Source organism: Culex quinquefasciatus, chromosome 2, assembly GCF_015732765.1.
Source record: "Culex quinquefasciatus strain JHB chromosome 2, VPISU_Cqui_1.0_pri_paternal, whole genome shotgun sequence".
Lineage (NCBI taxonomy): Eukaryota > Metazoa > Arthropoda > Insecta > Diptera > Culicidae > Culex > Culex quinquefasciatus.
The window spans coordinates 114,470,690-114,526,547 of record NC_051862.1 but is presented as its reverse complement, the minus strand read 5'-3'; the positions used below and the strand labels follow the sequence as shown (position 1 = coordinate 114,526,547).

The 55,858-nt window shown below is 40.5% G+C and overlaps 2 protein-coding genes and 2 long non-coding RNA genes across 5 annotated transcripts; 2 read left to right on the top strand and 2 right to left on the bottom strand.

Moving 5' to 3' along the window:
- The first annotated feature begins 8,066 nt into the window (after positions 1 to 8,066).
- Positions 8,067 to 34,842, top strand: LOC6042610 (transcription factor HNF-4 homolog). 2 transcript variants are annotated; one of them, XM_001852894.2, is made up of 7 exons: positions 8,067 to 8,262; positions 12,899 to 13,142; positions 13,213 to 13,307; positions 13,523 to 14,062; positions 14,118 to 14,217; positions 34,164 to 34,300; positions 34,367 to 34,842. In XM_001852894.2, exons 1-7 carry the CDS (start codon positions 8,163 to 8,165, stop codon positions 34,840 to 34,842), a joined length of 1,692 nt encoding a protein of 563 aa, XP_001852944.2. In that variant the 5' UTR covers positions 8,067 to 8,162. The 2 variants fall into 2 exon arrangements, with proteins under 2 accessions (XP_001852944.2, XP_038113005.1); XM_038257077.1 differs by lacking the exons at positions 8,067 to 8,262; positions 13,213 to 13,307; positions 13,523 to 14,062; ... (1 more) ...; positions 34,164 to 34,300; positions 34,367 to 34,842 and adding an exon at positions 10,758 to 10,980 and having other exon boundaries at positions 12,899 to 13,026.
- A 15,256-nt stretch (positions 34,843 to 50,098) lies between these two features.
- LOC119767731 lies at positions 50,099 to 50,517 on the top strand. Its single transcript, XR_005277683.1, has 2 exons — positions 50,099 to 50,136; positions 50,232 to 50,517. It is a non-coding gene; the product is annotated as an uncharacterized LOC119767731 (long non-coding RNA).
- A 1,520-nt stretch (positions 50,518 to 52,037) lies between these two features.
- LOC6042611 (protein transport protein Sec31B) lies at positions 52,038 to 53,330 on the bottom strand. Its single transcript, XM_038250713.1, has 3 exons — positions 53,156 to 53,330; positions 52,650 to 52,814; positions 52,038 to 52,592 (listed from the first exon to the last, which is right to left on the bottom strand). Exons 1-3 carry the CDS (start codon positions 53,328 to 53,330, stop codon positions 52,444 to 52,446), a joined length of 489 nt encoding a protein of 162 aa, XP_038106641.1. The 3' UTR covers positions 52,038 to 52,443.
- Positions 53,331 to 55,208: 1,878 nt separating this feature from the next.
- On the bottom strand, positions 55,209 to 55,634 carry LOC119767355. The gene is made up of 2 exons (XR_005277464.1): positions 55,515 to 55,634; positions 55,209 to 55,420 (listed from the first exon to the last, which is right to left on the bottom strand). It is a non-coding gene; the product is annotated as an uncharacterized LOC119767355 (long non-coding RNA).
- Between the last annotated feature and the right edge of the window lie 224 nt (positions 55,635 to 55,858).

Here is a 55,858-nt window from a genome sequence, read left to right as displayed (position 1 = left end):
CAACCTCCACAACCACCGGATAGTGATCAGAACTCAACTCTTCAAACACCTCAGGATGAGCCACGTTCTCAGCCATATTGGTAATGAAGAAGTCGATGATTGAGTGATTCCCAGACCGAGCCACCCTCGTTGGACGATCCGGACTCACAACGTTGTAGTATCCGTTTTGCAGATCGTTGTGCAGAATCACTCCGTTCCGATTCCTCCTGCTGTTGCCCCAAACTTCATGCTTCGCGTTGAGGTCACCAGCGATGATGTACTTTGCGCTCCGCCGTGTCAGCTTCTGGATATCGCTCTTCAGTTTTGCTGCTGAACCATCTCTGGCATTCACCTGACGTGGACAGTATGCAGCAATGAAGAGTACTGGGCCAACCGAAGTGGGAATTTCCACTCCAACGGCCTCGATGATGTCCAGCTTAAAGTGTGGCAGCCGGCGTGGCTTGAGATCACGATGAACAGCGACAAGCACACCTCCTCCTCCAGAGGTGGTCCTATCGAGCTGCGTCGCGATCTTGTAGTTTTGCAGATAAACTTTTTCACCGGGCTTCAGATGAGTTTCCGTGATGGCAGCTACGTCGATCTCCTTCTCGCGAAGAAAATCCACCAGCTCTAAATTCTTCCTCCTAATGGAGCAAGCGTTCCAATTCAGCAGCTTGAGGGACCTACGATCCATACTGGATGACGAACGAGGTCAGCACTTCAATCTGCTGGGTCTTGGTTTTGCATCCACGCAGTGCAGCGGACATCTGTTTGAAAATATTGAGGAGTTCGGTTGAGGTGTAAAGATCATTACCATTTTCCTCAACTGCTGGTTCTTGGGTTGGTCTTGGCTCCTGGCTGAAGCCCGGTGGTGGCGGTCTCGGCTCCTGGCTGGAACCCGGCCGTGGATGATTCACCTCAGCTCTCTTCCTGGGATCCAACGGCAACGGTGCCAAGTTTGGGACCTGGCGTCGCGGTTGAAGAGGTGGAAAATTTTCCTCCACCAGGGCTGGAGGAGTTCTACGACGCTGAGGCTGATTCTTCGTCGATGCTTGCTGCCGAATTTTCACGAACTCAGCTCTCTTGGGGCACTTTCGGTCGGTTGACGAGTGCTCACCGTTGCAGTTGAGGCACTTCACCAGCGAATCTTGGATGCACTGGGATGTGATGTGCGCATCGGTACCACATTTGGCGCAACGACGCTTCAGGTGGCAGTTCTTACCTCCGTGCCCGAAACCCAGGCAGTTGAAGCATTGTGTGACGTCACGATGCACTGGTCGGTATCGCTCCCACGACACGATAATGTTGAAAACCGCTCGAATTGCCTTCAGCTCAGGAAGCGTCGTCGATCCCTTAGCCAAATGCAGCAGGTAGAGCTGGTCACGGTACTTGATGTCTTTGTTGCGTCGGCTCATTTTGTGCACGGCCAACACATCCAGTTTCAAAACTTTTAGCTCGGCAGCTAATTCCTCCACTGGCATGTCGTACAGACCTCTGACGACGATTTTGTACGGCTTATCCATGGCGACATCATGGGTAAAGTACTCCGCCTCGTTTTCGGTCAAGTAATCCTTGACCAGTTGATAGTGCTGCCTGGATTGCACCAGCACCTTAAATCCGTCCTGACACAGACGAATGTTGCCTAGGACTTTCCCAGACTTGATGAGTTCAACCAGCCCCGCTCGAAAGTCGATCGTTGCTGCTGATTGCCGCACATAAAAAGGAGGCAGTTTCTCCTTTCGCTGTTTCACTTCATTCTCCTTTGCTTCCGCTACCTGGTCCTCGTCAGGCAGTCCAGCGAACTTGTTGTTCTTCAATAGCTGCTCCTCGTGGGACGAAGAGTTCTCCTCCTCCTCATCCATCGGTACAGTACCGTCGCTCTTTTTCGTCTTTTTGCTGTTCGATGTCACTTCCAAAAGCACCTTCCTTTTGGAAATCCCGGTTTTTGGCCATCAGTTGAGGCCTCAACCTTCCTTTTGGAAATTCCCACTTTTTTGCCTGCTTGAGCCGCAGGTAGGGCAATATTGCCGGCGTTTTGCGCCGGGACGCGACGAGTCATGTTGATTCAGACAACCTTCACCAACGAATGCTCGGATAACAATGAACATTAGGTCTTATTTTGTCCTTGCTTTTAATTTGTTAAATGTTAATTGTCTCTCAGGTACGACATCGGCCACCGGGCGTACGTGGTGAATCAAAAATAACATTGAAGTTTGGAGCACCCTAGAGCTCAGTACAGACCTTCAAAGTTTGGCATTTTTTCTAAAAATCGGCCCTGGCAAAATCAAATGGCGTCTCGGGCGTCGCATATCTTTTTTGCCGGGGCCGATTTTTCGAAAAAATGCCAAACTTTGAAGGTCTGTACCGAGCTTTAGGGTGCTCCAAACTTCAATGTTAAATATACCAAAAGATGCGCAAGGATCTGAAAAAATCTTTTTTACGGGTTAAATCCCATTTAAATTGAAGGGCGGAGCGCCAGATCCTGTTACGTCCAATCAAGCTCATATTTGGGATTTGGGCTCAGATTTGTAGGTGATTGTTGATGAATTCCGTCGGCATAATTATTTGAAAATGCGTATGAGCATTTCAACAGCTACCCGGTCGGAAATGGCGGACGCATTTCTGGCGTTCGTCTGAGGGCTCGCGCCAGCCATCTGGCAGAATTTCCCCCAGATTTGCCCCAGCTTTCTTCAACAAAATCAACCGGTTCAATCGGTTGAACCGTGCACGACCGGTTTGTGTCATATTCGCTAGAAATTGGGAAAATCTCAAAATTTGAGTGTCTGGTGCAGGCGGACGTTTCTGCTCCAACCTTCCATCGGATGAGGAAGTAAAATGTCGGTCCCGGCCTTGGTTGTTGTTAGGCCATTAAGTCATTCCAGGTGTAGGAGTCGTCTCCATATGTCATAAGTACAAACAACACACCAATAAACCAAGCCTACTCCGCCCAGTCGGAAATGGCGGACGCATTTCTGGCGTTCGTCTGGGGCTTGCGCCAGCCATCTGGCAGAATTTCCCCAATATTATTTCAAGATTTCTGGCGAATATGACACAAACCGGTCGTGCACGGTTTAACCGATTGAACCGGTTTATTTTGTTGCCAGACAGCTGGCTGAAATTTTGCCCGATTTTCGCCAGAGTCGTCTGGCGTTACGCAAAACTTGACTAGAATAAGTGTGCCAAGTGTGTCTGAACTGCACGACAAACGTCCGCCTGCGCCAGACACTCAAATTTACCAGATTATTTTCCGAGTGGGCGGTGGAAGGTTCCTTGGAGTAGAAAGAGGTTTGGGTGCTCTCCCCATTCAAGCCTTCGGACTCCTAGGTTCGAGCTGAAACTTGCAATAGAGACCACAAAAGACCCGGGGGTCGTTAATGTGGATGGCTTGATTTGATGATGGCAGAAATTTGGGGCATATCTGGGAGAAAATCTGCCAGATGGCTGGCGCAAACCCCCAGACGAACGCCAGAATTGTGCCCGCCATTTTCGACGAAAATCTGGTCTGCACGGTTCAACCGATTGAACCGGTTGATTTTGTTGCCAGACAGCTGGTTGAAATTTTGACTGATTTGTCTGGCGTTACACAAAACTTGGCTTGAATAAGTGTGCCAAGTGTGTCTGTGAACTGCACGACAGACGTCTCCCTGCAATAGACACTCAAATTTTGAGATTTGCCAAATTTCCGGCGAATATGACACAAACCGGTCGTGCACGTTCAACCGATTGAACCGGTTGATTTTGTTGCCAGACAGCTGGCAAAAATTTCGCCCGATTTTCGCCAGATTTGTCTGGCGTTACGCAAATCGGTTCTCCAAGCTGTGGACATGATTTTCTTTATGTATGTAGGTATATTCGAATGAAACAAATATATTTATAAAAAACTTATTTTTTCAAAAAAAGTTATCCATTAGAGCTTCTCAAGTATGTTGGTGTGTGTGAGGAGGAATGAATGATGAGTGAGAGCCACTTGCGGGTGAAGACTGTTTAAAGATGTGAGTTCCATCCACTGAGTGGTGAACGAGGTGGTGAATTTTGACGATATGCACGCTTGTCCTGAATTATAAATTTGCTAATATTACTGAAAATTTAACCTAATTTTGGGTACGCGGTTGTTTTGGAGTTTTGATTTGTTGAAGTTTGGGCTCATTTCAATTTTGATCTGTGCATGTTGACATGTTTGCAAGAATAATTTCAGAATTAATGATTAAAGATTTAAGCTGCATTAGGGGTTCTTGCATAAACCACGCGGCCTTCAAATTTGAAATTTTCAACATCCCCCACGCCAATGTGGCTTTTTCTTCAAACAAAATTTCAACTTTTTGTATGGAGCGTGCTTTTTCGTCAGACCTCTCACCTACTTTCCCCATGTGGTGTATGCACCAGCCCTAGTGGTACAGTCTAAAATGTCTATGGTTTATGTGTGTATGAGAGTGTGGCTGAGCTTATTTGTACTTTATTTTCATATTTAAGCCGCGTAAAATCTAAAAATCGGTCGACAAATCATACCAAATAGACACATAATCGTCGGTTATATGGTGCATTGTTCAATAATTACTTAGGCATAATGCTTTGTTCTGATTTAGCGGATTCAGTTCGATTTGCAACATTCTTGATTATTTCTCTGTCGTTCGTTTGTTTGTCAACTGTGCCGGTAGATTGATTCATCGGATTTTTTCGTTAAAATTTGTTGATCGTAATAGTTTATTCCAACTAGCAGTTTTAGTATTAACTCATCAAACTATCCATTTATTCAAGAGTAAAGCGTCTTTTATTACTATTTTTGATATTTACTCGCGTTATCATATAAACATTAAAATATACTGATAATTCCAGCCCATAGCACTTCTGCTCGGTTGGCACGCGTTCGATTAAAAAAACTTTTTAAATAATCAATTAATTATCTTTCCGCAGCCGGCTGCCTAAGATTTAAAATTTTCAACCGATAAACAAAATGCTCATGGTCACATCACTGCCACTCGTGAATCCTGACCTCATACCCATCTACTAACCCCCTCAAAACTCATGTGATACTTTGTCGGAGAAGCAGTCGATTGGGCGGTCTCAAGTATCGGACTAACATTCCCATCCACTTCCCCGTGACTCTACCACTGGTCGTGGCCGGCGCCTGTATTGATCAGCATGATAGGGGCCTTTGAGAAGTTGCGAAGCGAGGGAAGATAGCACCCACTCATCTTCCACGGCTCGTGGATGTAACTTCTGGGGGTCCTGGTCAATAACGGAGTAGCAACTGCGGGTGGGCACCTATGCTTATGCTTATGCTTATGCTTATTTTTTCATGAAATGTTATTAACAAATATCGTTTTTGAGCGAGCAAAATAAAAATATCCAAAATATGGGCCTTCCCGTTCTTAATCATAGTAGCCAATGTTTTATGCTAAAAACGCTTATATACCGTAAACCGGGGTGACTTTGATAGGATTTCAATTTGTTTTTGGAATATTTTCCAACAGGTAAGCTTTTCCTCAAGATTAATATTTTTAAAACATGTACTGGGGTAGACCACACAAAGTCCATGCACTATTTCGAAAAAAAAGTTTTTTCAATAATGTTTAGTAAAATGGCTACGTTAAAAAATCTTAGTATTGATTCCGGGGTGACTTTGATAGTCATAGTTTTTCTTGTTAAAATCATATTTAAGATGTTCAAACTTTATTTGTACGCTAAATGTACCATCACTAATGTAGATGATATAGTTTTTTAAGAAAAAAATCAATGTTTATATTTAGTTAACTAAGTTTTTAAGCTTTTTAGCGAAACACATTTAAATTTTAAGGTAAAATTATTAAAAACTCGGAATTTTGCCTAAAAATATTAAAACTAGTTTTGTTTGTAAAATTATCGATTTATATTGCATTTTATACTGAATTCGAAGCACGAATCAAAAGTTTTCATATTTTACATGAAATTTGTTCAACTGAAATTGCCTTTAAATTTTGAGTTTTTTTAATTGTGTTTCAAAAACACATATTATTTATTATTTACAAACTTTGTTAACCTTCTCCTAGTGGAAAATTGTCCAAAGAATCCGAAAATGCATTCCGTTTTCCGATTAAAAATCATGTTCATTGAGAAAATCATGACACTTTGAGAAGTTTAAAATAATGACTTTCATCGACATTTTCTTAACTATAGTTAACTATCTTTTTAAACTTGTCAAAATTTTATGAAAAGTTCTTCTTGAGGTACTTTGAACACTTCTCTACCATGGTCAGTATGGTTCTTACGTATTTTAATTGTACTCTTCATTTTGCGGAAAAATCGCAAACCTATCAAAGTCACCCCGTTTTACGGAACCAAGAATTTTGAAAATTCGTCACTTTTTGTTCACTTATCTCGGCTTTGCGTGGACATAAATTGAATGTTAAAAAAAGCAAAATTATCTCCGTAAAATTTCCTATAAGCATTAGTTTTGGCTGCAAAATTTTTTGGCTCGTTTTGGGGAGTGATTTTTGATTTTTTTTGGCTAAAAAATACAAATTTTTCTCCCTGCCATGCTCAAACACAAGCTGTTATGGACCATGTATGTACAGGAATTTGTTCAGAGGACATTAAACTATAACTTGAAGCCCAAGGCGATCAAATTTGAATGACTTTAGTATGATTGTTACTCGCGTTTCTGAAAAAATACTCGAAAAATGCACTATTTTCATTCAAGCTCCGCGCGCGAGTTGTAAACCATTTTTGGGAATTTTTTGTTGTATGAAAACATTGTTCCTGACATCCTAATCTATCATTCTAGGGGTGAGCACCGAAGATTTGACAACTTTTCATTTTTTTTAGACGGCCTAATGACTACCCTACCCTAACTCATTTTGCCGATTTAGGCGAAAGTGGGGCAAGTGTAACAAGCTCCTTAGCTCGTTAAAGCTCATTAAAAACGTAAATAAATCAGTCGGATTTTTTGATAATCATCTAATTTCAGGTCTTGACTAAGACAATAATAGAACAAGTTTCTAAAAAATCCAGTTATTCACGATTAAAAATAGATTTTAAAATTAATGATTTTTAGCACGTTCTACTCAACTAGTGGGGCAATGCAATGCATAGTGGGAACAATGCATAAAATAGCATGTTAATTTGCTAACAATTTAACTGTTATCAATTTGACACGTCAGATTAGAATGTATTTGAAACGTTTCTTTCATTTTCAGATGAAATGATGAAATTCTACTAATACTTTGATCGTTTTTCGAAGAAAAAATTTTTTGAAGATAGATGGTAATTTTTTATAATATCGCTATATTTTGCATGAAACTTTTTTAAACAATTTTTTATCAATTTTTAAGTATTTTTATGCATTAATCTTCAAATAACATTTGTTTTTGCAGCAATTCGTAATATTTTCCATACTTAAAATCAATGTGGTACATTAGCGCCACTTTAACAATGTTTTTTTAAAAGCTTTCAACAAAAACAACGAAATGATGAAACATACTTTATAATAGGTGCAAATCATTGGTAGGGACACTACTGATCTATGAAAAATAAAATGAGATGATAAAACGAACCCTAAGCCTTATTTTGTACTGTCCAAATATTATAAGAAAATAAAGGTTTTGAAAAAAACTTCATTCAATCTTATGTCCCATGGCGTTTACGTCGATTTTGCGGTTATGTGGTAGCAGAATCAACTAATTGCATTGCTATCAACAATTCCTCATACTAGAAATATCAAAATTGTAAAAAAATACGGCCGTGTGAGTGATTGTTCCTCTTGCCCCATATGGTCGTCTTGCCCCACCTTCCCCCATTAGTATTTTTTTTTTTATATTTAGTTTGTTAAACAAAAACTGCCTTATGTTCAACGTAAGCGTAACTTGTCATGTATATGCATCAATGCGATAAAGACTGATAAAGTTGTTGCTATATTTGTGTTTTATGAGATTATTGTTGTGTCGTTACTCTTCTCATTTCAACCGTTAGTCAATAGCCAAGCCATAGAAATGAAATATCTTATCACCGCGTCTTGAAAATTGCTGCTCAGCATGTATAGATTGCACCGATTTATTCGAATCACGCTTCTGATAAAAGCATTCATTTAACATTTCCGATACGCGTTAATCCTACCCACTCCGTGAAATACCAGTGGCAAACGTTGTTGGTGCTTTCTGTGGCAGTGTGTTTCGGTCCAGACTCAATATACTACGGCGTTTCGGTCTAGTATGAAAGGATTTTCATCATTTTTCGATGGATTAAACAACCATGATTATACATTTGGGTCTTCATTCACTCTTGAAGAAACTTTGTTTCAGCAGGTGATGGGTATGTATTTTTTTATTTATAAATTTTATGAATCGAGAAAAAAATGTATCAAATGTTACAAGAACATCTAATTAATGTAGATTGCTGACCTGGCAATCAAGGTATTATCTTGGGTTTTACACAATAGGGTGATACCAAGCTTATTATTACATGATTTGGCTCCTTGGTTTGTAGTTCAAGCGAAAATTATTGTTTGAGAATTTTATCAACTATCCATTATTTTTCATATCAGGGCATTGTAACAGTACAAGTTCATACAATTACCGTAAACTGGAATGACATTGACAGCCGAGTGACATTTTTTGGTAGATGATTTGTTACTAAACAATTATAGTGAAAACATTGATAAATATGATTTTTCTTACACTCTCAAAGCACAGGCACAGAAACAGCAAAGTGTTACGTTTTTATAAATGAAAATGAATTTGATCTAGAAAATGGACTGCATTATTGGATTTTGTTAAATGTTTAAATTTCTTCAGATTAATAGGCATTTTCAGAAGAACAAGTTTATTAGTAAATTTGGACAATTTATAAATCGAGTTGGAAAAGAGTCGCGCGATTGAAAAGTTGTTTTTTTGTCGGCTTTGTGTCGGGCGCGTTATTGCACACTTTGCACCAAATTCGGCTTCGTTTCGGGTGCGTTGTGCTTATTTTTTGCAACGTGTTTTTCGGAGCCTTTTATTTTATATTTTATTTTTCATAAGTCCTTCTTTTATCATCGTTGATTGGAAGGCACGCCGCCGGTTGAGTTCGTTTAAGTTATTGTTTTAATTTCATTACAATCGGTTACGTGGTCTCCTGTTTTCTTTTTCTAGATAATCATTGATCTTAATAATTTATTCCAACTGGCAGTTTTAGTATCAACTCATCAAACTATCGATTTTATGAAGAGTAAAGCGTCCTTTATTTATTATTTTTTTAATTTGTTCGCGTTATCTAATTTGTACAAACAGTAAAATATACTGCTAAGGCACGCGTTCATTTAAAAAACTTTCCAAATAATCAATTATTTATCTTTCCGCAGCCGGCTGCCTAAGATTAGAAATTTTCAACCGATAAACAAAATGCTCATGGTCACATCCACTTCCCGTGACCCTACCACTAATCGTGGCCGGCGCCGGTATTGATCAGCCTGATAGGGGCCTTTGAGAAGTTGCGAAGCGAGGAAAGATAGCACCCACTCATCTTCCACGGCTCGTGGATGTAACTTCTGGAGATCCTGGTTTTTAACGGAGTAGCAACTGCGGGTGGGCACCTATGCTTATGCTTATGCTTATGCTTGAATTTGGACAATTTATAAATCATGCTACAAAATTGGTTTTAGTAAAGTATTGTTTTCCTCATGACCTATGAAGAGCATGGGGGCCGCTTTTACTTCTAATGTTAACATGTTCAGGTTTATGCTATAATTTCATAGGTCACCCTTGATAAAAAAAAGATATTCAACGAACAATTTTTTAAATACCATAACGAAAAAAACGTCTTTGACAACAAAAACGTACATGGCACATTCTCCAGCGAAAAAAACGAAACATTTTGGCAAAATTTCGCTGTTTCTCACTCCGTTGCAAAGTCACGGAGAAATCGAAATGGCAAATGAAAACTTCGACTTATAATAAGTTTTCTACAGTCACTGATTGAAAAAAATGCAATTTCTAACCGAATCTAACCGAAATGATAGGGTATTTGTCCCTATTTTGGGCTTACTAAGCAGAGTGCACTTTTGATTTGATGTATTCTCAAAGGCTGCTATTGGCAGCCTAGTTTGTTTGACATGAATAAGTTGGTTATTTAATACTTAAGCTCGTTCATTATAAACATTTTGATAAAAAAAACCTTATATCGCTGTAAAAGCACGATAAACTAAAACACTTGTTGTCCCTATTTTGGGGATATTGTTCCTAGCATACACGCAGAAAAATAAGGCATATTTGAATCAACAAAACGTTTTGTTGATTTGAAAATCATAATTTTTGTTGAATCAACGCTAAACGTCAAAGCAGCTTTTTCAAAACAACAAAAGACTTTTGTTGAATCGAGAAAATCAAGGTTTGTTTCAACGCAAAATCGGCGTTGATTATATTCAACAAAAATTTTGTTGATTCAAACCTCGTACAGGCTGATTCTACAAAACTTTTTTCTGTGTGTACGACCTTCTTTGTGCATATTTTCGGCCTACCTTCTGATTTGTTGAAATCTCGAAGCACGTGGCGAACTTTTTTGACGTACGGTTCAGTCCCAGCTCGTACAGTACAGCCGCACAAATTCGGTAGACAAATATGCTAAATCATTGTGATGTTTTAAGCCACAAATAAACATTAGAATGATTGATTTCACTTGCATTACGTGCATAATTAGCTTGGACATGATTTATATCATTCTTTACGAGTTTTAAACATAATTAAACATTTGTTGCGTAGCCAAACAACAAAGCCCGTAATATGCAAGAAAAACTGTAACATTCGAGAAGTGCACCACACTGGCACATTTTTTAGAATTGTCAAATGTACCCAAAATATAACCATTTCTCTCCGATACGGACGAAGCAACTTTAATCAGTTATTTTATTGATTTGGTGGCAGTTTAGTCATTGTTTTTGCAATGGGATTGTGCAACCCACCAATAAAAACACATTGCCGGTGGTTGGAGATTCGAGGGACGGCTCTAATTCGTGTGCTGAGCGATGAAAACCGTGACGCTGAGTGTCAACAAGCGGTAAGCAAAAGTGGTGAACATGTTGGACCTAATAAGCAAGTAGCATTTTGCCAAGAAAAAGTGAAGAGTGATATATTTATTCCATTATTTCTAATTTAAGAGAAAAAAGTGAATTATTCTTGCCCGCCAAAATGAAGATAATGACAGCACGAATCATTCTCAAGTGGCAGATCCCTGCCAGATTTGGTGAAATGCTCAATTTCGTTGAATTAAGTTTGGTAGACCTAAAATAGGTACTAGGCCCAAAATAGGGACAAATACCCTATCATGAGATACAAATTTCGAAAAAGGTGAAAAATTTCGTGACGTTGCAACGTCGGAATGTGTTACATGGAAATTGTGTGTCCTACTCCAGTACATGTTTGTACTGCCGTTCTATGCATCATTATCTCATGGTCAAAAAAGAGCATCTGCCCAGTCGGAAATGGCGGGCGCAATTCTCGCGTTCGTCTGGGGGCTTGCGTCAGCCATCTGGCAGAATTTCCCCCAGATTTGACCTAGATTTCTGCCATAATTTCTGGCGAATATGACACAAACCGGTCGTGCACGGTTAAACCGATTGAACCGGTTGATTTTTATGCCAGACAGCTGTGAGAAATTTTGCCCGATTTGCGCCAGATACGTCTGGCGATACGCAAAACCAGGTTAAAATAAGTGTTACAAGTGTGCAGAGCCGTAGCTTGGGTCCACGTCGCCCTTGGCAAAGCATCAATTTGGCGCCCCTCCCAAATTTACAAGCATTTTGATAAATTGATATTAATTTTCAATGATTGCTTCAATATGAGTTTTGATTTTATAATTGCAATTGGAAACCTTAATGTTTAGGTTGAATTGAAAATGTATAGTAAGAGTTAAGTTGACTGAATATTTTCTTATATTTCATAAAATCGATAATGATAGAAGGTTTTATTTTTTTGAAATTTATTTTTCAGAAAAATGCTTAGAATTGAATGCACAATCATGATAAATTTTGATAGCTTACAAGTTATCTTTATATTTTTAAGCTTGCATAATTTGATCTGATCTAGTATTAATTTGATTGTATAAGCAAATAACCTTCCTAGATTCGTAAAATAATTAGCTGATTTGGCTTTGGATTTCATTTTGTTAATTATAACGAAAAAAGAAAAAAAAATCCTTCTTCAAAATTGAAAAAATAAGAATTCGATGCCCGTGTGCTCTCTTGTTCTATCTATATAGGAATCCCAGCAAGCTTAGTTCAAAAGAGCACACCGGCATCGAAGTATAATTTTTCAACATGCCTGTGAGGGTTTTCCGTAATCCGAATTACGCATGATTCCCGGCAAAAATACGAGTCCGGATCTCTTTGCTGGTGTCGCTGTCGCCGGTTACCAGCGATCCCAAGTACACGAACTCGCTCACCTCCTCCAACTCATCACCATCCACAGTTAGAGTGGTGAGACTTGGGGGGCCGACATTCTTCGAACCCCTTTTTATCATGTACTTCGTCTTCGTCGTATTCATGCCAAGTCCTACACGCCTTGCTTGTACCTTCAGTTTGGTATAGACATCCTTCACTGTTTAGAAACGACAAAAAAAGAGTCATGACCTAACTTAGGGTCAACAATAAAAAAGACATCCTTCACCGTCTCCAGGTTTCTTGTCACAATGTCGATGTCATCGGCAAAAGCAAGCAAGCAACGATTTCAGTTGAAAACGCCTTTAATGAGCTGTAATCGAATGTCAAAGGGAAGTGATATGGCAACATTAGAGCACGCTAGAATTAGATGCTGTTCTCCTAGATCCGTACAGGTCAAGAACAAGACCCTAAATCCGAGAGATGAAACTTCGAACATTTTTACTATCATGAGCTTTGTTGGGTTTTTGGTTTCGGCAATTGAAATGTTTCAATGCAGTATTATTTGTACCCCAATCATTCCGTTACCATTTTTTTTAGATACAGATCATGACGCAAATGAATCCCTTTCACCAACAACGAGCGAGTCCCGATTTACACCAGATCACAGCCTGGATAGCAACGCAAACGCCATCCAAATTGACAATACTCTGAACTCATCGATAAACGTATGTACAATATGCTGTGATCGTGCTACAGGCAAGCACTATGGAGCCGCATCGTGCGATGGATGCAAAGGATTTTTCCGCCGTAGTGTCCGAAAAAGCCACACCTATACATGCCGGTACGTTGTTGATTTTGAACAGCAATTTAGTTTTGATAAAAAAAAAAAAAAACAAATTTATTCATGATAGGTTTTCGCGCAACTGCGTCGTGGATAAAGACAAACGAAATCAGTGCCGATATTGTAGACTAAGAAAATGTTTCAAAGCTGGTATGAAAAAAGAAGGTAATTAACAATGATGTCATGACAATTTGTCGATGAACATTTTAGAGCAAAAACAGAGTGCAATATAGTTGTTTTTGGTTGGAGTACCGTCATCAGGGGTGACATTGGGTCTGGGGGGTGAGACTGGGTCATACAAAAATGCCAAATTTGTATGATCCAATTTACCCCTGATAAAGTTAGGTGATATTATTTAAGAATTTTGTTTTCTATTTTAGCTGTACAAAATGAACGTGATAGAATAAGCTGTAGACGTTCCAGTTTAGAGGAAGTTGAGTCATCAAATGGGCTCTCGGTAAAGTTTCTGCTGAGAGCCGAAAATTTCAGCCGCCATTTTGGAGCTGCACTAGACGACGCAAATGATGGCGATTGCGATTTATCTAACAAAAGATATGCGAGCATAAACGATGTCTGCGATTCCATGAAGCAGCAACTCCTGATACTTGTTGAGTGGGCCAAATCGATTCCAGCGTTCGCTGAACTGCAGCTCGATGATCAAGTCGCTTTGTTAAGGGCTCATGCAGGAGAACATTTACTTTTGGGATTATCAAGAAGGTCGATGCACTTGGATGAAATGCTGCTCCTTGGAAATAATTGCATAATCACAAAGCAGTGTCCTGATTCTAAAGTGGCACCAAATCTGGATATCTCAAAAATTGGAGCCAGAATTATAGATGAGCTTGTTAGTGCCATAAAAGACTTGAAGTTGGATGACTCAGAGCTGGCGTGTATCAAAGCATTGGTATTTTTCGATCCGAGTACGATTAGGATTTTATTGTTTTAAAGCATAAACTAATGTTGTTTTCTTTTTAGGTGTAAAAGGTCTTAACCAACCTCAGCAAATAAAGGCATTGAGGCATCAAGTTCTGAATAATCTGGAGGATTATGTTTCAGATAAACAATATGATTTAAGGTAACAAAGCACCAACAATGTGTTCCATATTTCCGTAGTAACACTTCATAGGGCAAATCTGCGTTTGTAAACAAGCAGTCTATCCCCCTCTTACTTGACGTGAACTGTCTCTTGAGCAAAAGGTATAGACTGCAATGGAGCACCCGCAGTCGAGCAGTTTTTGACAGTTCGCTCCATAAGAAATACATTGTAGAAAAAAGCAAAAACTGCTCGAATGGAAGTGCTCCATTACTAGAGTTTTGTGTCAATCTTGCTTGGTCTCGATGTTTCTATCACACTGCTTTGCAGGGAGAACTGTCAATTTTGCGCACTTTGCACCTCGCTAGAATGCTGTGGGATAATTTCATATTTCATATTTCATTCATAAACTTCTGACCTCAACCTAGTCACCAAGTTGTGGTTGCCGAGGCACCCCTATTTTTTTTCTTAAAGATCTTATAACTTTTGGTAGAATTGACCAAATTGGATGCTTCCGGTTGCAAAAGATCCAGATTTGTCTATATTTTGAACTGTCAGATGGGGCACAAATATGATCCACTTTTACTGGAGATATTCCGGATTCCGTTGGAGTACCTCGGCCCTCCTATTTGGGGTTTTGGTCAATGATGCAAAACTTCAAGGCATCTTACAGAAAGTGCAATGAGAAAAGGATAGATAAAGAGAAAGCTTAACAATAGAACACAAAAAAATTTAATCAATTATAGATGTATTTGATCATCAGCTCCCCAAGGGCCAGAAATTCCGGCATTATTCCGGCAGCTCCGAAACCGCGTCAACATCTCCCCCGCGAGAGCAAAGAACTCCGGCAGGGTGAAGAGATCTTCCCCGGTGACTCCTTGCTGGGCCGAGTGCCGCTACCGGCGGCGACTACGCTGGCGAATGAACAACCCCAACCAGGAGGGAACGCTGAATTATCCGCTAGAACCGTACGCTGTCCAGCTGCAGGAACGGCTGCGCTCGTACTTCGCTCAGGAGTGTGGGACGCTGCTGCTTTCTTCTTCCTCTTTTCCTGCTCCTCGAGGAAAGACTTGCGCGCGAAGCATCCGCGGTAGTTACCGGTATGGTTGCCATCACAGTTCGCGCACTTTACGCGTGGCTTGGTTTGTTCTTCGTTTCCCCCCAAGTCCGCCTTTCGTGGTAGTGCGCAAGCCTCCGAGAGGTGTGACTCACCGCACTTCACGCAGCGGGGCCGGAGGTTGCAGTTCCGCGAGCCGTGCCCGAATTACTTGCAACGGTGGCATTTCGCTACGTCCGTCGGGTTCTTGGTGTAAAACAGCCAGTTTACCCAAAAACCGTCCAACGTCTTAGTCCGCCGCAGGTCTTGGATCTTTACGGTGCCGCGAACGAAGTACAACAGGTACAGTGTGTGTGTACCTGTTGCCGTTGTCTTGCGCGAGAGCACTTTTATCTCCCGTGGTTTTATTCCGGCGTCCGAAAGGCGCTTCTTCAGGTCGGAGACCGGACGGTCTTGGTAATCCTGCAAGACGACCTTAACAGGGGGCTTCTCGGGGTTGAATGTGTAGAAGCTGAAGTTGCTACGCTTCAATTCTTAAAACACCAGGTCGAAATTCTTTTTTTTTTCAGTGTGATCACTTGCACTGTCGACTTACCGATTTTCAGACAATATCCGTGTCCTTCCAGCAACTCGTCAACGTGTCCAAAACAAAAATTGGAGGTGGTCTTCGTTCCGCTGGAGAATTGTTTTTTTTTTGCGTCGACTTTTTTTGCGTGCACTTCCATCGTCGTCGTCGTCGCCGTCGGTAGTGCTGCTACCGTCGCACAGTGGATCCTCTCCGAACAAAGGTGTGACAAAATTAAAAAATGTCAGATATTCTACCAAATATGTCATATTAGGGTAATTTTGGGCAGCTGAATTCAAAAAATACATTTATTTTTTCATGAAATAAAATTTATGTACATTAGGGTGGTTCATAAATTATTATTTTTCAAATATTTTTTTTAATTGCTGAAATTGTATTTTTTATATCAATAGTAGCTTGGAATTTTGATTTTGTGTGTGTATAAATCTTAATACCATATCACAATGATCCATAACCGAAATTTTGTTAAACAAAATTCGTAGATACCTCACTTTTAAATAACAGCTTTGTTATCTTCCGAAAAGTTGATCAGGGACAGTACAGTAGTAACGTTAGGGTGATCCAGTTAATAGGGTGTTTCAAAATTTTTGTAATTGAGGAAAGATGTTATTTGGCTTCTATGAGATTATCATAACATTTTAACTGTGCACATTTTAGAAGTATCTGTAGTTTAGGTAGAAAAAGATCGGAAGAAATTTCTAGAGTTTTATAAAGGTGAAACAATATAAATTAAAGGTTGAGGCCAACGAAAATTCGAATTCAAGTTTTTATCTCCTTCCCCTTTCGAATATTCTCCAAATACTAGGGTGCAAAACAAAGATCGTCACCTACAAAATAAATAAATCATTAACTTTTTTGCAGTAGAGTTATTAATTAGAGTAACTTATGATACATTTTAATTTATAAAGTTGAGAATAAAGTTTTCGGTTTTATTTTTTTTTTCCCCATCTTTCCTCCTCTCTTCATCCACGACTAGAGCCAAGGTCTGCTCTGCTTTTTATGTACTAAGCTACACATAAAAATAGGTAAGGTAAAAACTGCTTTTAGGAAGACTATCTTTTAGAAATCTATCGTACTAAAAAAAGTATGTACCTTCATTAGGTCTGGGGGTGAGATTTAGTCATACAAATTTTAGCAATTTTGTATGAATGTATCTCACCCACCAGACCCAATGTCACCCCTGATGACGGTATTCATTAAAATGTTTGCAATTGCTCATTAGGTAATATGTTTATCACTGCTCGCATCACTTTGTTCCAATAATTCTCCACGCAGATACACAATGCAGCTTGTGTGCTATCTTGTGACACGTCCTATCTTTTTCAGCAGACGGGCACACAAGCACATGTGAAATTTTCCGATAGAAAGTATTTTCGCCGTTGAAGTTTTCAGTCATTCAAACAGGAATATTTAACCAAGTCATAAAAAAGACGATGGAGAGGGGGGAGGGGAAAGGGATCTTGGTACACTAAGAAATCCTAAATCCAGTATTATTTTAGTACATTTGTTGAATTCTTGAATATGAAGAAAAATCAAAAGGCGATTGCCATATCTGACTTTTTGATCCGATTCGTGAATAGAGTAGAGTAGATCCACTTTGACTTTTTTTAGAAACATGCAAATTTTGATCTTTCGAGCAAGTATGAGCAAAATTTGCTATACACAGTCTGAAAGTACATTAAATTTCATGACAGAAACTGCATACGAGACTTTGGTCACACCCGTTCAAAATTGTTCCTGAAGAGTTGAAATTCGAAAAAATCTTGAAAATAGGTAATGCTTTCTTTCGTTTGAATAGCTTAAAAGGAGGGATGGTTCAATCAAAATTCCAAGAACAGTAAAATTAACAACTTTTAAATATCTTTCAAATGCAGTCAAAAGAATCAAATTTGGTTTAAAATTGGCTGAGTTATGCAAGTTTTAAGAAAAAATATTTTTTGCGAATTTTGAAGTATCAGCTACTAGAAATAACAAAAATGTCTGCACTCTCAAAGCCGCCAAAAATTCAAATTCCATCCAATCTTGCTCAAAATTTGGGAAAGTGTTTTTGAAGGTATGAGAAAAAAATAGAAAAATACTAACACTAGTGTAATTTAACTTTCATTTTTTGATTTTTGTCACACCTGGATCCACTGTGCGTCGGTGTTGTTGTTGTTTTCTTCGTCGTCGCTCAGCATCTGGAACTCATTCTGATGGGAATGTTGGCGGATGTTGATGTGCCTCTGGTCGTGGCACCAGAGGTACCCGAATGAGTTCGCACTGGTCACATCTTGGAACATAACCAGGATGTACAGTGAGTCAAATATTTGTTCGTACCCCCCCGTACGGAAAATGTTTGTGATATAAAAGTACATAAAATTCAACTAAAGTACCATGTTTTATACATCAATCGACGCGGCAGAATGTCCACTTTAAGACACTGTCTTTAAAAATACAAAAAAAGTTTACTGAAAAAAGTAAAAAAAAAGGTCAAATAACTGTCCGTATCCCTATTAAAAGTACAAAATCTGATCGATTTAAGTAAATTCATTGATGAAATGTTGTTTCTGTGTCAAATACTAGTACCTCTAGTCTCATCGCTCGCTGATCCGCAAAATGAGGTGGTAATCTTGGGGGATTTCAATCTTCCCGACCTGAAATGGCGCCATCTTAGGGATGGCTTTATGGTGCCCGATCGCGAGCTTTCTTCGTTCTCGCTCACTGCTACGGGTTTACTGGACACTTACAGTACTGCACTGATGCGGCAAATAAACGGCTCCCCGAACGCTAGCGGAAACGTACTCGATCTCTGCTTCATTGCCGGACACGACACCACCCCACGTTTCTCGGTTGCACCGGCCCCCCTGGTTAAGCATGATCTACACCATCACCCTCTGCTTCTCGTGCTCACAGAAAAACAGGAAACCGTTTTTATTCCCACCCCCTCTCTGTTCGCTACGATTTTCGTAAAGCCGACATCGACAGTGCGGTTGAACAGCTGTTGAGCATAGATTGGAACAGCATACTGGACAGCAGGGACGTCGACGCCGCAGTCCAGACCTTTTCCAACGTTTTCGGATACATCATCGATCGTCATGTCCCAAAAAAGAACATTCCTACGGACATACGCATTCCGTGGATGACGGAATTACGACGGCTGAAGACAGCAAAAAAATCGGTCCTCAAGCAATTCTCTAGGAATTATTCTCTTCCACTCCGCGATTACTACCGTCGCCTGAATCGAACGTACAAATCCCTGAGCCGCCATTGCCTGTCCAATCATCTACACCAGACCGAACGTAAGCTGAAAAAGAATCCCAAAGGTTTTTGGAAACCCATCAATGAGCAGCGGAAAGAGCAAGGACTTCCGTCCTCGATGTCATTTGAAGGAGAGCTCGCCTCGTCGTAGGAAGACATATGCCATCTGTTTGCGCTTAAGTTCTCTAGGACGTTTGTTAATGAGGCCACTTCTCCTTCCCAGGTTTCTGCGGCAGCTAACAACGTTCCGCTGAACGGACAGTCTCTTAACATCATATCCGTTGATGACTCTTGTCTCACCAGAGCCACTTCGAAGCTAAAATCATCCTGTTCAGCCGGTCCTGATGGCATTCCATCAATCATGCTAAAAAAATGCATCGTGGGTCTGATTTATCCTCTTCGACACCTGTTCAACCTGTCCTTGTCAAGCGGAATCTTCCCTGCGCTTTGGAAAATCGCTTACATGTTTCCGGTGCATAAGAGGAACGTTGACAATTACCGTGGCATCTCGGCACTTTGTGAACGTCGAAGTTGTTCGAGCTGGTAGTTAGTGTGGTTCAGGGCCCCTTGGAAATGCAAAAATGTTAGCTAGAACGTTGTATTGTTGATTAAATGATTGTTCTATATCTACAGAAGCTCCCCTGAAATTTTCAGCAAATTTGGTTCAGGTTTTGTCACAGCTCTTTAGCATTTAAGTTTGCATGGTATTTGCATGGGAAATCTTCAAGTTCTTAACTTTCTTGCTGCAAAAAATCCTCTACCGAACAAAAAATTCTGAAACCTCAGATATATATCAAAAATAATATAGGGAACAATTTTGTAGAACACTTTAACTTAATCTAAGCAGAATCAGCTCCCTCCGTGTACGCACGAGAGCATGCAGCTAGTGCTCAGTGCTCCATCGTTTTTTCGATTTTTTTCGCCGTAATTGATTGTGGTTACCCGCGAGTTTGCTTCTCCAGCATGCCAAAGGCCGGCCGTGGCCGTGGCAGTTCGAGTGCGGCCTCGAAAAACCCGCGAAGTTCGTCTACCGGCCGTGTGCAAAAAGGTAAACAAACCAACGCCGTGTCGGCCGCCATCGCGCAGGGGAGCGTCAGCACTGAAGGCATCGACAAAAAGTTACTACATCCTGGATATGTCCCAAGATCACCAGTGCGAACCCGTTCCGGTACTTCCGGTGCCACGACCAGTGGCACATCAACATCCGCCAACATCCCCATCAGGAACGAGTTCCAGATGCTGAGCGACGACGAAGAAAATAACAACTCTGACGGTAGCAGCACTACCGACGACGACGACGACGATGATGGTCGTGCACGGAAAAAGTGCCGACGTCAAAAAGAACAACTCTCCAGCGGAACGTAGACCACCTCAATTTTTGTTTTGGACACGTTAGCGGACGATGTTGACGAGTTGCTGGAAGGCCTCGGATATTGTCTGAAAATCGGTAAGTCGGCAGTGCAAGTGATCACACTGACCAAAAGAATTTTGACCTGGTGTTTGAAGAATTGAAGCGTAGCAACTTCAACTTCTACACATTCAACCCCGAAGCCCCCTGTTAAGGTTGTCTTGCAGGGTTATCAAGACCGTCCGATCTCCGACCTGAAGGGTCACCTTTCGGACGCCGGAATAAAACCGCGGGAGATTAAAGTGCTCTCGCGCAAGACAACGGTAACAGGTACACACACACTGTACCTGTTGTACTTCGACCGCGGCACCGTCAAGATCCAAGACCTGCGGCGGACTAAAACGTTGGACGGTTTTGGGTAAACTGGCGGTTTTACACCAAGAACCCGACGGACGTAGCGCAATGCCACCGTTGCCAGAAATTCGGCCACGGCTCGCGGAACTGCAACCTCCGGCCCCGCTGCGTGAAGTGCGGTGAGTCACACCTCTCGGAGGCGTGCGCACTGCCACGAAAGGCGGACTTGGGGGACAAGGCAGAACAAACCAAGCCGCGCGTAAAGTGCGCGAACTGTGACGGCAACCATACCAGCAATTACCGCGGATGCGTCGCGCGCAAGGCCTACCTCGAGGAGCAGGAAAAGAGGAAGAAGAAAGCGTCCCACCCTCCTCAGCGAAGTACGAGCGCAGCCGTTCCTGCAGCTGGACAGCGTACGGTTCCATCGGACAGCTCAGCGTTCCCTCCTGGATGGGGGCGATCGTTCGCCAGCGTAGTCGCTGCCGGTAGCGGCAGTACGGCCCAGCAAGAAGTCACCGGGGAAGATCTCTTCACCCTGCCGGAGTTCTTTGCTCTCGCGGGGGAGATGATGACGCGGTTTCGGAGCTGCCGGAACAAGGCGGAACAATTCCTGGCCCTTGGGGAACTGATGATCAAACACATCTACAAAGGATAAATTTTCTGTGATCTAGTATTAAGCTTTCTCTTTCTCTATCCCCTTTCCTTTGCAATTTATGTAAGTTTTTTTTTATAGTTTTTTCTTACTCTTGCTAGTGCCTTAGTTAAAGAAATAATTGTTCCTAAATGGATTATGATGCAACACACAGCTGTAAGGAACTCCAAAACTCTGTTATGCACTTCAAAATAACTCATTGTATCTTGATTATTCACCAATAAAACCGAATTGAATTGAAATTAATCTAAGCAGAACTGACTTAGTTATAAGTGGATTAAGTAAAGGTGTCGAAGTTGTGTTTTGCAAAGGGCCTCTTTCGCCAAATTTTCACCTGATGGCTCACTTTGATCGATGGCAAATCGTTTGACAACTTGTTTGTTGTTGATGTCAGAAGAAAAAAAAATGGAATGGCGGTTTCAACTTCGGTGGAACAAATTATCAGTTTTCTTCCGTCTTTTCAGGTTTAATTTGAAGATAAGCTTTTGGCCAGCGATGTGCATGACTTGGACCTGATCTCTAGAACACGATGGATTCAAGGATTTTTTTCAGCAACTTATTCAGGGCTTCTATTTAGTGTGGGAGATGATGTGTTCCGTGGTGGTTTATTGAGGTGCTGACCGACGTTCGCGCTCCGGCGATGTAGTGTGGCCAGCTCTACTCTTACTGGGAGGGGGAAAACTGGGGGAGGTCTATTGGTTGATTGGTGGCTTGTAGTTGCGCCTGCAATCTTCGTCACCGGTGAGCGTTTCTTCCACATGTTGAATGCATTCTTTAGTGCCGAATATTCTTAGGGACAGCCGACAGACGTTACATCTTTTTTCTAAATCGGGCATACCTAGTGGGCCCAGATGACTACCCTGCGGGACACCAGACGGGATCATGAACAACCCAGACTTCGAGCCACCGAGTTTAACGTAGGCTGAACGAGAAGTTAGGTACGAGTGCAGCCAAGTCGTGATCCATTCAGGGAGTCCAAGCCTTCGCAGTTTTTCAACGGCAAGCTGGTGCGGCACTCTATCGAACGCCTTCGCAAAATCCACTTAGACAGCATCCACCTGGCAGAGACTCTCCATACTCCTTAAGACGTCGGTGACAAAGGTCGACTCGATGCCACTGATGTATTCTCGGAAGGCATTTCTAAGCTCATCTCGTAGTGCAACTCTCGATCCGCCAACCATCTGCCCAGCATTCCCGTCGGATGTTTAAGGAAACGTTTCCTTGCTTTTCGCAGCCTGTTGCGAAGATTGCGGGTCTCTCGATTCCACCAAGGCTGGTGGCTGTTTGGGTGCGGACGTCGATGCTTCAGAGGTACAACCTCCCGGATAATTTCATTTAGCTTGTCGTAGAATCGCTCAACGATATCATCAACAGATCCAACGAGTAGCAGATTAGCCCAGTCCAAGCTTGCAATAGAGTTGTTTAACGCCGTGGTGTCGCAGTTAGCAAAGTCGTAGTACGTTCCGGATTGTTCGGCAGCGGTCCCCGTTGATTGCGTATCGAGAACTAGGATAAACGACCTGTGATGTGCGTCAACCTTGAGAATGGCCCGAGGTGGTTCAATGAGTTGGAATCGAGACGAGTCGCTTACGAGGGCCAAATCGAGTAATCGTCCATTTGCGTTCGGAAGATCAAACATTTGCTGGAGGCCAGTACCAAGAACATCCTCAATCAGAGCAACTTCCTGTTCAGTAGATTGGCCGCTAGGCAGGTACCCGTTGATGTCTTCGGTGAAATGCCAAGTGAGATTTGGAACGTTGTAGTCGCCAACGACGATGACTTCATGAGGACCTTGCGCCAGATCGCACAGTTGTTGAACACACGATGAGTGCTGAGTGTAGATAGTTGCATCTGAGTTGGGAGGAATGTAAACACAGCAAACGAATAACGTCTTTCCAGGCAAGGGGATGCGCACTGCGATCGGCTCAAGCTTCTCGCCGCCCCGCAAATGAATGGGTTTCGGGTGAAAACGTTTTTTGACACCTATCAAGACGTCGCCACCTCTCTACAAGACGCTTGTTTCACGACTAGGATCGGCACGATAAAAGGTATAATCCGAAAAAAGCTCTGAGTCCACAATCTTCGCATTGAGCCACGTTTCAGAAAAAGCGATCACGTCGTAATCACACGAGCTCAGCGACAGGTGCAGTTGATTGGTTTTCGTTCTTAGTCCTCTAACGTTCTGGTAGTAGATGGTTAGCAGTGAGGAGTCACAACGGTCCACGGAGCCAGGGCGTTGGGGTTGAACACCATTAGTGAGTTGACTAGGGACGGTGGCTGACAGCGTCGAGGCGTTTGCGATTTGAGTCGCAGATGCGATGGCACACGAGCTAGAAGTTGGACAGGCATCAGGCAGGAAAGGTTGCGATCGAGAAGGGTACTTGCCGAAGGGCGCCGGTTGAGAGACCTCTCCCCCGATACCGACACCAGCACCAGGACGGCTCTGATGGCTGCGACTTGCAGGGGTTCTCAAGCGTTAGCGTGGCGAAGACGTGGTGGCGTCGGGCAGGCGAGGGGCTCCCATAGGGCTTTCTACGGCGCGTCCTGGCGAAGACTGGATGGCTCGAACTGACGGCGGTGAGACGTTTGCAATCTGAGTCGCCGACGGACTGGCACACGAGCTAGAAGTTGGACGGACATCACGCAGGAAATGTTGCGATCGAGAAGGGTACTTGCCGAAGGGCGCCGGTTGAGAGACCCCTCCCCCGACACCGACACCAGCACTTTGCCTGTTGATCCAAGTCCCCTGAAATTTGAAATTTTCGAATTCCCCAAGCAAAACATTCTAACCCAGGACGGTACAGAAATTCTCAGCACAAAAAGTGAAAATTTCAAATTTCAGACTAGGGACTCGTGATTGGGCTGTAGTGGACGAAATTGGGTGCTTCAAATTGCAAGAGGTGGGTTTTTTTGTCCTCTATCTGACAACCACATTATTTCCCCCCGAGGGGTTAAACCGGTTCCGGGACAATCCGGATTGTTTAACGGTATTGTTCCGAAACAGTATTTTGGTCGAAAAATGTCAATAAAAAAGATGGATGACGGACAAATATTTGACTCACTGTAGTAACTTTTTGTCGATTTCTTCTGCGCTCACGCTCAATGGCGGTCGACACGGCGTTGGTTTGTTTACCTTTTTGCCGGTAGACGAACTTCGCGGGTTTTTCGAGGTCGCACTCGAACTGCCACGGCCTCAGTCGGCTTTTGGAATGCTGCTGGAGCAAACTCACGGGTAATCACTATTAATTACGGTGGAAAAATTCGAAAAAACGATAGAGCATTGAGCACTTGACTGCTGCTTGCTCTCGTGCGTACACGGAGGTGAACTTATATAGTTCGCATGAAATGTGGCTACAATGGTGCAACATTCTCGCGTGACTGTTCCAAGAAAGCAGGAGCGAGGCCATGTTGCCGCATTTCATGCGAACTATATAAGCTAACAGATAGCCTCTGAACAATTTTAGTGTTTACCGATCATCCGTCAGAGACGGATCCACGGTGGAAATTTTATTGATCATACACACACATGCACACATTTAAAGACACATGTTGTGCACCAACTTGGGAGGAATTCTGTTCTTATGAAGATTGTTAGGACGGTCACCCGAAAACCAGAATGATTTGGGGCAATGGGGTTGGGACCAAACTGGTAAGATATTGGCCACACCCGGAGTGGCCATGGTACTGGGGGAGGTTCTACCGGGGACATTTATTGAACCATGCGACTTGGGGCAATATGGGTATCAAAATTCATGGTTTTTAATACTGGTAATGAAAATGGCCATTTTGACCGGATTGGCCACACCCGGAGTGGCCAGTGCCCTGGGGAAGGTTCTCCCGGGAGGACATTTACGGAACCATACAAATTGAGGCAATACAGGTATCAAAACTCATGGTTTTTGATGCTGGTTATGAAAATGGTCTCCCGGGATATACCCATATTGCCCCAAGTCGTATGGATCGATAAATGTCCCCCCGGTAGAACCTTCCCTCAGGGCAATGACCACTCCGGGTGAAGCCCCAAGTCGTACACTGAAATAAAAAAAAGTACCAAATTCCTAAATTATAGGAATTTTGTCTCCTTTCCTTATTAAGGGGTTACATACATGTAGGAAATCACAAAATTTTATATTACAGAGTATTTGTTAAATCCACTCAAAAGATGATTATTAATCACTCCTGAAAGATTCATCAAGATTTTTCATGATTGAACTGAGTAAGGGACGATTTGAGCTTAAAATTTTGCCATGCGCAAAGCGGGCTGTCAAACTTTGTTGGCGTTTTTCTCTAAACCCCGAGTTGATTTACGGGTGCCACGATATCTCGAGATGGGATGGACCAAATTGGCTGAAATTTGAGGTGAAGACTCTCAAGATGTATCCCGTGTGCATGACGAAGCCCAATTTCTAAAATTTGCTTGTTAAAAAAATACAAAAATCAAAAACTTACGATTTTTTTATTTGAAAAACACTAACATATTTTTATCTTTTTAAAAAAAACTTCTTGAAAATCTGGCTTTGTCATGCACACGGAATCGGTTTAACGAGTCGTCACAAAATTTTTGAGCCGATTTGGTCAAGACAGTGTTGAGATATCATGGCACCCGTTTTTTGAAACTATTAACTTGAAATTGCTATATCTCGGTAATGATGCAACCAAATATCTTCAAATTTGTTTTGTTAGTAGGTGAAAATGTGTATTTTAATGACCTGGAAAAAATAATTTTAAAAAGTTGAAGTTTGCGCTCGTACTAACCTCTGATTTTTTTCCGATATACATATACAGCAATTCCATTTGAAAAGAGCCTAAACCGAAAAAAAATTTCTCCAATCGGGCTCAAAATTTTTCTGGGGGTTCCTCGGCCAAAATAATTAGACCAGTATTTTTTTGTTTGTCTATTAGGGTGACCTACATCTTGCTAGGGTGGTTCGAAAAATGGCAATTTTCGTCATTTTTCACAAAAATCACTTTTTTCGAAAAATCATATCTCCGCGCCATTTCGTCCGATTTTAGCTGTCTTAGACGCAAAAGAAAGGTGATGAGTTTGGCTATTTGAGAAAAATAGTAAGAAGTTCCAAAAATCTAGCTTAACTATTGAAAAAGTCGTATGAAAACTTAAAATGGCGTTTTGACCTTGTCTGGACCAAAGAGCCTATGTCTGAAAATATTTTTATCGGATTCCTCGGAAAATTTCACGTAACATATCAAAAAATTGGCGTTGTCGAGCCGTACGTTTTCAAGATATGATTTTTTGAAAATAAAAACTGAGTTTTTCGACGCGCCACGCGCAAAAACGGGAAAATGACGAAATCGGCAAAAAATCAACTTTTTTCACTAAAACTTCGATAACTTTAAAATTTCAGCATTTGAAAAAAGAAATAGATCTTATTTACCCTATGATCAAATGCTGTATCAAGTAGGCGAAAACTGGTTTTACCCCTAATCCGACAACATTCTAAATAATATTTTAATTAATTCTAAATGGCATTTTTTCCAATCAAATTCAAATTTCCAACAACTCAATCTAATGTAAAATTTTCTGAGGATTCCGAATATGAAAAAATTGAGACCAAAAAGTGCCGTCTTCTTGGCCTACAGGGCAAAAACTAACGTCGTAAAATGTTTGTTTTAGAAAAATCGTAAAACTATGAGAAAAACTGCGATTGGCCAAAAAGTTAATACCGTAGGCTTATAGTCCATGAAATTCCCTATCTTTTGACCTATGGGAGAATGGGTGTTGGAGGCTGTTGCCAAAAGTTATTAAGGTTTAAAAAAAATCCATTTTTAACAGTAATTTGCAAAAACTATGAGAAAAAGTCAAACGAATCCTGGATGTCTATAGCACATTTAGAAGGGCTTCAAAAGACCTTTCGAGTGCATCGAAGAGAGTTGGAATTTATGAAGTTTTACGGAAATGCGAGCAATTTTAAGATTTTTCATGTGTTTTGGACCTCAAACTTCAATACCCGTTTTACCCCACTTCCCTTTGTCGTAGAGGGCTCATATTTGGCATGAGTTCATCTCATGTATAGACAAACAAACCCTGAAAGTTTCATCCAAATCGGAGCACCTCGATACGACCTGTTTCACATCGGTGAAAAACTCGCTCTTAAAAATTTCAGCAATGTATCAAAATTTTCGTAATTGAAAGACGCAACTTTTAGTACCATAACATCTATAGGTCATCGCTGAAATTTTAAAGTTATCGCAGTTTTAGTGAAAAAAGTTGATTTTTTGCCGATTTCGTCATTTTCCTGTTTTTGCGCGTGGAGCGTCGAAAACTCAGTTTTTATTTTCAAAAAATCATATCTTGGAAACGTACGGTTCGACATCACCAATTTTTGACATGTTACGTGAAATTTTCCGAGGAATCCGATAAAAATATTTTCAGACGTAGGCTCTTTGGTCCATACACGGTCAAAACGCCATTTAAGTTTTCATACGACTTTTTCAATAGTTAAGCTAGATTTTTGGAACTTCTTACTATTTTTCCCAAATAGCCAAACTCATTAACTTTCTTTTGCGTCTATGACAGCTAAAATCAGATGAAATGGCGCGGAGATATGATTTTTCGAAAAAAGTGTTTTTTGCGAAAAATGACGAAAATTGCCATTTTTCGAACCACCCTAGCACGATGTAGGTCACCCTAATGGCCAAACAAAAAAAATACGGGTCTAATTATTTTGGCCAAGGAACCCCCAAAAAAAATTAAGCCCGATCGGAGAACTTTTTTTTTGGGTTAGGCTCTTTTCAAATGGAATTGCTGTATATGTAACCCCTTAAGTAATCAAAAAAAACCGATTACTAAATAAGGAAAAGTGGCAAAATTCCTAGAATTTAGGAATTTGGTACTTTTTTTTTTATTTCAGTGTATGGTTCGATAAATGTCCCCGGTAGAACGTTCCCTCAGGGCAATGGTCACTCCGGATTTGGCCAACACCCTACCAATTTGTTCCCGACCCCATTGGCCCGAATCATTTCGGTATTCCGGTGACCGTCCTGGCAATCGTCAATAACTTCTTGGATAAAAGTCTGATGAACACTAAATCCTTCAGAGGCTATCTGTTGGCTTATATAGTTGGCACGGCATGTTGCAGCTTCTACGCAACAGAAACAGAATGTCACGTCGAGGGCATGCGACGGTAACTCTACATTTTCAAAAAATATACACAATATATATCCGGATGGAACCTGTTTCGGTTTCCTGTAGGTCTTGACCATGTCATGTATCTATGCAGGATGATGTATTAGAATGATGCCTTGAAGTTTTGCATCACTTCCTGCATTGTTCTGTGAAATAGTTTTTGTTCTATTGACTAAAACTCCAAATAGGAAGGACGAGGTACCCCTGAGCGAGTTGTGGCGCTATAACCACGGCAAATAAAGTCCAGGGCATTCGTGGAAATACAATTTCTCATCCCAGAGGGTCCCGGAGTACCAAACCTTCTTATCATGGTGCTCCCAACAAATACAACCAAATCTCGGAGCGTATCGTTCCAGTGTCTTGCGAACCTTCGTGGTGAACGGACACTAGAGCTGCGGTATTTTTTACTACCTAAGCTCAGAGTTATTTCCAAACAAAATTCACAGTCTTTTAAAGACTACCTGAGTTATTTTCCAAAATTCTAAACAGTCTTTTCAAGACTAACCCCACCTGAAATTTTGTTGTATTTTACAAACGAAGCCATCTTTTTAAGAGAACTTTGCTTGCAAAATGCGTCAAAACAAAGGTAAACGCAAATCTTCTGAAGATTTGGTCGTTACGTCGGTGAAGCGTTTGAACGCTAAACCGGCTAACGGAAACAGAAAAAGAAAACAGCTTCTTCTGAGGTCTGATTCTGATTCTGAATGTGAGGTCAATCCTCCAATTCCATTGGCAAACAGTTTCGGTGTTTCATCCGAAACTGATGACAAGGAACCTTCTCCTCGTACTGAGCCTTCTGCCGTCGAGAAACGAGTAAAGGCTCCGCCAATTGTAGTGACTTCCGTCTCCGATTTGGCCAGCTTTCGAACGCAACTGAAGAATTGCAAGGAAACTTGCAATTTGAAAGTTTCGTTCCAGCTTGGTCGAAGAGGAGAATGTCGCTTGTTGACGGAATCTTTACAAGATCACCAAACTTTTGTTGGTTATTTGAAAACCACAAACACAATTTCTACACGTATGAGACCAAGAATGCTCGTCCATTCAAGGCGGTCTTGAAAGGTCTCTCCAACGACTTGTCGGTGGATGAGATCAAAAACGAACTTAAGGTGTTGCTTGGCTTTGCCCCATCCCAAGTAATACCAATGAAGAAAAAATCAAACGGGAATATTTCTCGCTTTGGTTTGACTTCACAATTTTATCTGATTCATTTCAACAGAAATGAAATCAACAATTTGAAACTTTTGGACAAAGTTCAGTTTTTGTTCCATGTACGGGTAAAGTGGGAGCATTTTAAGAAACATGGCGGTAATGGCCAGAATCTGACCCAGTGCCGGCGTTGCCAGGCATTCGGTCACGGTACTGATCATTGCGCCATGGTTCCAAAATGCATGGTTTGCGGGGATTCTTCTCACGACAAGGACAATTGTCCCGTGAAAGAAGTCACCCAATTTAAATGTGCAAATTGTGGTGGAAATCACAAATCAAATTTTGGGATTGCCCCATCAGAAAAAGGTTTTGGATTCTCGTGCTAAGCATCAGCCGAAATCCAAACCGAAATTTTCTCAAAGTCAGGTTGTACCTGCATCTTTAAATCAAACGTTCGTGCTGTCTCACTCGAACAATTCTAGAAATACCCCTACCGTGGAAAAGTTAGGTAACAACAATGGCATTTCTTATGCTAACGTCGTTTCGGGTTCATCCACGAATTTTAAATCCTCTACCAATCTTTCTGAAATTGGGCAGGTACCTCAAATCTCATTTGAAAATTTTTCTGCTGGCAACGCTTTGGGATCTTCTGATCTCGGCGATGTTACGTTTGAAAAAATGACTTTTTTGCAAAACTCACTGTTTGGTTTGATTCAAACAATGAGTAATGCTACATCCATGATGTGCATGTTGCTGTTATAACCGAAACATTTTTAAAAACTGGCACTTATTTGAAAAGTGATCCAGATTATAAAGTTATAACTAATAACCGAATGAATCGAAATGGCGGTGGAGTTGCAATAGTTATCCTCCGTAGTATGACTTATAGCACGTTACGTGACTTTAAGTTAAAAGTTATTGAAAGTTTGGGCATTGAACTTGAAACTTCTTTTGGGAAAATTATGATTGCAGCTGCATATTTGCCATTCCAATGCACTGGGGAAAATAAAAATTATTTCAAAGGGGATTTGAATAAACTTACTCGGCATAGATCTCGATTTTTGATCATCGGTGATTTTAATGCCAAACACCAATCTTGGAATAATTCAAAAGTAAATTCCAATGGTAAAATTCTATTCAGAGATTGCACTTCTGGTCTTTATTCGGTTTTATACCCGAATGGGCCAACTTGCTTTTCTTCTGTTAGAAATCCATCAACAATTGATTTGGTTTTGACAAATCAAAGTCAGTATTGTGGTCCTTTAGTGACTCATGCTGATTTTGATTCTGATCATCTTCCAGTAACTTTTTCACTTTCTCATGAAGCAGTTACCAGACCCAATAGTTCTGTGTTTAATTACCACAAAGCTAATTGGGACAGGTATCAGCATCATATTGAGAATAATTTAAATCATGATTTTGTTTTAGAAACCAAAGCTGATATTGATTCAGCCTTGGAATCTTTAACTAATGGAATTTTGGATGCTAGGAATATTGCTATTCCAAAAGTCCAAGTCAAATTTGATTCTCCCATTATTGATGACGATCTTCAGCTTCTGATTCGTCTGAAAAATGTTCGCCGAAGACAGTATCAACGTTCTCGTGATCCTGCACTGAAGCGAATTCAAAAGATTTGCAAAAGGTTATTGACCACAGATTCACTCTCCTGCGAAATGAAAAGTTCGCAAGAGATGTCGAACAAATTAAACCTTATTCCAAACCTTTTTGGAAACTTTCAAAGGTTCTTAAGAAACCTCAAAACCCATCCCTTCTTTAAAAGATGGTGATAATATTCTATTAACTAATGGGGAAAAAGCTCAAAAACTTGCTCAGCAGTTTGAGAGTGCTCATAATTTCAACTTGAATGTTTTGAGTCCTATTGAAAATCAAATTTCAATAGAATTTCAGAATATTGTTGAACAAGAATTTTCATCAGATGAAGTTTTTAATACGGATCTGAATGAAATAAAATCTATTATCAAAAAATTTAAAAATATGAAAGCCCCTGGTGAGGATGGCATTTTTTACATTTTAATTAAAAAATTGCCAGAAGTAACTTTAAGTTGCTTGGTCAAAATTTTCAACAAATGTTTTGATTTGGCATATTTTCCCAGTAGTTGGAAAAATGCCAAAGTAATTCCGATTTTGAAACCGGATAAAAATCCTGCTGAAGCCTCAAGCTATCGGCCCATTAGTTTGCTTTCATCTATTAGTAAATTATTCGAAAGAATAATTCTTAATAGAATGATGACGCACATTAATGAAAATTCAATTTTCGCTGATGAGCAGTTTGGATTTCGCCTTGGGCATTCAACTACTCATCAGTTGTTGAGAGTTTCAAATTTAATTCGAAGCAACAAATCTGAGGGCTATTCTACTGGCGCTGCTCTTCTAGACATAGAAAAAGCATTTGACAGTGTTTGGCATAAAGGTTTGATTGCGAAATTAAAAAGGTTTAATTTTCCGATTTATAATATAGTTTAGATTTATAATATAGTTTTAAAAAATGAAAAACTGCGACTATTTTCAAAAAAGTGTGTGTGTGTGTGTGTGAGTGTGTGTGCGTGTGTGTGTGTGTGTGTGTGTGTGTGTGTGTGTGTGTGTGTGTGTGTGTGTGTGTGTGTGTGTGTGTGTGTGTGTGTGTGTGTGTGTGTGTGTGTGTGTGTGTGTGTGTGTGTGTGTGTGTGTGTGTGTGTGTGTGTGTGTGTGTGTGTGTGTGTGTGTGTGGTCCAATCCAATACCCGCTAACCGGTAGCGAAATTATGGGAAAGTATAATTTGTATCAGACTTTGTATATGCCGAATGCTGATACAACTTATCCCAGTCCCGGGTATTAGGTGGTGATAGCCCTCGCGCTGCTTCCAACGACCCATTTCAGAATGGCAGAGATCCGAGGTCGTTGGGCATTGTCCGGCCCCGCCTTAACAAGCAAGCACCAGACGGATCCTTGATCTATCTTAAGACTCCCAATCCCTTCAGGCAAATCAGGGATCATAGCGTATTTAATATGAGAAGAATTCAACATGTTTAATAACCTTCAGATGGCCGACTGGTTAGAGTTCCAAACCACCAATCCAGAGGTGTGAGTTCGAATCCCACCTGATTCAGTTTCGTTTTTGTTCCAATTCCTGATTCCAAATTTCAATGGTACCGACCGGGATTTGATCCCTGAACCTTCTGCTTGTGAGGCAGAAGCCGTAACCATTAAGCCACGGAGCCGGTCCATGCGACTATTTTCAAAAAAGTCACCTAAAAATGGATTTAAGTTGAAAACGGTGCCTTTTATCAAAATTTCAGTTAAGTACTTTTCGATTGCAAATTTGATTTTACATCGAAAAATGAAGTTCAAAAATTTTTGCGACCAATATTTCGATTTTTTGAAAAAATCAGTATTGATTAAAAAATCATAACTTGGTCAAAGATTTTTTGCACAACCTAGAAATTTCTATAAAGTTGGCATTTGATGCCCTCTAAAACATAACAAAAAATGAAAAAAAATAAAAATAGTGTTTTTTGCAAATCAAGTTTTGGTGGCAAAAAAATTAATAAAAAAATCACCAAAAAAATTTTTACCGTGTAACATATTTTTTCAGTGTAGTCCGTATCTATACCTACAACTTTGCCGAAGACACCAAGTCTATCAAAAAATTCCTTCAAAAGATACAGACTTTTGAATTTTCACATATCATTTTTGTATGGACAGCTGCCAAATTTGTATGGAAAATTATATGGACAAACTAATGATGCAAAATGGCTTCTTTAGGCATACCGAAGGCACCAACAAAGTTTCAGTCGGATTAAAAAATACAAAAATTAAAATTAAAAAAAACCGATTTCGTAGAGAATTGCTCTACTATTAATCTCCGATGGGGAATCTCGGTTTATTATATTTTGCTCCAGCTACGCCGTGTTAAGATAACTGAATTACTTCCTTAATTGATAATCTTTGGCGATATCCGAAGCTACTTCAGGACCAAACGGCCGGTTATCTTCTATATATTTAACAAATTTCGACGGTTTTGGTTCGAACGCGAATCAGTTCAATACGGAGCGTCGGATCGAGGTGCCCTTTGTTGCGTAGGGTTCGTATAAGTCCAACGAAGGTTCTTTCACCAAAAAGTGACAACTTTGACCACTCTGGAAATGATTCCGGAAAATCTGCAAATTGTATGGGAAAAGTTACGTAAAATCAAATTTTATCACAGGAGGCTGAATATGCAAACTAGCTAAAAACGTCAAGAAACAAAAAAATACTAGACGAAGTTTGTCGAGTTTAACTTGTATTGTACATAAAACAAACTAACAAGTAGCGACACATACCAACAGAATGCAAGAGGAGGGTCGCTACACTGGTTTGTGGAATAATTTAATTTAAACTGATATCTCATGGTACAAGCCCTTGATTTTAAAGTTGTTTAGTTGATGATTTTGTTGTTTTATGTTTGTTAATTATTTTTAATACAGGGGCCGTTTTGGAGAAATTCTACTATTGTTGCCAGTACTTCAATCAATTACTTGGCAAATGATACAACAAATCGAACTAGCAAAAATGTTTGGAGTGGCGCACATTGACAGTCTGCTCCAAGAAATGCTGCTAGGAGGTTTGTCTATCTGTTTATATTTTTTTTTGGTTACAAGCTCTATGATCTCGTCCTTGTATATTCCAGGTGAATCAGTGGACAATACAACTTCCTCAACTCCTCCGTTGAGTACATTTCCGAATAGCAGTAACAGTCCAACCCACATGATACCCTGCAGCGGTGCTCAAAATACAAATTCTATGGACCAGTCCAACGATGCGCCGATACCAACGTCGACGTGCAATTCTATTGAGCCAGAGTCGATGGATGATAGTTGTAAAATTATACAACCAACTATAATAGAAGATATCAGCTACAGCAATATACCTTTGACTCCCAATAATTATCAACGAGGCGAAAATATATCCAACTTTATGCACCAGTCGAGCGGAGAAGTTTACAGCAACCCGTATATGACATCTACTTCTTCTGATGTAAATGCTCTACATGCTTCAATGGAGCGTCATATGCATACAAATGTTTTATTACCTTGCAATAATCTTAGTCGAGAAGAATACTTTAAATTAGAGTTGAAACGAGAACCAGATACAAATGGCTATTAATTGTTTACTATTGTTATTGTTGCGTTATACTTTTTTTTATCCAAAATGAACAAAATAATGCCCAATTGTTGTACTGTTATTATTACGAAATTTATTTGTTTATATCTCTTGTCATAGGTGACTTGCGCAATAAAATATTATTTCTTTTATTTTATATACATTATGACATGACATGTCTTGGTAGTGATTTTTTTAGGATATAATAAAATGGGTCAAGCGGAAATCAATGTTTTGCAGTTATCTTATTCCGATAATACCTGACACCATGGTCCATTTAATTTAGTTTATTTCGTTGTTCTAAATTTACTTGTGTATATTTACGAAGTGGGGAAAATCGGGACATAAATTATGAATGTTTAAAAACGTCATAAATCTTTAAAATGCTGTAACTAAAGCAAAATTCGATTTAAATTCAAAATGCATCTGAAAGGGGGGGGGGGAAGGTGTCCACGTGCTTCCATCCCGCCAGTCCATATGTATAGCCTTAGTGTTGTGTTTGCTGTATTTGATATTTTGTGAACCACACCGTATGCTGTACTCGACAGATATGGACTGGTTCCCGGCCGGGCTGATGGGTCTCGCAGCTGGCTAGTTGAACGTACAGTCATCCCAGATATTCGGAACGGTTTACAGATCGGCCGATGGTTGAAAAATCATAGAAAATCGATAGTCGAGCATAATGTTTTGCTTTTTCCTTCATGTGGAAGCTTTTCTTGAGATCTTTCGATTGATGTATAGACCGGCTGTAGTTTTTTACGTTTTATAGCATATGTTAAAGAAAAACATTGACCCATGAAAACCACAAATTCGGAACACTTTTTTCTTACGGATGTAAACAAACCTTGGTTCTCTCCAGCAATACAGATTTTTAACAAAATAATAACTTCACACACTGAAATCAATGGAACTCATGCTTAGTGATGTTTTATACGTGGTCTGATGACTTTATTGTGGAAATATCAGTTAAATTCAGGTGTTTCACAATTGTGGGAGGCACAATAACATCCCACAATTATGAAACAGGCAATTTGGAGGCAGTGTTTTGCTGCTCTGGATAAAATTGTCTTGAAATGAAGTTTTTGTCTAAAAAGTACTACTTTTACTAATGAAATAGCAAGAGAATGTCCAAATAAAGGTCCTAAAAATGGTAGGGTTGACGGAAAAGCTGCATTTGGCATGCTATTGACAAATTATCTCGAAAGTGTTCCGAATTTGTGGGTGTTCCGAATATGTGGGATGACTGTACCTGTTAGAACATCAAATCATGATGTTTTATCCTTTTGTATCCTTAGTAACAGTAGCATAATTAGTTCAGCAAGGGAAGCAACAGTTTGATCCGTTCAGCTGTTGAAGCAATTGCTTTCGATTCAAACTTGTGCTGAACATTGTTGGACTACCTAGACTACCGTTCAAAGGAAACAAACACGAGGGTACAAAGGGATAAGCTCCCCCCGGATGGGGCTAAATTGTGGAACGCTCCTAGTGAGTTTTACTGAGCTGCTTTGGACATTTTAGGTAATAGTTGTACAAAAAATAGTTAAAGCTCGGTATTAATTCAGGTCGTGTAAAAATGTCCGTGCTTGCGAAGTTCTGTTTCTGTGTCACTGTTGTGTTAGCTTGTAACATGTTTGACATGAAACTTCTAAGGGCCCTTACAGAGTGGACGCTGCAAGCGACGCTACAAGCGACGCGACTAATTTGACAGGCGAAGCGACTATACGCGACAACGCTCGACTGGATTTTTGCCCCAGAGTGGACGCGACTAGAAGCGACTCCAAGCAACGCGACTGAAAGAAGAAATTTCGATGCAAACATGATGTTAAATGCAGTATTTGTTGTGCTCTAGTTCCAGAAATGGTTCTCCGAAATAATTTGGTGGCCACTGGCCACTCCAGAACCGATACTGAATGTCCCCGGGGGAACCACCGAAGAGGCCAATATCTGATCAGAGCAAAACCTGTCATTATTGGAATCTTTTTTTTTTTCATTTTGGAAGGACATCTCAGACATGGACAACCTAAATAATTGAATAGCCACTGGCCACTTTGGAACCGGTTCTGAATGTCCCCCAGGGAACCACTGATATGACCAGTATCTGATTAGAGCAAAACCTGTCAAAATTGGTATTGAAATTCTTTATTTTAGAAGAACATCTCAAAAAAAAAAAAAATATTTTGGAAGAACATTCTGAAAATTTAGATTGACCTGGCCACTCCGGAACCGGTTCTGAAACACATAAATTTAGAAATTCAAAAATACAAATACAGAGCAAATGTTCGCTAACTGAAACGACATTCTCGGACGATACGTTGAGCCGAACAGTCGAAAGTGGCAAACGCTCCCGAAAAAAAAAGCAAATTTCTCGCGCGCGGCGCGGCCGTGGTAGTAGTGTGTGGTGGATTAGCGGAATCTATTGTTAAATAGATAAAGAAATGGAAACCGGAGTTCGAAAGAACACGCTGAAGCTCTGCTTCCAGCAAGGCTCGAAGATACCCTCGAATCTCGAGGTTCTGAAGTTTGTTACCGGAACACTGGAACTGGGAGCGGCCGATCTCCATTCCGTCTACAAAGACGAGAATGATGGTTCGTTCTACATCAAACTCATGGATGAACCAACCTTTACCGAGTACTGTGGTAGGCTCGAGGAGCTGTACATGTTCAGGTACGACGACGATTCAAGGTCACCTGTTACCCTCGTGGTGGCCAGTCGAATCTTCCGCTACGTACGCATTTTCAATTTGCCGCCGGAAATAGACGACAAGACCATCGCGCAAGTTCTCGGGCAGTTTGGCACCATCCGTCAACACGTGCGAGAGCGTTACTCGCCCGAATGTAACCTCAACATCTTCAATGGCGTCCGTGGCGTGCATATGGAGATTGCGAAGGAGATCCCGGCCGGCCTGTTCATCGGACACTTCCGGGCCAGGATATACTACGACGGACTCAAGAATCGATGCTTCTTTTGCAAGCAGGAGGGACATGTGAAATCGAATTGTCCCAAACTGGCCAACAGTTCGTCAGGCAGCGGCGGATCACGGTCCTATAGCACCGTGACCGCCCAGGGGAGGCCTGTTAACGCACCGTACCTTAGCGTGCCGCCGATGACACCCGTCATGGAACGACTCGTGAAAGCAGTTCAGGAACCAGTCCCAAGCGCTGAAAGAGACAAATCGGCGACCAGCCCACCGGCAGGAGGACAAGGTTTGTCCGGCCCGGCGACTCTGCCGACGGAAGCAACAGGTACACCAGCAGTCATCGAAGAGCCACAAGTAAGTGCGGAAACTAACCAGCAGCAGGAGTTGGAGAACATGGACACTGGGGATGAGGGGGGCCATCAGGGTGTGGGTTCGGGTACCGGGGATGAGGGGGGTATTGGGGACCACAACCGGGGTGCGGGTACTGGGAAAGGGGGGGGTCTACTGGGTGTTAAACGCCCGGCGGAGCCGTCATCGGATCCAGAGGCCAACAGCAGCGAGGGACCAGAGGACAGCACCGGACAGCTTCCGTTCAAGGAAGTCAGCGGAGAAAAGAAAACAAAAATCCAAAAAGGTAAAAAGATCAGTCAAAACCTCTCTCAACGATCTCCACGCGGTCGTTGTTTAAACCAGCGAAGTAAGCGTCCATAACCTCAACCAAGCACGCGTTGTCTCGCGGAGTAGGTAGTAGTGTAGGAGAATGTTTCTTCGTAGTATATGTACCATCAATATTAACGCAATCAATTCTTTGCTAAAAAAGTCTCTCTTGAAAGATTTTATTTGGAATTCAGATATTGATATTGTTTTCTTACAAGAAGTTGCCTTTGAAGATTTCGGATTTCTTCCTTCTCACACTGCGATCGTAAACATTAGCACTGATAACAAAAGCACAGCCATCCTCGTTAGGAAAAATATAAATTTTGACAATGTTCTCATCAATCCGAATGGTCGATTATCTTCTATTTTAATCGATGATATTAATTTTATTAATGTCTACGCACCTTCTGGGTCCAATTATCGTAATGAACGGAACTCTTTTTTACTTTTGATATAATCCCTCATCTATCGTTTACAAAAAGAACATCATTGTGGGTGATTTTAATTGCATCCTGTTACCATCTGACTCGAACAGTTCAAACAAAAACATCTGCTCTGGATTGCAAAAATTAGTAACATCTTTGAATTTACATGACATAGAACATAAAATTAATCAAAAAACTAATTTCACTTTTATAAGGGGTGATTCTAAATCGAGACTTGATCGGTTTTATGCACCTTTAGAATTAATAAATAATGTAAGATCGATCAATACTTCTGCTGTGGCGTTTTCTGATCACCACGCAGTAATTTTGAAATATAAAGTTCCAAATAATATTCCTTTACAAACACGAGGTAGAGGTTATTGGAAAATAAATCCTAGTTTAATTATGAATGAAGAGATTACGGCTGATTTCAAAACTTTGTTTGAGAATTGGAAAAAGCAAAACATGTACATAAATAATTTTAATTTTTGGTGGAACGATTCAACGAAATCTAGAATAATGAAATACTTCAAAAGTCAAAGTTTTCTTTTTAATCAGCAAATACATAGAGAAAAAAACTTTTTTTACACTTGTTTAAATGAAATAATTGAAAAACAATCCGTCGGAGAAAATGTATATAATGAATTATGCTTAGTTAGATCAAAATTATTAGAAATTGAACAAAATAGATTAAATAATTTAAGTTTAAAAACAAGTTTTGGATCTATTTTAACTGATGAACGACTTAGTTTATTTCAAATTTCATCTAAAATTAAGAATCAAACTGAAAATTATAGTTTTAAGCTTAGAATTAACGGTGAGATTACGAATGAACATTGCAGATTAAAACAATTTATTACTTCACATTTCAATTCAATTTTTGCAGCTGATAACAGTGATCAAAATAATGATAATGTTCTCAGTCATGTTCACAAAAAACTTTCAGTCCAAGATCAAATGAGTCTTTCTAAACCGATTGATAAAGATGAATTAATTTTTGTTCTCAAAGAAGTCGCTAAAAAGAAAACGCCAGGGCCAGATGGTCTTACATATGAATTTTACTCTCACTTTTCAGATATTTTATTAGATGATTTAGTTATTTTATTTAATAGTTATCTTGTAGATGGCGTCAATCCATCTAGAGATTTCAAAAAAGGTATAATATCTTTGATTCCAAAAAAAGGTTGTGACCAATACGAAATTTCTAATAAGCGTCCAATCAGCTTGTTAAATAGTGATTATAAGCTTTTACAAAAATTTTAGCAAATCGTTTAAAACCATTGATGAAAAAGATAATTGGGCCCGGTCAAACTGCATGTAACATAGATAAATCATGTGTTGATAATCTTAAAACTCTTCGTAACATCATAATTCGTGCAGGACAAACCAAAAGGTTTAAAGGACTTTTGCTGAGTTTGGATTTAGAAAAAGCTTTCGATAAAGTAAACCATTCTTTCTTGTGGGACGTGCTAAAGAAATTTGATTTTCCGGAACCATTCATCAACTGTTTAAAAAATTTATACAAAGAAGCGACATCGAAAATACTCTTTAATGGTTTTTTAACCGACTCCATCGAAATTAAATCATCCGTACGTCAAGGTTGTCCATTAAGTATGGCCCTTTTCGTATTGTACATCGAGCCATTGATACGTTTGATTCGTGATAATGTTAGAGGTTGTTTCATTGCTGATACCTTTATTAAGGTAATAGCATATGCAGATGATCTCAACATTTTCATTCTCAATGATCATGAGTTCGATACGGTACTGGAGATGATCAATTATTTTAGTATATACTCTAAAATAAAACTGAACGTTAACAAATCGCACTTTATGCGGTTAAATAACTGTGTCTCCGGTCCGCATTTAATCCCGGAAAAGGACGCATTAAAAATACTAGGAGTTTATTTTGAAAATTCTTTTTCTCGAACTGTTAAATTAAATTATGATTCTGTTATACAAAAATTAAAACATTGTTTAAAATTGCATTCTTCGCGTCATTTGAATTTGAAACAAAAAATTTGGATATTAAATACATTTATACTTTCAAAAATTTGGTATTTGGCTCAAGTTTTTCCGCCAAATAAAGTGCATATTGCTCAAATATATTCAAGTTGTTCGATGTTTTTATGGAATAACCACTTTTTTACTGTAACGCGTAATCAGATGTTCTTAGATGTAAGTGATGGAGGTTTAGGATTAGTAGATGTAGATTTGAAATCGAAAGCTTTATTTATAAAAAATATTTTATTCTCTTATCCTGATGCTGATGACCCTATGGACCGTTTCATGATGGCACAATGTCAAAATACTTCTCTAACAAAAGCAACACAAGAATGGCTGAGCGAAGTTTCGCGTATTGCTCTATATCAAGATTTAATAACAACTAAGTCAATTTATAGATTTCTACAATCAGAAAAAATATTTGTACCAAAAGTGGTTCAAGAAAACCCTGATCTTGATTGGAAGCTTATTTGGGAAAACATTAGTAGTAATTTTTTGACATCAAATTCAAGAGAGGCTCTTTTCTTAGTAATGAATGACGTCATTTGTACAAAATCTAAGCAGTTTAGAAATAACGTTAGAGGTGTAGAAAACAATATTTGTGATTTTTGTAATTCTATCGATACTACGGAGCATAGGATAAAATATTGTACAGGATCAGTAATTATTTGGATTTGGCTAAAGAATGTACTCAATGTAAAATTAAAAATTATGATCGATGATCCTGAAGAAATATTAGCAACGGATATTGATACATAGTAAGGATAGTAGATTGAAGGTAGCACTTTTTCTAATAGGCGAGGTAATTAGTTTTAACTTAAAGCATTATGGTACACCAAGTTTAGGTAAATTTGAGCAATCTTTGCGAGATACACGATGGAACAACAAAAAACTTGTTAAAACACAATTTTGTAATTTTCTAAACATACTTTGAGGTTATGGACAGAGTGTATATTTTGGATTTTCAATAAAGAACAGTTAATTTGAAAAAAAAAATCGAATTAAAAAGCACTTCAACGTAATAACCAGTTGTCAAACTGGCTTCGACATTTCAACCCCATTGTTCGACGATATCCGAGCACGTTGTTTTGCTTTTTAATTATCCGCACAATCCGTACTATCCGGATATTTGTAACAAAACATAATAGTTTTGGAGATTTTGCCTAATATTTTTTACTTTAATCATTATCTGGGGTGGATATGGTAGAGCACCCAGAAATCGCCATGCTCCAGTATTCACCCACTTACAGAGTTTAAACTGTGTTTAACTAACTTATACAATTTTTGGATAGAATGCAGGTACTTATTTATTGATTTCCAACACTTATCAAACCTGAACTAATTTGTTTATTTATTAAACTGGTAGAGGGGTAATTTATGAAACTTGTTTTATGCAAAAATTTATATTTTATATCGAATTAACACAGCGTTGCTCAGTGGGTCAAAGTATCTCGAAAAGATTTTACAGACTTTTAAAATTTTATTTACTCCACTTAAAGTTTTTGCTTTGAAGGCACAGTCTACCTTGTTTTTAAATATATTTTTTTTTAATTTTTAAATTTATAAATTAAAAGAATTAAAAAATATTAAAAGAGGAGCAAAATAATCAAAAGTTCCAAATTTTCAAAAAGTTTATAGGTTTATCACATAAAAAATTAAAATTTTTATCAATGCTATACACCATATTCTTTTCTTAAGTCACCTTTTTTGCCTTTCTAACTAAAGAAAGGTATAGGTTTTACTTTAAGGCTGGACGTCATTTGCAGCTTCGTAAATATGTCGATTCAGCATGAATTTTAATCCGAAAAATTGCTAAAAAATCCCACTGCATCGATTTTCGACGCTCTATCGATTCACCTTGACAGAACTCGTCTATCTCGAACCCTCGAATTTTGAGAAAATAAATTCCGTGGAGGTCGAGTGATGTTCGTATGTGGTAAAATTTTGTGTCGCGCCGTTCTCAGCTCCCATAAATCCGATTTTGATTCTTCTAAATGCAAATGAAAGCTAGTGTGGTGAACCTGGGCGAGTTGCCGCGCAAATTTCGAATTATCCATCTGTTTTCGGATGCGGCCAGACTTTTCAACAAAATACACAGTTTTCAAATGAATATATGGTCCATTATTTTCATTTTCATATCTTTTATTCATCTCAAATATTGCATTTTTTGAGCTCTACAACCTCCCAAATTTTCATCCAGATTCATAATATTGTTCTGGAGTTAGAGCCGTTTGATTAACCTATCATAAGAAAAAAAACCCTTAAAAAAGGTAAAATCCCACCTGGTGACATTCGCCAACATTTTTCATTTCTGATTTTATCCAAAATTTCTTCCTACATTCATAGTACAGACCATGAGTGAGCATCTGAAACAAATTCGACACCGATCGGCAATTCCGATCAATTTTTAGAACGATTTACTTTTGGCCTTTCTTACTAAAGAAAGGTATAGGTTTTACTTTAAGGTGAAGCCGTTGATCATTTTGGAAGAAATTTGATCATCACTATAAAACATTCTGTATTAAATTCAATTTAACGAATTTCAGCATCAAAAGGAATCAGCATGTGCCGGTTGTTGCCATATTGAAGCCACTGGAGGAATTTTTGATCGAAATCAATTGTGCTTCAAAATTTATATAATTTTGAGGCACAGTCATCGACGTCCTAGTTGGCAATCATTGATTAATGACGATTTCCATAACTTTACAAGGAATGGGATAATCGTTACCAAAAGGAATCAGCATGTGTAGGGCACTATTCTAAACAACTTGTTGAAGGAATTTTGTCAAAATATTTAAAGCGACGCAAAATTTATATATTTGAATGAAAAATCATGACAATGATGGAAGTCACTTGGCTCTGACAGCTCCGAGAGTGTAGACGTGTGTGACGTGAGCGCTAAAGGCATCGTGCCTCGGGTTGTTTGACGGATGGAGGTGGAAGAGACCTCCGAGACGGATGATTTTCAACTCATCCCCAGAAATCGGAAGCGGAAGAAGACCCCTGAGATCACCGGAGCTGTCGTCGGAGAAGGAAAAGTGGAACAGAATGTGCTCAATAACAACAAGTTATGCCCGCTAGCGGAAAACGAAAACAACAACAATGCCAGCCCAGCAGGAGGAGGAGACGCCCCGGCGGTTTCATCACCCGGCCAGTCGGCAGGTAAACAAAAGCAACCACCTTTGGTGGTGAAGAGCACCACGGATTTTTACAAGCTCGTGGCAATAGTGGAAAGTTGTAAATTTGGTTTCAACCCGATTTACAAACTAACCCGATTTGGAACCAAAGTGACCTGCTTCTCTGTCAAAGATTTTGACAAATTGCAAAAAAGTCGCTAAAAAATCACACTGCATCGATTTTCGACGCTTCGTCGCCAAGTCGACAAGTTGTCAAGTTGAGCAATGATTAGTTATGCGGAATTCTTCAAGCACGGGAGCACGACGAAAATTAGACGACCCGAAGAAATAGTGAAAGTGATAGTGAAAGTAAAATAAATAAAGTGTCAATAAATAATCATGAAGTGAAAATATTATTATAAATATATTTAATATTATATTATACTTAATATCTGTGTAAAACTCACTATCAGAATCTAATGTTTTCTTGTGTTCTCTTTTGTTCTTTTCGTTTCAAACTGAATGAGCGAGCATCTGACTTGCTACACAGCTACAGAACAAATTAACACCAGCTGTGATCAATACCACACCGACTGTCAAGGATTGCTACCAAGCTTGGTGTCCACGGCTATACAGTGTTTGTGATATAATAGTACCGTAAACCGGGGTGACTTTGATAGTATTTCAATTTGTTTTGGAATATTTTCCAACAGGTAAGGGTTTTCTCAAGATTATTAATTTTAAAACATGTACTGGGGTAGGCCACTCAAAGTCCATGCACTATTTTGGAAAAAATTCTTTCAATGGTGTTTAGAAAAATAGTTACGTTAAAAATTCTATGTTTAAATTCCGGGTGACTTTGATAGTCATAGTTTTTCTTGTTAAAATCATATATAAGATGTTCAAACTTGATTTGTACGTTAAATGTACCATCACTAAAGTAGTTGATATAGTTTTTTTTAAAAAATATAGTTTTTAAGAAAATTAACTATGTTTATGAGCTTTTCAACAAAATAAATATAAATTTTAGGTAAAATTATAAAAAATTCGAAATTTTGCCTGAAATTAGTTAAAACTAGTTTTGTTTATAAAATTATCGATTTATATTGCATTTTATACTGAATTCGAAGCACGAATCACAAGTTTTCACATTTTACATGAAATTTGTTCAACTTAAATTGCCTATAAATTTGGAGTTTTCTTTTAGTCGGTTTCAAAAACACATATTATTTATTATTTACAAACTTATTTAACCTTCTCCTAGTGGAAAATTGTCCAAAGAATCCGAAAATGCATTACGTTTTCCGATTCAAAATCATGTTCATTGAGAAAAACATGACGCTTTGAGAAGTTTAAAATAATGACTTTCATCAACATTTTCTTAACTATAGTTAACTAACTTATTAAACTTTTCAAAATTTTATGAAAAACCACGGTCAGTATGATTCTGAACCATTCGGTACGTATTTTAATTGTTCTCTTCATTTTGCGGAAATATCGCAAACCTATCAAAGTCACCCCGTCTATCAAAGTCACCCCGTTTTACGGCACATAAAATTCAACTAAAGTACCATGTTTTATACATCAATCGACGCGGCAGAATGTCCTCTTTAAGACACTGTAATTGGATTTGCAAAAAAAAATCTTTAAAAATACAAAAAAAGTTTACTGAAAAAAGTCAAAAAAGAGGTCAAATAATTTTCCGTACCCCTATTAAAAGTACAAAATCTGATCGATTTAAGTTTCTGTGTCAAATACTAGTACCTCTAGTCAGTTTGTGACAACTTTGAACTTCTGTTAACTTTATTTAGTTAGTTTACCTATATTAAAAATTGGTTCAAATTTATTTTTTTTAGATAAAACTTATCAAAACATTAGTTTATAAACAACTATTAAAAAAAAATGCTTTTTTATGTTGTTAGAGTCTCTATTGAACAAGTTTCAACAATATTTGTTCAAAATATACATTGTTTTCATCTTTTTTATTGACATTTTTCGACCAAAATACTGTTTCGGAACAATACCATTAAACAATCCCGATTGTCCCGGAACCGGTTTATCTCCTCGGGGGGAAATAATGTGGTTGTCAGATAGAGGAAAAAAAAAACCCACCTCTTGCAATTTGAAGCATCCAATTTCGTCCACTACAAACCGATTACGAGTCCCTAGTCTGAAATTTGAAATTTTCGAATTCCCCAAGCAAAACATTTTAACCCAGGACGGTACAGAAATTCTCAGCACAAAAACTGAAAATTTCAAATTGGATGCTTCAAATTGCAAGATGTGGGTTTTTTTGTCCTCTATCTGACAACCACATTATTTCCCCCGAGGGGTTAAACCGGTTCCGGGACAATCCGGATTGTTTAACGGTATTGTCCAACCGAGAGACCTCCAAGGTCGCAGGGAATATTAATTAGTATCGGCTTTTTATTTTTGACCCTTTTGTTAATACAAATTCATTTGCAGATACCACTTTAAAAGTATGGCTCGCGCTCTACTTTGATGTTTTGCTAATTCTATCCGCTTTCTACCCCCAATGTGTCCCGCACTGGGGTTGCCTGGGGTAACTTCGAGTTGACCTGGGCCGCCCGAGGAATTATGTCGTAGGTGGCTCGTGTACCGGTTCACACACCTCTCCTCGCGGCAAGGTTTTGAAACTTATGACTTTGGTCAGTTATCAAGGATGGCTAGCTCAGTCCTTTCCAGGACAAAAGACCATCAACTCAAAAGTAGTCGTAGACCTAGCTACTGACTACTCATCACTCAGGGTCGGCACGAACTACTAAGCGGATTCAGGTAGATACGGATAGGGCATTAAAAATCAAAGAACCACACTTTTCAAAATAAAACGTGTAATTTATTGAAGACGTGTATCTGTGTGTGGGTGTGGGCGTGTAAAGTAAATCCCGGGACAACGTACCGTACTGCTGCAGCTGGTCCTCGGACTGACCGCCTTCGGCGTTCTCCTTTACGATGGCCGGTCACAGGAGCGCCCGCGACTGTACCGCCGGAACTCCCAGGGACGAATCGGCAAGCCCGGAGTTTGGGCTCGCCGAGAGGGGAACCTCCTTGACGATAATGGCGCCAGAGGTCGTTGGTCTTTGACGTTGAGATGCATGTAAAGGCTCCTCCGCACTTATAGGCCTGGACCGACCGATATCCGTGCGCCGTTGAGGTCCAGCGGACTGTTGACTTCCGCCGGTGCACTTCCACTTCCGGAATGCGGGACGTGTTCAGCGCAAATTGACGGCACTGACACTTACGGACACTCAACCGGACACACGGACGCCTGAATAGCAAAAGAGGCCGATCTTTGGAATCGGCGAGCCAGGTAGACTTCTCCCTCTTATTTTCCCTGGAGGGAAAACCACCATTTTCCATCCCACCCATTGTGTACCGTCTCGACGCGACGCCGTCAAGAACGGTCTTGTTCGCAGCGGTACGAAAAACCCTTCGCTGCTTTGTAGGGTGTGATGTTGTATGTTGGGGAATAAATTAAAAAGTGAAGGTTCGTTTAAGAATTGTAACCAACGGTTACAGTTTTCCGTAGGTCTACATTCGAACATGCAACATGGGACAGCATGAATCTTCAGCTGAAGCCGGACGAATGTATTCCGAAATTACAGAATTACAGAAAATTCAAAAGTCATCTGGCTTGTAAAATGCAACAAAATACAGGGTAGAGCATCCCAATTGATTGAATCCAAAGGGAGTTATTGGCATTTTAGTGAAAAAACAGCACAATTTTCAAACTCAAATAAAAATAGTTTCCAATTAATTAAAATCAAAACAATTAAGCTGCCTTATTCTGGTGACATCTAGTGGCCTTGGAAACGAACTTGATTTTCAATAAATTTGATTGGAAAATTGTTTAACTTTAATTTTTTAAAGGGTTTAAATGTATGAAAATAAACATTTGTATGTATGTATCTATTGTGAAATTGCCTCAGGAATACGAAAATGATAAAATTATCACTGGAAAATTTGATCTAAGGGATCCCCCGAGCCAAAATTTACTACCAAAAAAATCACTAAAAGAAAAAGTATCTATTTAATATGTTAAACTGCCTTACTCAAAACGTTCTCAGTCTCAGATGGTAGTCCCAGATGTCCCCTACAAGCTGCTGGTCGAATTTAGTCAATATCTGGATTTAACACTTACGCCCTTGTTTAAGGAGGGCGACATTTTTGTAAAGAATTTGTTAGTCGACGACTAACCTCGACTAACCTACAACTCAGCCCTGATCTCCTTTAGGCTTTTTTTTAATTTGCAAACATGGCATTTTGGGCGCAATGGGGCTTCCTGAGAGGCGCTTTATCCTTTTCAAGAAGGCGCAGCACAAATCGGCAACTTGGCAAATTTGCAAAATGCAAAGTTTCTCTTGGGCCCTGCTGAGGGCGCCAAATTGTTTTTTTTTTTTTGTAAAGAACTTGTTAGTCGACGACTAACCTACAGCTCAGCCCTGTTAATGATCGATAACAATCCCCTCCACTTTTGGCGAACATTAAATTGGATCCACAAACCACAATTCAGCATTCAGCTCTTAAGCATTTAATTGCTTTAAAATCTTCGGTCCCTCCCAAGTAACCGCGAGGCACTAAATAGTTGCATTAAATCAGTATTATATTGGCATTTAATACCAGCAAATAATGCTTCAAAACATTTAATCAGCCTTTTCCCCTTGAGAAATATTTCAAGTGGCGCACAGTGATGCTGATTTAATAGAGGTTTCTACGTGCGCATGTATTGCGTGTTCGTACACACAAAAGATTGAGGTTAAATTTTGTCCGGCCAGCAAAATCAGATGGTGCGCTAGTGAGCGTACGCGAAACGTCATAAAGCTCTATATACGCTTACCAAATAAAACCAAAAAAACTAACTTAATCCACCTATGTGGTTGATGCCTTCCTCATTTTCAATATAAGTGGTTTACTAGCTATTTTTTTTAGATCCAGAAAAATAAGAACACAGATATAACTTAAGTGGTCATATCTCAAGACATGGTTGCCAGATCTTAAATGTTAAGTGCTCGTTGGAAAGGTCTCTCGATTACCTAACCAACGATGGGTCGGATGATGGATCCGGACATCGTTTACATACATTTAAGTGAGATCCGGCTTCAAAAAAGTACATAAATATCACTTAAGTGGTCATAACTCGAGACAGGGTTGCCAGATCTTCAATGTTGTGGACTCGTTGGAAAGGTTGTGACCTGCCTGCTGCAGTTGACCATCGCAACAGTAGAAGTCTGCGAATAATAAGAAGAGTGCCCTAAGCCATCCCAATCAGGGCAAAATTTAATCTTCTGTCTTCTAGAATTTTTATAAAACCACTACACTTACAACACAAACAAGAAGCCAAGAACCATCATCATCATCGATTGCGGCTTCCCAGCAGCCGATCGGTGCGGATTGCGCGCTGACTCTCGCGAGTGCGTGATCTCCCAGCTAACCGTACGCACATAAGGCACGTATGCACTAGATATTGGGCATCAAAACTGAAGGCCGATCGTTGATTAATTACCCTAGCACAAAACACAACAAGCACATCCACCGATTATGTTTATGCTCGTCACCACATCAACATACCGGACCAACATCAACCATGCCAGCATCAAACTAATTTGAGGGGGAAATCAAGTCGAGCAGCCACCCTGGCGATGCCCCGGTACTCACTCTCCAATCTCTTATCGGCCAATGTCAACCAGAGCCGTGAGTGATAAGACGAGGCGCGATCGGTCAACCAATATAGCCGATCGTCGCCCGCAGATCGTCATCAGTCACTGGTTTAGCGTAAAGGAGACCGCGTCGATCGTCAACCCGTCAACTTTTCCGCCGGACGATCGACCTCAGGAAGAAGTTTTGTTCGAGGATTTTTGTGGTGAAAACCGTCTCACCAGTGTAATTTTTGCGGATTTTTGTGATGTGAGCGTAATTTTAATCGTAATCTTGATTGTTTCGCCTAGGAGGAAGAACAAGGCGTGGAATAATAACCGCACTGGAGTGCGAGGTGCCGCGACACCGTAAATTGGTCGTGGTGGAGAGGCGACCCTCCCTCGTGTGCTTAATTTGTGTTAATTTGAGTCTTCTTTGTACTTTTTTGTGCTAGTGAGGTGGCGTCTACGATCAGCATGGATCAGCATGGCCATGCTGGAGTAGTAAGGAGTACTTGAGATCGGTAAGGAGAAGATCTAACCGCCATTCTAAAATAAGTCCCAAAAATGTGCTTCGTCCCTGAAATGTGTTCTAATTGTTCTGTCTGCCATTGTGCAGGCCTTCATTTCCTGTTTCGTAAGCTAAATTCCATCATGGCTGGAGCCGTGGTGTGGAGCGGTGCGCTGCTGTGCATTCCTGCCGACTGGACGGCGGGGCAAATGCACCGGATGGCCGGCGTTCTCGCCGGTGACCAAGCTGGGTTCTGCCCGGGCAGCAACGTTGTTCCGGATCGTCGAGGGATACACGGGGGTCACACACACACACACAGGTTTACACCCGCAACTCTAGTTTTAAGGACGCCAACTAGGTTTAGTTCGCCAATATAGATGTAAGTACGCTAAAATCCCCTCTTTTATTTCTGTGTAGGTTGAATTTATCCTTGTCTTGGGAGGGCTGGTTGATTATCTGGGATTCTGTTGGAATTCGACCCATTTTTATTGTTTGCTGTGTTCTATTGCATCTGTGCAGGAAATGGTACTCCTGCTATTCAATAGTACTCCATCTTGTCTCATGCTCGCACTTTCCCCGGATATGGGAAGGTGACAAGGTCTCTCGATTACCTAACCAACGATTGGTCGAATGATGGATCCGGACATCGTTTACATACATTTAAGTGAGATCCGGCTTCGAAAAAGTACATAAATATCACTTAAGTGGTCATAACTCGAGACAGGGTTGCCAGATCTTCAATGTTGTGGACTCGTTGGAAAGGTCTCTTGATTACCTAACCAACGATTGGTCGAATGATGGATCCGGACATCGATTACATACATTTAAGTGAGATTCGGCTTCGAAAAAGTACATAAATATCACTTAAGTGGTCATAACTCGAGACAAGGTTTCCAGATCTTCAATTTTGTGGACTCGTTGGAAAGGTCTCTCGATTACCTAACCAACGATGGGTCGGATGATGGACCCGGACATCGTTTACATACATTTAAGTGAGATCCGGCTTCAAAAAAGTACATAAATATCACTTAAGTGGTCATAACTCGAGACAGGGTTGCCAGATCTTCAATGTTGTGGACTCGTTGGAAAGTTCTCTCGATTACCTAACCAACGATGTGTCGGATGATGGATCCGGACATCGTTTACATACATTTAAGTGAGATCCGGCTTCAAAAAAGTACATAAATATCACTTAAGTGGTCATAACTCGAGACAGGGTTGCCAGATCTTCAATGTTGTGGACTTGTTGGAAAGGTTCCTCGATTACCTAACCAACGATGGGTCGGATGATGGATCCGGACATCGTTTACATGCATATAAATGAGATCCGGATATATGTGAAAACACATTTTTATATATAACTTTTGAACTACTTATCTATATACGCATCTTCAAACAATTCAATAGTGCAGTATGGGGCACCAAAACAAATCGAATGCAACTTGTTTGACTCAAATCGGATCAGCCAATGCCGAGAAAACTTGGCAAGAATTTTGAGCACCAAAGGGAATACGCACACACATACGCACACACACACAGACATTTGTTCAGTTTTCGATTCTGAGTCGATAGGTATACATGAATATAGGTCTACGAACTGTTTTTCAAAAGTTCATTTTTCGAGCAGGATTATAGCCTTACCTCAGTGAGGAAGGCAAAATGGTAATTAACATGATTTTTGGAGTTCAACTCGGATAACACTTTTTTTGGTAAAGTGGGTCGAACTGGCAAAATCATGATTTTCATGATTTGCCGAGTTCGAGCTGGGGAAATATTTCACAGGTTTAGAGGTTGCCTATATTCGGGCGCTTTTGGATTTCTCTTTTGGGATTGAAATAAAAACAATCAAAGTTTAAAATAAATTAACAACACTGCGCTATTTTTATTTTATTATTTTTACTCTAAAAACTCAGGCATTTAAAAAAAAAAGTATGGATTTTGGAGTTAATGCACCGGGCAGGATCGCGTAACTCCGCCGATTTTTAGGTTCGGTGACAAAGGCCGGAAGCACGATGACGACAACAGGCGAGTTCCGGTTACCAGTTCCACTTCCTGTGTGTAGTTTAGCCCAAGCGAGGCACGATTCTGCCGCTGGTGGCGATGGGGATCAGTACGATTTCGAGACCACAGAATGGGACAGCGAACGGCAGGCAGTTCTTGCTGCAGCAGTAATTGGTTCGCCTCGTCGTCGAATCCCCTTTGTCAGATTGCGAGCGTTGCTCCGGCGTTCTTGACCTGCTTGACCATGCTCAGGAACTTTTCCTGCTCGTACTCGCGCATCTTGCGGTAGTCCTCGACCGAGGTCACATCTAGCTGGGATTCAGCGGCTCGAACGGGCCACGACACGAGGTGACTGGTGGACCTCCTGGATGCCGCGCAGCTCCTCCTCCGAGGCGTGATGAACTCTGGCCGGACCGTTCGGCTGCTGGAATATGCTTAAGCTACCCGCAGAACCGGTGCGAATGTGCGCTGGAAATTTTGAAAGTTGTTAAAAGTGATCCTTGGAATTGAGTTGATAAAACTTACTGCGCCGGTACGCGAACGAAAATCCCCAGTCGATCTGCCGACTCTTGGTGTATATTTCGAGCCGCAGGAAGTCGATGCGGCTGCTGAGCCGGGCCGCCACCACCTTGTCCCCAGTCAGCTTGATGTTGGTGACACCGTTCTTGCGAGTGCACTCTCGTGAATGCCCTGAAACAAACGCACATCACTTAGCTGCCAACACGACTTGAGATCTACAAGCTTACCTTGAAGTTGCCGGTGATGCCCTTTTAAAACTCGAGCCGACCGGCGCACCCGATCACGATAAGATTATCCAGAAAGTTCAGACACCAGATCAGCGAGGTTTGATAGGATTTCTTGCGCGCCGTACTGCTGCCAGGTTTTTAGTTCATTTCTTCGCTGTGGTTTTGTCGCTGTAGCATGGTGGCCGCCTCGTAGTACGGATTTGGACCGGAGGACGAGAGGAAGCGGTTTCGGAGCTCCGCTCCCGATCCGCCATGGCCAGTCGTTTCTGTGAGTTCACACGAGACCCTGAACATCCTCAAACGGTTGCGCCTTCGTTCCTGGGGTCATCGACGCCACCGTGTTGTTCAGATCCCAGATGTATATTTCCGACTCCGACGCTCCCGAGGCCAACAGTTTATTCTGGTACGGATTGAAGTCCATACTGCGCACCACTCCGTTGTGTTTGACCTGTTGGGCCATCAGCGCATTCTCCCCGGACAAAAGCTTCGAAGCGCTGTAAACCTGGATGACGCCACCTTCGCAACCACCGACAATGACCCCGTTCGGGTTCGTGGCCGTACCAAAATCCAGCCGACTCCACACGACCTTGTGGGACCGGTGCGCACTTGTCTAACTTCCCACCAGCTTCAGATCATAGCTCGGATCTTCCAGATTAATCGTGTACAGCCCCAACACGGCTTTATAGGATTACAAAATAGGTATATATTTCCTCCTATCTAGACCGTTCCGGAGGCGAGCAGATGGGGACAAATCTGTTGCAAAAATTTGTGGAATGAAGTTTTCCTTGATCATCCTGGAACATCCGGCTTGGTATTCCTGCCCCCGGAGGATGTGCTGACGGGAAGTGGCGATGTTTGGCGGCGAAAATGACGGTGTACAGATGGAAGGATTTAAAGTATGGAATGTTCAGTTTTGTGCATCAAGACCAGCAGTAATGGAGTGTTCGCTAGGTTGCATGTCCAGGAAAAGTATTGGGCGTAATAAGTTATGTCTAAAGTGCATTAATTATTAAATAATAAATTGATTCTAGTTGTACAAAGTGTATTTTCTTTGACGGTGGAAGATTTCATAACAATTTTCAGCAACATGTAAGAAACATGGATTTAGTTCGTGATCGGGTGAAACATCATCTCTTGTTGAGCAATCACGTCCGTAAAGCACTTCCCAAACAGGCGAGACGGCACGGGCTCAGGAACCAGCGAAATCTTCTGAAAACTGCATTATCAATATCCCAAAAATGTTCCTCAGAACAAAAAAATCACGGTCCTTCAGCTGTGTCGGCAACGTAGAATGTAAACAATCCGAAAATAGAATGGCACGAAGGAGATAGGAAGGAAGAGAGAGAGAGAGGAAGCAACTTTTTTGCCTTTTCTCTTTTTTGACATTTTGTAGGGGTGGGACACTAGCAGTAGGGGCCCTGCACTAAAACAGAAATATAAAGTCCAAATCCAGCTGCAAATCCGCTGTAAAAGCGCTTTTGATGCAGATGTGAAAACACTTTAGCTTTTACCCGCAGCTGGAAATGCGCTGTTAGTGCAGTACAGTGACTATATTTAGTGCTGGATGGTTACTTGGGTTGTCCAATAATCCTTCCACCAGTGGACCGAACCTTTTCGCCATTATTGGAAGGCCATCCGTCCACCGGCGGACGGATTCCTCTTGCATCCTTGTGCCGTAATACGTCCACCGGTGGACCGAACCTTTTCGCCAACAATCCACCGGTGGACGGATTCCTCCTGCAAAACCTTGTGCCGTAATCCGTCCACCGGTGGACCGAACTTTTTTGCCAACATTGGAAGGCAATCCGACCCCCCGGTGGACGGATTCCTCTTACATTCTTGCCCGGTAATCCGGTCCATTTTACTTACTTCAAAATCAACCCGAAGGAGCGCAAAAACAAACTAACAATAAATATTTAAAACGAAACGTTTCAAACGAAATTCAAAAATTTCGCTAAGTCCAAAATCGCACTTTTGGGAGTTCGCTTAACTGAACTCGTTTTTTGACGATTTTAACCATTTTTCGAGTTCGCGAAATCACACTTTTTTGAGTTCGTTTAAGCGAACTGTCAAAAGTGCGATTTCTGAACTCCCAAAAGTGCGATTTTCAGTAACCGTATACTTCACCGAAAGCTCGAACAAAAATAAACTGTTTTAGGGAGCGTTCTTTTATTACGTAACGCAAAAATTTAGATTTTCGAACCCCCTCGTAACAAAATTTCCATATAAATTTTAAAAAAATTGTATGGAGCGTAACACGGCCGTCGACCCCCCCTCCCCCCCCCAACTGCGCTACGTAATAAAAGAAGGCTCCCTTAAAAAAAAAAAAGAACGCAGCTGCTCCACCACGAGGTGGTCACTCCAAATATATTGCATTTATTTCATAAGTTGATCCGTATGTGCATCCATATCACTGCTCCACACACTTGGTGGTGTGCCTCCTTTGATTTTTTTCTCCTGTTGCGTTTCATGTGTGAGTGTGACACTTTGATGTTATTCTTGCATTTTTCTCGTCGATTTCCAGGATGCGCGCCAGACAACTGATGTATTCTGAAATTTACCAGAGAACTTTTGAGAATGTCCTTGATGTCCTTTGTGCTATGGGGGCTATGGGCATAAGTTTTGAAAAATTTGGCTACATTACAGGCTGCAGTTTCCCACATAAATAAACACTTCAGTCAGCGGGAATTGGACCAGGTTCACGCAAAAATAAAACTGATACACACTGGGAAATTTGCGCCTTAGGGACCATCCATAAACCACGTGGACACTTTTTTTGGAATCTGTTACCCCCCCTCCCCCCTCTCGTGGACAATTGTCCATACATAAAAAACTTTTTTGTATGGATCGTGGACAATCGTCACACTCCCCCCCTCTCCAAAATGTCCACGTGGTTTATGGATGGTCCCTTAGCCCGCACGTTTATTGGAACAGTATGACGGGAGATGGATAAAAGTCAATAAGAGCGTGCCTGGCCTGAAATGTTTC

What these genes read in the sequence shown, in the direction of transcription:
- LOC6042610 (XM_001852894.2), top strand. Translation starts at nt 8,163, where the DNA reads ATGAAAGGATTTTCATCATTTTTCGATGGATTAAACAACCATGATTAT. An exon ending in AGCCACACCTATACATGCCG is followed by an intron (nt 13,143 to 13,212) that starts GTACGTTGTTGA and finishes TATTCATGATAG; the next exon opens with GTTTTCGCGCAACTGCGTCG. An exon ending in CCAAGAAATGCTGCTAGGAG is followed by an intron (nt 34,301 to 34,366) that starts GTTTGTCTATCT and finishes TGTATATTCCAG; the next exon opens with GTGAATCAGTGGACAATACA.
- LOC6042611 (XM_038250713.1), bottom strand. Translation starts at nt 53,330, where the DNA reads ATGGCCCAACAGGTCAAACACAACGGAGTGGTGCGCAGTATGGACTTC. An exon ending in ACCGTTTGAGGATGTTCAGG is followed by an intron (nt 52,815 to 53,155) that starts GTCTCGTGTGAA and finishes CGTTTGTTTCAG; the next exon opens with GGCATTCACGAGAGTGCACT. An exon ending in TTCGTTCGCGTACCGGCGCA is followed by an intron (nt 52,593 to 52,649) that starts GTAAGTTTTATC and finishes CAAAATTTCCAG; the next exon opens with CGCACATTCGCACCGGTTCT.